This window comes from Rhinoderma darwinii, chromosome 2, assembly GCF_050947455.1.
Source record: "Rhinoderma darwinii isolate aRhiDar2 chromosome 2, aRhiDar2.hap1, whole genome shotgun sequence".
Lineage (NCBI taxonomy): Eukaryota > Metazoa > Chordata > Amphibia > Anura > Rhinodermatidae > Rhinoderma > Rhinoderma darwinii.
The window spans coordinates 112,955,570-113,026,867 of NC_134688.1; the positions used below are offsets into that span (position 1 = coordinate 112,955,570).

General features: G+C 44.3%; 1 protein-coding gene across 1 annotated transcript; it reads right to left on the minus strand.

The window, feature by feature from the left end:
• Positions 1-33,848: 33,848 nt before the first annotated feature.
• On the minus strand, positions 33,849-38,863 carry UQCC3 (ubiquinol-cytochrome c reductase complex assembly factor 3). The gene is made up of 2 exons (XM_075850195.1): positions 38,617-38,863; positions 33,849-34,690 (listed from the first exon to the last, which is right to left on the minus strand). The coding sequence occupies exons 1-2, from the start codon at positions 38,734-38,736 to the stop codon at positions 34,559-34,561; spliced, it is 252 nt and encodes an 83-aa protein (XP_075706310.1). The 5' UTR covers positions 38,737-38,863; the 3' UTR covers positions 33,849-34,558.
• Between the last annotated feature and the right edge of the window lie 32,435 nt (positions 38,864-71,298).

The window sequence follows — 71,298 nt, forward strand, 5'->3', positions numbered from 1 at the left end:
GATTAAACATTGTTCTAATTTTTTTAATTTTTTCACGAGTCAGGAAATATTATAAATTAGATTCTAATTTATAACATTTCCCAGTGCTGGTCACTAGATGGAGCAATTCCCAAAATTGCAGCATTGGCATGTGGTAAAGCAACCACATTGCTTTATGCTGCAAAATTTGAGAAAACTCACTCGCTCTAGTGAGCTCACAGAATCCCCCCTCCTTTATCCTGGCTAGTGCCAGGAGAAAGGAGGGGATTGAACAGTCAAACCTCCTACACTGTGTGTCGCCATTTTTTGAGCTAACACACAGTGTAGTAGGTCTACATACAGTAGTAAACACACAGTAAAAGACGTACATACACAGACCTAACTTACCTGCTCCTGCCGCCGCCGCTCCCTCCAGTCCGTCCGCTCCCTCCGCTCCAAGTGCACAAGTCCGGAAGCCGCGACCGGAAGTAGTAATCTTACTGTCCGGCCGCAGCTTCCGGTCCACAAGAAAATGGCGCCGGACGTCGCTCGGCCAAAGACCTTCAATTTGGACTGTGTGGGAGCGGCGCATACACCGTTCCCACACAGACGGCGTACAGCATAGTGGATGGAATGGGCCCCGTTCGCATTCACTATGGGGCTGTATGTGCCGTATTCCATGTCTCTATGTGTCGTTAATCGACACATACAGAGATGAAAAAAAAAAATGGCAACCCCCATAGACAAGAAAATGTAAAAAAATAAAAAAATGAAAACACAAACACACAAATAAATAAAACATTTTTTAATAAAACACTAAAATCAAATTGATATAAAAAATTTTTTTTTCGTGACACTGGTCACTGTTTTTTTACGCCCGTTTTTGGAGCAGTTTTCCAATGGAGTCAATGAAAACCGCCTCCAAAAACATCCCAAGAAGTGTCCTGCACTTCTTTTGACGAGCCGTCATTTTACGCGCCGTATTTTGACAGCGACGCGTAAAATAAAGGCTTGTGGGAACAGAACATCGTAATTCCCATTTAAAGCAATGGGCAGATGTTTGTAGGTGTATTAGGGATGTTTTTTAAGGCGTAATTAGAGGCGTAAAAAGCCTGAATTACGTCTGAAAGCACTGCGTGTGAACATACCCTAATAGTATAAGATTTAAGTTAACCAAATAAAGGATACTGGAGCCTCAATAAATTTTTTAAACTCGTTTTATTGAAAAAATTCACAATACAAATGTCTTGGGTAAAGAACAGCAATGAAATACATTTAGGCAATAGTACATTACATGAACATAGTAACATAGTAACAGGTCATGACATAGTAGGTCACATACAGTGAAGCAAATAAGTATTTGATCCCTTGCTGATTTTGTAAGTTTGCCCACTGTCAAAGACATGAACAGTCTAGAATTTTTAGGCTAAGTTAATTTTACCAGTGAGAGATAGATTATGTAAAAAAAAAAAAAACAGAAAATCACATTGTCAAAATTATATATATTTATTTGCATTGTGCACAGACAAATAAGTATTTGATCCCTTTGGCAAACAAAACTTAATACTTGGTGGAAAAACCCTTGTTGGCAAGCACAGCAGTCAGACTTTTTTTGTAGTTGATGATCAGGTTTGCACACATGTTAGATGGAATTTTGGCCCACTCCTCTTTGCAGATCATCTGTAAATCATTAAGATTTCGAGGCTGTCGCTTGGCAACTCGGATCTTCAGCTCAATCCATACGTTTTCGATGGGATTAAGGTCAGGAGACTGGCTAGGCCACTCCATGACCTTAATGTGCTTCTTTTTGAGCCACTCCTTTGTTGCCTTGGCTGTATGTTTCGGGTCACTGTCGTGCTGGAAGACCCAGCCACGAGCCATTTTTAATGTCCTGGTGGAGGGAAGGAGGTTGTCACTCAGGATTTGACGATACATGGCTCCATCCATTCTCCCATTGATGCGGTGAAGTAGTCCTGTGCCCTTAGCAGAGAAACACCCCCAAAACATAATGTTTCCACCTCCATGCTTGACAGTGGGGACGGTGTTCTTTGGGTCATAGGCAGCATTTCTCTTCCTCCAAACACGGCGAGTTGAGTTAATGCAAAAGAGCTCAATTTTAGTCTCATCTGACCACAGCACCTTCTCCCAATCACTCTCAGAATCATCCAGATGTTAATTTACAAACTTCAGACGGGCCTGTACATGTGCCTTCTTGAGCAGGGGGACCTTGCGGGCACTGCAGGATTTTAATCCATTACGGTGTAATGTGTTACCAATGGTTTTCTGCGTGGATCAAGGTATGAGGGGGAATATGCGCCCCGAACAATATGCCGCCGTACTCCGAGACCCTTGGACCCTCCGGTACAGGTAAGTACAACAGGGGAAAGCTATACTACCAGATGTCGATGGATTCTCTCCGGGGACGCCGTGAAGAAAGCACGTGACCGCAGCAGCCCAGAGTCCTGGCGACCATCCGGACAATGGTTGCAGGTCCCAAACTGACAGGGACAGCATCCGGCAAGATTCTTGAGGACTTTCAGATGCAAGATGGCCAATTTCGGCTGGTTAACTTTGATTTGAGCCGCTTTGAGCAAGATTTATAGCAGGAGCAAGGTCTTCAGGCAGCCATTCACCTCTGCAGCTAGGCTCCGCCCCCCCTTTTTGTATTCTTTTAATGGCAGGGTGGTATGTCAGGATAAGGAAATGTCAAGTGTTGATTTTCAGTTGTTCAATGATGCAGCCGGGAGCATCGGTTTTGGAGCAATGCTGGTGCCAGGCGTCTTGGCCAGACGGATGGTTTTCGTTGGGTTTGACTAGAAATATTACTCTTTTGGAATTCTTCCCCATAGTTGTAGCGTTGGAGTTGTGGGGTGATCTTATGGTGAGCAAGAAGATTTGTTTTTGGTCTGACAACATGGCCATTGTTCAGGCAATTAATAGTCTGTCTTCTTCCTCCTTACCTGTGTTGGCATTATTGCGGCATTTGGTGTTACGATGTTTATGTTTGAATGTGTGGTTCCGCGCTCAGTATGTACCTGGGGTGGATAATAAGATAGCGGATGCTTTGTCTCATTTGTAGATGTCAGTCTTCTGGGATCTACATCCGGAAGTTGTCGCGAGGTTGGTTCCCCCCCCCCCTCATTTGTGGGCCTTGGTCGAGGACAACTTATAGAGTCTTCTGAAAGGTTCGTTGGTACCATCTACCTGGAAAGGCCACGTTAGTGCTTGGTCTAAGTCATTAGGTATAGCGGGTAGGGAATTTCCCAGTGACACAGATAAGCATTTGGAAATAACCCTAGACTTCTGCACTTATGCGAAGCGGGCAGCAGTGCCGCTGTCGTCAACAAGAATTTAGCAGGGGTGGCTTTCATGTTGAAATTGTGGGGTGTTCAGGATGTGACAAAAGCATTTGTTGTAAGACAGGTGCTTACGGGGTGGAAAAGAGAATGTGTCAGACGTGACATGCGTCGACCGGTGTCGTTTGAGCTTCTTGGTAAGATTTTGGGTGAGTTGTCGGCCGTTTGTGTAGATGAATTTGAGTCATGTTTATTTCACGCAGCCTTTTTATTAGCATTCTTTGGTGCGTTACGTATTGGTGAATTGGTTTCTCCCAGTGCTTACAAGGTCGGAGGCCTGTTTGCGTCTGATGTGGTTTTATCGGGTGAATGGGTGAAGATATGTGTACGTAGGTCAAAGACTGATCAAGCGGGGAGAGGATGCTGGCTGTCTATTGGGCGTTTGGGAGGTGACCATTGTCCTGTGCAGGAAGTTCGGGATTTTGAGTCGCGCCGTCCCACTGGGATGCAATTTTTGCTTCATGGCAATGGTCTCCCCCTAACTCGTTTTCAGTTTACGGCTGTTTTTAAGTCCTGCTTGAGACGGTTGAGCCTACCAGTTAGGGAATTTTGGACGCACTTGTTCCGCATTGGCGTCGCAACTGAGGCAGATTCACTGGGTTTAGGAGAAAACGAGATTAGGCGTTTTGGCAGGTGAAAAGCATGCCGATAAAAGGAGAAAAGTTCCTCCTCAGTTCTATCCTCGAGAAACATTAGTCTCAAGATGCCCTCTCACAAATTCGATCCAAGGTTCCTCGGTCCTTTCAAAGTTTTGCAACGGATTAACCCTGTATCCTATAAACTTCGGTTGCCTCCCACTCTCAAGATCCCCAACTCATTCCACGTGTCCATCCTTAAACCTGTGGTTTCTGAACTGCTTCAGTAAAGCTCCTAGGTTTGCAGTTGCTCCCAGCGGGTCGTCTGATGTGTTCGAGGTAAAAGAGATTGTGGACTATAAGAGAGTGGGAGGAAGAACTTTCTATCTAGTGGACTGGAGAGGGTTTGGTCCTGAGGAGAGGTCCTGGGAGCCAGAAGAGAACCTCATTACTCCTACCCTCATAAGGAAGTTCCTTTAAGGGCCAGCACGCGCACGTTAAAGTTCCCTAATTAACCCCTGATCATCCTGGACTATAAGGGCTCGGCCCTTTCACTCCCTGCCTGAGCATTGTTGCAGTTTTTCCATGTTTGTATTGCAAATGGTCCCTTAACCCCTTCACGACCACCCAACGTAGATTAACGGGTTGCAAAGCTGGTCGTTGTGCCTGCAGCCCGTTAATCCACGTGTGCTCCTAACAGAGCACACAGGCGCTCCCCGCAGCCCGGCATCTCCCAGTACAGGCTGCTACTAGCAGCCTTAGTACTGGGGGAAAACATCGGGTCAGATCACAGCGGTGATCCGAACCGATTAACCCCTTAATTGCGGCAGTCAATAGTGACCGCCGCATTTAAGTTCTTATAGCAACATCGGCACCCCGCTACGCGATTGCGGGGGCCGATTGTTGCGGGGGGGGGGGGGCGATTGCTATGGCAAATGGAAGCCTAACAAAGGCTTCCTATCTGCCATTACGTTAGCCGATTAGGCCCCGCCCGGAGGCGGAGCCTGATCGGCTTGCTGTCAGTGAACAACTGACAGTTCTAATACATTGCACTACATGGGTAGTGCAATGTATTAGAACATCAAACAAACAGTTGGACCTTCAAGTCCCATAGTGGGACTAAAGAAAAGTGTAAAAAAAAGTGTAAAAAAAGTAAAAATAAAAGTTCTAAAAATACAATAAAAGTTTCAAATAATAACACAAAACACAATCGCCCTTTTTCCTTTATCAAGTCATTTATTATTGAAAAAAATAATAAAGCCATACATATTTGGCATCGCTGCGACCGTAACGACCGTAACTATAAAAATATTATGTTATTTATTCCGCAAAGTGAACGCCGTAAAAAAAAACGAAAAAATACTGACATAATTGCTATTTTTTGGTCACTTTGTCTTCCAAAAATTGAAATAAAAAGTGATCAAAAAGTCGCATGTACCCAAAAATGATACCTATAAAAACTATAACTCGTCTCGCTAAAAATAAGCCCTCATACAGCTCCATCAACGAAAAAATTTAAACCGTTATGGCTCTCACAACATCGCGACAGAAAAAATCCATTCTTTTTCCAAAGGTTATTTTATTGTGCAAAAAGTTGTAAAACATAAAAAAGTTCTAGAAATTAGGTATCACCGGAATCGGACTGACCTGCAGAATAAAGGTAACGTGTCATTTATAACGCGTGGTGAACGCTGTATAAAAAGAATTAAAAAAATAATGTCAGAATTGCTGTTTTTTGGTCACCTTGCCTCCCAAAAAAAAAAGGATAACATGTGATCAAAAAGTCGCATGTACCCCAAAATGGTACCAATAATAACTACAGCTCGTCCCGCAAAAAAAACAGCCGTCATACCACTACGTCTATGAAAAAATAAAATTAGTTAAGGCTCCAATAAGCCAGGAAATAAAAATATGCAGTTGTGCCGGCCCGAGGGAAACATTTCTTCTGTTTCAAGTGGCGAATTATCAAGGCCCCTAAAATTAGGGAACCAGGAAGGGGAGGGCCCAAACATATCTGCTGAAAGCGAGGGTGCCCGTATTATACCAGGACAACACTTCTCAGCAAAATTCCTCAAACTGCAAAGGTGCGGAGTGTGGACCAAAAGGGGATAAGAAAGGACACAGTTTATCAGTGCGACACCGGCCTGTGCAGAAAGGATTGTGTCACAGCGTAACACACATCTATGGATTATTTTATTGTTTTTGTTTACCCCATTATTATACCACCTGACTATGCCCCTTATATACTCCGCCCGGCTTACATGTACCCCCACATTATAAACGGAAACACCAGTAAGACTCAATACAAGACTACTACAAGCAAAATCCACACTCCAAAAGCCAAATGGCGCTACCTCCCTTCTGAACCCTACAGTGTGCCAAAACAGCAGTTTACTTCCACATATATGGCATCGCCATACCCGGGAGAACCCTTTTAACAATTTTTGGGGTGTGTGTCTCCAGTGGCACAAGCTGGGTGCCACATATTGGCATATCTATAAAAAAAAATCCCATTTTCACTCTGCAACATTGAGTGCACACCAATTTCTGCCAATCACCTGTGGTGTTAATATGCTCACTACACCCCAAAGTGAATACCTTGAGGGGTGTAGTTTCCAAAATGGGGTCACTTCTGGGGGGGATCCACTGTTTTGGTCCCACAGGGACTTTGCAAATGCGACATAGCGCCCAGAAACCAATGCAGCAAAATCTGTACTCCAAAAGCCAAATGGCGCTCCTTCCCTTCTGAGCCGTACTGTGTGCCCAAACAGCAGTTTATGACCACATATGTGGTATTGCCGTACACAGGAGAAGTTGCTTTACAAGTGTTGTGGTGCTTTTTTTCATTTATTTGTTGAGAAAATGAAACATTTTCAGCTAAAACTACGTCTTATTGAAGAAAAAGGATTTTTTTTAATTTTCACTGCCCAATTCTAATAAAATCTATGAAACACCTGTGGGGTCAAAATGCTCACTACACCCCTAGATGAATTCCTCAAGGGGTGTAGTTTTGTGAATGGAATCACTTTTGTGGAGTTTCCACTGTACTGACACCTTAGGAGCTTTGCAATAGTGACTTGGTGTCAAGAAACCATTCCAGCAAAATCTGTGCTCCAAAAGCCAAATGGCGCTCCTTCTCTTCAGATCCTTGCCGTGTGCCCAAACAGCAGTTTATGACCACAAATGGGGTATTGCCGTACTCCAGAGAAGTTGCTTTACAAATGTTGTTTTTTTTTTATTCCTTTATTTGTTGAGAAAATGAAAAATTTTGAGCTAAAGCTACGTCTTATTGGAAAAAAAGTATTTTTTTTATCTTCACTGCCCAATTCTAATAAAATCTATGAAACCCCTGTGGGTTCAAAATGCTCACTACACCCCTAGATGGATTCTTCAAGGGGTGTAGTTTCCTAAATGGAGTCACTTTTTTGGTGTTTTCACTGTTTTGGTCCCTTAGGGGCTTTGCAAATGCGACGTGGTCTCCGCAAACCATTCCTGCTAAATTTGAGCTGCAAAAACCAAATGTCGCTCTTTCCCTTCTAAGCCCTGCCGTGTGTCCAAACAACCGTTTATCACCACAAGTGGGGTACTGTTTTGCTCGGGAGAAATTGCTTTACAAATGTAGTGGTGCATTTTCTCCTTTTAGCCCCTGTGGAAATTAGAAAAAATTAGCTAAACCTACATTTTCTTTGAAAGAATGTAGATTTTCATTTTCACGGCCTACTTCCAATAATTTCTCCAAAAAACCTGCGGGGTCAAAATGCTCACTATACCCCTAGATAATTTCCTCAAGGGGTATAGTTTCCGAAATGGGGTCACTTTTGGGGGATTTCCACTGTTTTGGCGCCGCAAGAGCCTTTCAGACCCGACATGGTGCCTAAAATATTTTCTAATAAAAAAGGAGGCCCCAAAATCCTCTAGGTGCTCCTTTGCTTCTGAGGCTGGTGCTGCAGTCAATAAGTGCACTAGGGCCACATGTGGGGTATTTCTAAAAACTGCAGAATCTGGGAAATAGATATTGAGTTGCGTTTCTCTGGTAAATCTTTCTGTGTTACAAAAAAAAAATAGATGAAAAATTAATTTCTGCAAAAAAAAAAAGAAATTTGAAAATTTCACATCTACTTTGCCTTAATTCCTGTGAAACATCTAAAGGGTTAAGAAACTTTCTAAATGCTGTTTTGAATACTTTGAGGGGTGAAGTTTTTAAAATGGGGTGACTTATCGAGGGTTTCTAATATATAAGGCCCTAAAATCCACTTCACAACTGAACTGGCCACTGTAAAAATAGCCTTTTGAAATTTACTTGAAAATGTGAGAAATTGCTGCTAAAGTTCTATGCCTTGTGATATCATAGAAAAATAAAAGGATGTTCAAAAAACAATGCCAATCTAAAGTAGACATATGGGGGATGTTAATTAGCAACAATTTTGTGTGGTATTACCATCTGTCTTACAAGCAGATACATATAAATTTAGAAAAATGCTAATTTTTGCAATTTTTCGCTCAATTTTGGTCTTTTTCACAATTAAATACTTAATGTATCGGGCAAATTTTGCCAGTAACATAAAGTCCAATGTCTCACGAGAAAACAATCTCAGAATCGCTTGGATAGGTAAAAGCATTCCGAAGTTATTACCACATAAAGTGAAACATATCAGATTTGAAAAAATTGGCTGCGTCCTGAAGGCCAAAACAGGCTGTGTCCTGAAGGGGTTAATGTTTTCCTGCTCCCAGTGTTCCGTGCCCTGCCTCCGATCTCCTGTATCCCATGCTGTGTCTTGTTCCCGAGCCTGTTTAGTATCTGAGCCATGCCTTGCCTGCTGGAATACACCACGTGTGGTGTCAGCTGCCATCCCGCATACCATCTGCCACGTCTGCTGGAATACACGTGTGGCGTCATCTGCCATCATGGATACTATCTGCCACGTCTGGCGCAACCCACCACATCCAGCCCCATCTGTGCCAGAGCCCTTGCCGCCATCTGAACTATCCCAGGTACCCTTGTGCTACAATCCTTCCATAGACTTTTTGCATAGACGGTGAGTTGGTCAGCTGCCTCTCTGCTAAGGCGGAGCGGCCTAGTGGGTCCACATACCCCTAGATCTTGACAGTAAATACAGATCTATACATTCCAATAAGTACCTATAGATGTAACCCTTGAAAAACAGTGTTGAAATTAATGACAATGTTCAAGGTAAATATCAGCATTAATTTCCATAAAGTAACCTTGAATATTGTCATATTTTGAATTCATTTATCTGTGATGCCTTTCTACCTTCTAAGATTCTCAGGTGCCTCAGTTTTAGGGCTTATTCACATGAACGTATAATACGTTCGTGCTACAAGCGTGATTTTCACGCACGTCGCACAGACCTATGTTACTGAATGGAGCCGTTCAGACTGTCAGTGAATTTCACGCAGCGTATGTCCGCTGCGTGAAATGCACGACATGTCCTATAATTGGCCGTGTTTCACGCTTCGTTCGTGCAAATCTCGCCCGGGTGCCGCGCGTAATTCGCGCAACAGCAGTAAAAACAATGGATCGAAACAGAAAAGCACCACGTGCTTTTCTGTTTGTAAACATAAAACCAGTGTCATCATGATGCCGGCTGCACGAAAATCACGCAGCCGCACACCATATATTGATGACACACGGACCTTTTGCGCACACAAAACGCATCGTTTTTTGCGCGCGCAAAACGCATCGTTTTTTTTCGCGCGCAAAACGCATCGTTTTTTTTGCGCGCGCAAAACGCATCGTTTTTTTGCGCGCGCAAAACGCATCGTTTTTTTGCGCGCGCAAAACGCATCGTTTTTTTGCGCGCGCAAAACGCATCGTTTTTTTGCGCGCGCAAAACGCACACTCTCGTGTGAATCCGGCCTCACTCTGTACAAGCATATTTTTGTAATGGTGCCGTTTTGTCGCTATAAAATTATGACTAAAATATAGATTCTGCAAATGTCTTCTTGTGAAAATTATAATGATGGAGTTAATTTTTGTTATATGACTGTTTATACAATTTATACACGTATCTGTTACCTATTTTACATTATTGTGTATTAGACTTGTATAATATGCAACAACAGATTGCTGTGCCAAGAACGTCATAACCAATGACCTTGAAACTAATAGTCTCTTCACTTTATGCATTTATAACGGGGAGTGTGCAAATTAGTTCCTAGAGTCGCTGTATACTTAGAGGCTGTCACCAGATTCTGAAATCCCTATCGCCTATTGCATGTGATTGGCGCTGCAATGTAGATAACAGTAACGTTTTGTTTTTTTTAAAAACGTTCATTTTTGGGCAAGTTATGAGCTATTTTATATATATGCAAATGAGCTTTGAAATGGACAACTGGGCGTTTTTTTTTTCGTTATGTCCAACTGGGCGTGTATTGTGTTTTTAACTGGGCGTGTTTACGTGTATGACGCTGACCAATCAGTGACCAGTCAGTGTCATACACTCATCTCCATTCATTTACAAGCAGCACAGCGTTCTTACTAGAATGATGTGCAGCCAGATACACAAGTGTCCTGATAATGAATACACATGACCTCCAGCCTGGACGTCATGTGTATTCAGAATCCTGACACTTCTGAATCTTTTCTTTGAGATTGCAGCAAGCCACTGGTAATCTCACGAGATAAACAAGATTTTGTTTCTATTGCGAGTCAGAAGTGTCAGGATTCTCAATACACATGACGTCCAGGCTGGATGGTCATGTGTATTCATTATCAGGACACTAGATTAACTCCTTAATGACCGGGCATGTTTGTACCTTAAAGGAACAGTGTCATCAGAAATTATTTTTTTATATGTTAAAGATGTTAGTGCTTTATTAAAAACTTTTATATTTATTTGTGTGTTTGTGTTTTACTTTTTCTTATTTTTACACTTTTTCTTCCCTATGGGGGCTGCCATTTTTTGTTCCATTTCTGTGTGTGTCGATTAACGACACATACAGACATGGAATACGGCAGCCACAGTCCCATAGGGACTGCGAACGGCTCCCGTCCCATTGACTGCAGTGTACGGCGTCTGTGTGGGAACTGCGCATGCGCCGCTCCCACACAGTCCTATTCGAAATTGGCGCCGTCCGGCGCCATTTTCCTGTGGACCGGAAGTCGCGGCCGGACAGTAATATTACTACTTCCGGTCGCGGCTTCCGGATTTCTGCACTTGCACCAGCGGCAGCAAACGGAGCGGACGGGCCGGAGGGAGCCGCGGCGGCAGGAGCAGGTAAGAGATTTCAATGTATGTTCGTGTTTGTGTGTGTTTACTACTGTATGTAAACCTACTACACTGTGGGTTACCTCAAAAAATGGCGACACACAGTGTAGGAGGTTACACCGTTCAAACCCCTCGTTTATCCCGGCACTAGCCAGGATAAAGGAGGGGGGGATGCTGAGAGCTCACTAGAGCGAGGGCTTTTAACCCAATGTTGCAATGCTGCAATTTTGGGAACAGCTCCATCTAGTGACCAAAAATGGGTAGTATTATAAATTAGAAATAATTTATAATATTTCCTGGACTCGTGCAAAAAAATAAAAAAAATTTGAACAATGTTTAACCACCCACACACTAAATGTTTAATTTTTTTAAAAAAAACATGTTTTTCTGGCAACACATTCCCTTTAATGACCAAGCCAGATTTGTCAAATCTGGTATGTCTGACTTTATCAGAGAATAACTCTGTGAAAGTTTTGAATATCCAAGTAATTCTGACATTGTTTTTTCGTCAGATGTTGTACTTTATTTTAGTGGTAAAAGTAGACTGATACGATTTGCGGAAATTAATTAAAAAATAGAGAAATTGAAGAAATTTTGTAAAAATGATCATTTTTCCCTATTTTTAACTGCAATATGTCACATATGTACATACATACTGCACAATTTTTTTAATTAAATATATATTTCCATCTCTTTACTCTATTTTGGCAGCACTTTTGAAAAATTTTTTTTTTTTTTTAGCAATTTGGAAGACTTACAAATTTAGTAATCATTTTATACATTTTGAAGTACATTTTGTTTTCCTGCACCAAGCCAGGTTTTCAGAGGCTCATAGGTGTCAGAATGGTGGAAACCCCCACAAGTGACCCCATTTTGAAAACTACACCCCTTAAGGTATTTATTAAGGGGTGTTGTAAGTATTTTGACCCCACAGTTTTTTTGTAAGAATTCATGCAAAGCAGGCGTAAAAAAATATAATTTCACTTTTTTCATAAAAGTATCACTTTGAAGACCGATTTCTGTGTAAAGTGACCATGAGAATGAAGAAACACACCCCAAAATATATCACCCTGTTTCTCCTGTTTTCAAAAATGCCCCCATTGTGACCCTAATGCATTGCTTGGACACACGACAGGGCCCGAAAGGGAGGGAGCACCCGGAGGCTTTCAGGACTCATATTTTGCTTGAAAATGTTTTAGGCCCCACTGTACATTTGGAGAGGTTTTGAGCTACCAGAGCGATAGAAACTCCCCATAAACGACCCCATTTAGAAAACTAGACCCCTTAAGGTATTTATCTAGGGGTGTAGTGCGTACTTTGACCCCACAGTTTATTGCTAAATTTAATGCATAGCAGGTGAAAAAAAAACACTTTTTTCATAAAAGTAGCACTTTGAAGACCGATTTCTGTGTAAAGCGACCATGAGAATGAAGAAACACACCCCAAAATATATCACCCTGTTTCTCCTGTTTTCAAAAATGCCCCCATTGTGACCCTAATGCATTGCTTGGACACACGACAGGGCCCGAAAGGAGGGAGCACCCGGAGGCTTTCAGGACTCATATTTTGCTTGAAAATATTTTAGGCCCCACTGTACATTTGGAGAAGCTTTGAGCTGCCAGAACGATAGAAACTCCCCATAAACTACCCCATTTCGAAAACTAGACCCCATAACGTAATTATTTAGGTGTATAGTAATTATTTTGACCCCACAGTTCTTTGCTAAATTTAATGCATATCAGGTGGAAAAAAAAATAATTTCACTTTTTTCATAAAAGTATTTGTTTGAAGACCCATTTCTTTGTAAAGCGAACATGAAAATGAAGAAACACACCCCAAAATCTATCACACTCTTTCTCCTGTTTTCAAAAATACCCACATTGTGGCCCTAATGCGTTGTTTGGACACACGGCAGGGCCCCAAAGGAAGGGAGCACCCGGAGGCTTTCAGGACTCATATTTTGCTTGAAAATGTTTTAGGCCCCACTGTACATTTGGAGAAGCTTTGAGCTGCCAGAACGATAGAAACTGCCCATAAACGACCCCATTTCGAAAACTAGACCCCTTAAGGTATTTATCTAGGGGTATAGTTAGCATTTTGACCACACAGGTTTTTCGCTAAATATATTGGAATTAGTCTGTAAAAATTAAAATGTACTTTTTTTCTGAAACATTATAGACATTTTTATTATTTACAAGGAATAATGAAGAAAATGCACCCCAACATTTGTAAAGCAATGTCTCCCGATTACGACAATACCCCATATGTGGTAATAAACTGCTGTTTGGACCCACAGCAGGGCTCAGAAGGGAAGGAGCGCCATTTGGATTTATGATTTTGCTGGAATGGTTTTCGGTGCCATGTCGCATTTGCAATGCACTGGAGGGACCAAAACAGTGGAAACCCCCCAAAAGTGACCCCATTTTGGAAAAACCTTCAAGGAATTTTTCTAGGGGTATAGTGAGCATTTACACCCCACGGGTCTTTTGCAGAGTTTATTAAAATTAGGGCGCGAAAATTCATATCAACATTTTTTCCACTAAAATGTTGAATTTTCTCATTTTCACAAGGGATAAAGGAGGAAAAAAACAACCATTTTTTATAAAGCAATTTTTCCCGAGTACGGAAATACCCCACATGTGGTCAAAAGTTTTTTCATTAGAAATGAATTAACCCTTTCAGGACTGATCCAGTTTTTGCTTTCTTATTTTAGATTTTCCCTCCCCGCTTTCCAAGAGCCATAACTTTTTTATTTTTCCATCAATAGAGCGGTGTTGTTAGGGATCTGCCAGGTACTTCATCTAGGTATACTCCTGGGATTAATCAATCCACACCTGAGGCCAGACCTGTTCGACTGACACCATCTCCCACCAACCAGGGTGGCAGGCTCAGGAGTGGGAGAGCCTATCGCGGCCTGGTCTGTCGGAGTTAGCTCCGCCCCCTGTCCTTTATTACCTGCCCTGTTCTCTCCCTCAGTGCTTGTAATTCTTTTGGATTCCTGGCCCCACTGCTGCTTGCTCCAGCCTGCTCCTGCCGTGCTTCTGCCTTGCTGCTGTTCTGCTTGACCTGCTTGCTTTGCCCCTGGCTTGCTTCTGTCTCCTTGCCCGCTTGGGTGTACTCACTTCGTCCTGGTCCTGACTGTCCGTTCGCCGCTCCGTTTCCTCGTGGCGTTCCGTGGCTACTGCCCCTTCCCTTGCATGTTCCCTGTTTGTTTTCCTGTGCACTTAGACAGCGTAGGGACCGCCGCCCAGTTGTACCTCGTCGCCTAGGGCGGGTCGTTGCAAGTAGGCAGGGACAGGGCGGTGGGTAGATTAGGGCTCACTTTCCCTTCACCTCCTTCCTGCCATTACATAATTACAAGCCCTTACCTAGTCTACCATTTCTCCTACGCTGACGCTATCATGGACCCCCTTGAGACCCTGACCCAGCAGATGCAGGGCCTCTCCCTACAGGTCCAGGCCCTGGCCCAAAGGGTCAATCAGGGTGACGCTGCTTTAGTAGTACCCCTCACCTCACCTCTAGAACCCGACCTCAAGTTACCTGACCGGTTCTCAGGGGACCGTAAGACGTTTCTCTCCTTCCGGGAGAGTTGCAGACTGTATTTCCGCCTAAAGCCCCACTCCTCAGGTTCCGAGAACCAGCGGGTGGGTATCATCATATCCCGACTCCAGGAAGGGCCCCAAGAGTGGGCCTTCTCCTTGGCTCCTGACGCCCCTGAACTTTCCTCTGTTGATCGTTTTTTCTCTGCCCTCGGACTCATTTACGACGAGACTGACAGGACTGCTTTAGCCGAGAGTCAGCTGGTGACCTTACGTCAGGGTAGGAGACCGGTGGAGGAATACTGTTCCGATTTTAGAAAGTGGTGCGTAGCTTCTCGGTGGAACGATCCGGCCCTAAGGTGCCAGTTTAGGTTAGGATTATCTGACGCCCTGAAGGATCTGCTGGTTAGCTACCCCTCGTCTGACTCCCTTGACCAGGTTATGGCCCTAGCAGTACGACTTGACCGACGTCTCAGGGAACGTCAGCTAGAACGCTTCAGTGTGCTCCCCTCTGACTTTTCTGCGATCCCCCCCGAGGTCCCATCTCCTCGCCCCTCCACGGAGGACTCGGAGGTACCTATGCAACTCGGGGCCTCCATGTCCCCTCGACAACGTAGGGAGTTTCGCAGAATGAATGGTCTCTGCTTCTACTGTGGGGACGACAAGCATCTACTGAACACCTGTCCCAGGCGCAAGAATAAGAAGCCGGAAAACTTCCGCGCCTAAGTGATCATCGGGGAGGTCACTTGGGCGCACAGGTATTTCCCGTTAATGTGAAACGCAATAAAATTTTGCTTCCCTTTCAGGTCTCGTTTGCTGGCCGGGCTGCCACGGGCAGTGCTTTCGTGGATTCAGGGTCATCTGCTAATATCATGTCTGTGGAATTTGCTATGTCTCTAAAGATGCCTTGTATTGATTTACCTTATCCTATCCCTGTAGTAGGAATCGACTCAACTCCCCTTGCTAATGGTTATTTTACTCAGCATACTCCTGTTTTTGAACTCCTGGTTGGCTCCATGCATTTGGAGCAGTGCTCTGTACTGGTCATGCAGGGATTATCGTCTGATCTGGTTTTAGGTCTTCCCTGGTTGCAGTTGCATAATCCCACGTTTGATTGGAATACTGGGGATCTCACCAAATGGGGTAATGAATGTCTTATGTCATGTCTTTCTGTTAACTCTATTTCTCCCCGGGAGGAGGTAAACACGCTTCCTGAGTTTGTTCAGGACTTCGCCGATGTGTTTTCTAAGGAGGCCTCGGAGGTGTTGCCCCCCCATAGAGATTACGATTGCGCTATCGATTTGGTGCCTGGTGCCAAGCTTCCTAAGGGGAGATTCACACGAACGTTGCGTTTTTGCGCGCGCAAACAACGCAGCGTTTTGCGAGCGCAAAAACCATTTGACAGCTGCGTGTGTCATGCGTGTCTGATGCGCGGCTGCGTGATTTTCGCGCAGCCGGCATCATAGAGATGAGGCTTGTCGACGCCCGTCACTGTCCAAGGTGCTGAAAGAGCTAAATCTTTCAGCACCCTCGACAGTGAATGCCGAACACAACAGCGAAAAACCTGTAAAAAAAAAAGATAAAGTTCCTACTTACCGAGAACTTCCCGGCCGTTGCCTTGGTGACGCGTCCTTGGTGACGCGCCTCTCTTGACATCGGGCCCCACCTCCCTGGATGACGCAGCAGTCCAAGTGACCGCTGCAGCCTGTGATTGGCTGCAGCCTGTGCTTGGCCTGTGATTGGCTGGAGCTGTCACTTGAACTGAAGTGTCATCCCGGGAGGTCGGACTGCAGGAAGGAGACAGGAGTAATCGGTAAGTTAGAACTTCGGTTTTTTTTTACAGGTTAATGTATTTTGGGATCGCAAGTCACTGTCCATGGTGCTGAAACAGTTTAACTCTTTCAGCACCATGGACAGTGACTATCTCCTGACGTCGCGTACCGATAATTTTTTTGCCGGGATCGGCCAAAACGAGTTTGCCCGAACCCGGTGAAGTTCGGTACGCTTGTCCGGCTTCGCTCATCGCAAAGACACTCCGTTTGGATGTTCGGAAACAGAAAAGCACGTGGTGCTTTTCGGTTTTCATTCATCCTTTTCACTGCTGTTGCGCGAATCACGCTCGTCCCATGGAAGTGCTTCCGTGTGGTGCGCGTGATTTTCACGCACCCATTGACTTCAATGGGTGCGTGATGCGTGAAATACGCAGAGTTTTTGAACCGGTCGCGTATAGTACGCAGCGAACAAACGCTGCGCAAGAATCACGCACTATTTGAACTGCCTCATTGACTTCTATAGTGCTGTGCGTGATGCGCAGAAAATACGCGGCCTGCACGCGCGCAAATCGCGCTCGTCTGAATCCCCCCTAAGGGTAGGATATTTAATCTTTCATGTCCTGAACGTGAAGCCATGAGGGTGTATATCCAAGAATGCCTGGCCAAGGGTTTCATTCGCCCCTCGACTTCTCCTGTAGGTGCTGGCTTCTTCTTCGTGGGGAAGAAGGATGGTGGTCTTAGGCCGTGCATTGATTATCGTAACCTGAATAAGGTCACCGTAAGGAACCAGTACCCACTTCCTTTGATTCCGGATCTTTTTAATCAGGTTCAGGGAGCCCAATGGTTTTCTAAGTTCGATCTACGGGGGGCATATAACCTTATCCGCATCAAAGAGGGGGATGAGTGGAAAACTGCGTTCAACACACCCGAGGGTCATTTCGAATACCTGGTCATGCCCTTTGGGTTGTGTAATGCCCCTGCTGTCTTCCAGAATTTTATTAATGAAATCCTGAGAGAGTACCTGGGTAATTTTCTTGTTGTGTACCTTGATGACATACTGGTGTTTTCCAAGGACTGGTCCTCCCACGTGGAGCATGTCAGGAAGGTGCTCCAGGTCCTTCGGGAGAATAATCTGTTTGCTAAGACTGAAAAATGTGTCTTTGGGGTACAGGAGATACCATTTTTAGGGCAAATCCTCACTCCTCATGAATTCCGCATGGACCCTGCCAAGGTTCAGGCTGTGGCGGAATGGGTCCAACCTGCCTCCCTTAAGGCGTTACAGTGTTTTTTAGGGTTCGCCAACTATTACAGGAGATTTATTGCCAACTTCTCGGTCGTCGCTAAGCCTCTTACGGACCTTACCCGCAAGGGTGCTGATGTCCTCCATTGGCCCCCTGAGGCCGTCCAGGCCTTTGAGACCCTCAAGAAGTGCTTTATCTCGGCCCCCGTGCTGATTCAGCCCAACCAAGAGGAGCCATTTATTGTGGAGGTTGACGCTTCCGAGGTGGGAGTGGGGGCCGTCTTGTCCCAGGGTACCAGCTCCCTCACCCATCTCCGCCCCTGTGCTTACTTCTCTAGGAAGTTTTCGCCCACGGAGAGTAACTATGATATTGGCAACCGCGAACTTCTAGCCATTAAATGGGCTTTTGAGGAGTGGCGCCACTTCGTGGAGGGGGCCAGACACCAGGTAACGGTCCTTACGGATCACAAGAATCTGGTTTTCCTAGAATCGGCCCGGAGGCTTAATCCTAGACAAGCTCGGTGGGCACTATTCTTTACCAGATTTAATTTCTTGGTTACCTATAGGGCTGGGTCCAAGAATATTAAGGCTGATGCACTGTCACGTAGTTTCATGGCCAATCCTCCTTCCGAGAAGGATCCTGCTTGTATTTTACCCCCTGGTATAATCGTCTCTGCCACGGATTCTGATTTAGCTTCTGATATCGCGGCTGATCAGGGTGCAGCTCCCGGGAACGTCCCTGGGGACAAACTGTTTGTTCCCCTGCAATACCGGCTGAGGGTACTCAGGGAAAACCATGACTCCGCTCTATCTGGTCATCCTGGCATCTTGGGCACCAAACACCTCATTACCAGAAACTATTGGTGGCCTGGGTTGCCTAAAGACGTTAGGGCTTACGTCGCCGCTTGTGAGGTTTGCGCTAGGTCCAAAACCCCTAGGTCCCGACCTGCGGGCCTACTACGTTCCTTGCCCATTCCCCAGAGACCTTGGACCCATATCTCCATGGATTTTATCACCGATTTGCCTCCATCTCAGGGCAAGTCGGTGGTGTGGGTGGTAGTCGACCGCTTCAGCAAGATGTGCCACTTTGTGCCCCTTAAGAAGCTACCTAACGCCAAGACGTTAGCTTCTTTGTTTGTGAAACACATCCTGCGTCTCCATGGGGCCCCAGTCAATATCGTTTCTGACAGAGGGGTACAATTTGTTTCCTTATTTTGGAGAGCTTTTTGTAAAAAGTTGGAGATTGATCTGTCCTTCTCCTCCGCCTTCCATCCCGAAACTAATGGCCAAACGGAAAGGACCAACCAATCCCTGGAACAATATTTAAGGTGTTTCATCTCTGACTGTCAATTCGATTGGGTCTCATTCCTTCCCCTTGCTGAATTTTCCTTGAATAACCGGGTCAGTAACTCGTCAGGGGTCTCCCCGTTTTTCTGTAATTTCGGGTTTAACCCAAGATTCTCCTCCGTCTCCCCTGGTTGTTCCAATAATCCTGAGGTAGAGGATGTTCATCGGGAACTGTGCACTGTCTGGGCCCAGGTTCAGAAGAACCTAGAGGCGTCCCAGAGCGCACAAAAGATTCAGGCGGATAGTAGACGTTCTGCTAACCCCCGGTTTGTCGTCGGGGATTTGGTCTGGTTGTCGTCCAGGAACTTGCGCCTTAAGGTCCCGTCCAGGAAGTTTGCTCCCCGATTTATTGGACCTTATAAGATCATTGAAGTCCTCAACCCTGTATCCTTCCGTCTGGAGCTCCCCCCATCATTTCGCATACATGACGTCTTCCATGCCTCCCTCCTTAAACGCTGCTCCCCGTCCTGGTCCCCCTCGAGGATACCTCCTGTTCCCGTTCTCACCCCTGAGGGGGTGGAATTCGAGGTGGCCAAGATTATGGACAGTAGGATGGTCCAGGGCTCCCTCCAGTACCTGGTCCATTGGAGAGGATACGGGCCGGAGGAGAGGACTTGGGTACCTGCCCGTGATGTTCACGCTGGGGTATTGATCAGGAGGTTCCACCTTCTCTTCCCCACTAAACCGGGTCCCCTTAGTAAGGGTCCGGTGGCCCCTCATAAAAGGGGGAGTACTGTTAGGGATCTGCCAGGTACTTCATCTAGGTATACTCCTGGGATTAATCAATCCACACCTGAGGCCAGACCTGTTCGACTGACACCATCTCCCACCAACCAGGGTGGCAGGCTCAGGAGTGGGAGAGCCTATCGCGGCCTGGTCTGTCGGAGTTAGCTCCGCCCCCTGTCCTTTATTACCTGCCCTGTTCTCTCCCTCAGTGCTTGTAATTCTTTTGGATTCCTGGCCCCACTGCTGCTTGCTCCAGCCTGCTCCTGCCGTGCTTCTGCCTTGCTGCTGTTCTGCTTGACCTGCTTGCTTTGCCCCTGGCTTGCTTCTGTCTCCTTGCCCGCTTGGGTGTACTCACTTCGTCCTGGTCCTGACTGTCCGTTCGCCGCTCCGTTTCCTCGTGGCGTTCCGTGGCTACTGCCCCTTCCCTTGCATGTTCCCTGTTTGTTTTCCTGTGCACTTAGACAGCGTAGGGACCGCCGCCCAGTTGTACCTCGTCGCCTAGGGCGGGTCGTTGCAAGTATGCAGGGACAGGGCGGTGGGTAGATTAGGGCTCACTTTCCCTTCACCTCCTTCCTGCCATTACAGGTGTGAGGGCTTATTTCTTGCGGGAGGAGCTGCAGTTTTTATTGGTACCATTTTTTGGTACATAAAAATTGATTCAAAAGTTGTATTACATTTTTTTTTAGAGCGAAGGTGACAAAAAAAAACAAACTGCGATTTTGGCGGTTTCAATTATTAAATTTTTTTAAGGTGTGCACTGTGCAAATTAAATATTGGTATATTGTAATAGTTCGGACTTTTACGGACGTAGCGATACCAATTTTGTTCATTTTTTTACATTACTTTACAAGAAAAATGCGAAAAGGTGTTTTGTTTTTTTAACTTAAAAAAAAAAAATTCTCACTACTAATAACTATAATTCTTCTACACATTTTATTAATCAATCCCCTTAGGGGACTTGATCCAGCGATCATTGGATCGCTGGTACAATACACTGAAATACTAATGTAATGCAGTATATTGTTATTACAGGCTTCTGTAACAGAGCGATCGCTGTACCTGTCCGTTAGTACCGAGGGGGCCTGCTGTAATACACAGCCGACACCCGCAGCGTATGGAGCGGCCTCCGCACGTGAGCCGGCTCCATACATCAACCGCCGCACCATGACGGGCAATTAAGTCATAGTGCGCAAAGGGGTTAATGCGCAGCGGATGGTTCAAAGTGAAAATTGCAATTTTCCACTGATACGCCATTTTAGTGCATAATATGTTGTGCCCAGTGTGTGCCACAGAAGACAAATACCTCATAAAACGTTAAGCGGGTTCTCTCGGGTATGGCGACGCCGTATGTGTGGGCGCAAACTGCTGCTTGGGCACGCTGCAGGGCTCAGAAGGGAGGGACGCCATTTTGCTTTTGGAGCGCAGATTTTGCTTGGTAGTTTTTCTGTTTTGGATTTCGCTGGTATTTCAGTTTATAATGTGGGGGGCATGTGTAATCTGTGCGGGGTACATCAGGGTATATGTAATCTGTGCGGGGTACATCAGGGTATATGTAATCTGTGCAGGGTACATCAGGGTATAATAAGAGGGTATAATAATGGGGTAAATAAATAATATTTCATAGATATGTGGCCGGTGTCGCACTGATAAATGGCGCCCGATCTTATCCGCTTTTGGAACACTCTGCATATTTTGCATCGCCATATTCTGAAAGCCAGAACTTTTTTATTTTTTCACAACCGGAGCTGCGTGAGGGCTTATTTGTTGCGGGACAATCTGTCGTTTTCATTGGTACCATTTTGGGGTACATGCGATTTTTTTTTTTTTATCACTTTTTGTTCAATTTTTTTGCAATCCTGAGTGAAAAACAGGAATTCTGACACCGTTTTTTAGGTTTTCTTTTTGCGGCGCTCACCGTACGCTATAAATGACATTTTTACTTTATTCTGCGGGTTGGTACGATTACGGCGATACCATATGTATATAGGTTTGGTCCTTTTTTTTAGCGTTTGCACAATAAAATGACTTATTTATAAACAAAAAAAAATTCTGTGTCCCCATATTCTGAGAGCCATAATTTTTTTATTTTTTAGTCAAAAAAAGCTGTGTAAGGGCTTGTTTTTTGCGGGACAGATAGAAGTTTTTATTGGTACTATTTTTGGGAACATGCGACTTTTTGATCACTTTTTATTCTTTATTTTGGGAGCGGTGGTGACCCAAAAAATTGTGATTCTGTCGTCATTTTTTATTGATTTTTTTTTGGGTGTTCATCGTGCGGGGAAAATAACATTACAGTTTTATAGTTGGGGTCGTTACGAACGCGGTGATACAAAATATGTGTACTTTTTTAACGTGTTCATTTTTTTTCTATAATAAAAGTTTTATTATAGGAAAAAAAGCATTTAGTGTTTATAGAACTTATAACTTTTATTTTTACACTTTTTTTAAAACATTTTTTTTACTTTTTTCACTTGTCCCACTAGGGGACACTTAGACTTGCAGCTTTGATCGCTGCTAGAGTACATTACACTACACACGTAGTGTGATGTACTCTGTCATTGTGACGTGACTGTCACACTGACAGGAAGCAGAGGAGGAACGGCCGGAGGCTGTTCCTCCGAGGCTTCCGTACATGGCAACCCGGAGGTCATTATCTGACCTCCGATTGCCGTGACAAGCATCGGTAGCCCCCACGATCACTTCGTGGGGGCTGCCGATGTGCTTCAAACCACTTAAATGCGGCGACGGCAATCCGTCGCCGCACTTAAGGGGATAACTGCCGAAAGCAGCGGCGATGGTCCGCTGTCCGGCGAGACTGATGTCTCAGCTGTCTAGGACAGCTGTCAGCGCGCGTCTGTCACTCTGTGTTTACACAGAGTGACAGTTTGAAATGCGGACGAAAATGCACATCCTGGTGCGGGAACTAGCAGCCGACCAGGACATGCATTTTCGTCCTTGGTCGTGAAAGGGTTAACGTTAATCAAGTGTCCTGATAATGAATACACATGACCATCCAGCCTGGACGTCATGTGTATTGAGAATCCTGACACTTCTGACTCTTTTCTCAAAATGTTCTCGTTTACCTCGTAATCTTGCGAGATTACGAGTGGCTTGCTGCAATCTCACAGAAAAGATTCAGAAGTGTCAGGATGCTGAGTACACATGACGTCCAGGCTGGATTTCATGTGTATTCATTATCAGGACACTTGTGTATCTGGCTGCACATCGTTCTAGTAAGAACGCTGTGCTGCTTGTAAATGAATGGAGATGAGTGTGTGACGCTGACTTGTCACTGATTGGTCAGCGTCATACACATAAACACGCCCAGTTAAAAACACAATACACGCCCAGTTGGACATAACGAAAAAAAAAAACACCCAGTTGTCCATTTCAAAGCTCATTTGCATATATATATAAAATAGCTCATAACTTGGCCAAAAATTAACGTTTTTAAAAAAAAACAAAACGTTACTGTTATCTACATTGCAGCGCCGATCACATGCAATAGGAGATAGGGCTTTGAGAATCTGGTGACAGAGCCTCTTTAATGTCTAGAAGCGGGTGTACAGGCTGTTGGTCGTCAATTGGGCTATACAAAAAGAGACCCCCACTTTTCACAGTATATTTGTGAGGCACTACATTTTGTTCTCAATCATAACTCTATCCAATTCGATGGACCCCGGTGGCCCTCACCTTTGCGAACCTATTCCTGGCTGAACTGGAACGAGTGTTAATTTATAATGTATCTAACCCTTTTGCCAAATATCTACAAATTTTCTTACGCTACATAGATGACATATTCATAGTATGGCCCGGAACTCATGAGGAATTTTTACAATTTACTGAGTACCTCAATAAAAATGACATGAACATGCATTTTACTCATAAATTTGGAGACCAGGAGATTGAGTTTTTAGTTGTACATGTAAGTGAGGGTGAACTGCGAACTAGGGGTTATCGGAAACCAACTGCAACAAATACACTACTTAGATTTGCCAGTTACCACCCCAGTCATATTATGCGGTCCCTGCCATATGCTAAATTTTTGAGATTAAGAAGAATTAACAATCATGATGACATGTTCCTCAAACAGTCTGAAGAACCAAGTCAAAGATTACTTAACCGAGGTTACCCACCACATCTTATTTCAGGATCATTTGCAAGAGCTAATAATAAGAGTCAACTCTCTTTATTAAAATCTAAACGTAGAAATAAAAATATCAATAAGGATAGTAAGCGATTTGTATTATCCTTCGGTTTTAGTCTGATGAGCGATGTTATTCGTTCTAGTATTGATAAGAATTGACGTCTGGTTGAGAACGATCCTCTGCTCGCGGAGGAAGCAACCAGACGTCCAACTGATTCCTTCAGTAGGTGTCAGAATTTGAATGATATATTAGTTGAGGGGAGGTTTACATCTAGTATTGAAACAGGAGATTGGTTATCATCAGCAAGGCCAAAGGGCAACCATAGATGCGGTCAGTGCAGATTTTGCAATCATCTTTTACGCATGAGGGACCTTAGGATAGGGGGATGTACGTTTTGTATTGAAGATTTGATGACACAATATGTAGTATATGTAATTTTTTGCACTTGTCAGAAATTTAACATAGGTAAAACTATTCGCAAAATGCAAAAGCGATTTGGCAAGCATGTACGTTCTCTAGACACAGGTAAGGGCTGTCCGAGACTTATGCAGCATATAAACGAATGCCACGGCAATGACTACTGTGGTATGCGTTTTGCAGGCATCATTCAGATAAAACCAGATTCGTCAGGGGGTGACAGACATTGTACCTTATTGGAAAGGGAGGCTGAGATTATTTTAAAAATTGATGCACTGGGACCAATGGATCTTAATGACCACAACGATCTCCGTTCCTTTTTAATTTGAATGTTGTTACATTTCTTCTTGTATTTAATGCGTAGAGTGTGCTTTTGTTATATTGTATTACTCTGCATTACCGTGCACTCTTTGCTACCTTTGACGGATTAAACTAATCACACATGTTCTTGGTGAGTATAATACAAGAGGCAAAGAGGAAGTGACGTGATGGTCTTGATAAAGCGCTTGTAGCGTGAAACGGTCGTAGGCATTTCCACATCTAACAGACCGAGGTAATTTTTTCAATAAATCTTTTTTATTGCCACAGACAGTGAGTGCCTCGTATTTCTACTATCTTCATTAATGTCTAGAAGCACTGTGCTGAAAAAGAAACGCGTGTTCTGCAAATACCTATGACGATAGTTCTGGTGAAGTTCATTGCAGGAAATCTTCCCATGTAGGGCGATGCATTTCCACTGCTCCTATTTTTTTTTGTATAAACTCTTTTTATTGAAACAGTTGCAGAAATTACAACAACATTTACATACAGCTCAGATGGCAGCATTTATGCCCTGTACATCATACTTTTTGCACGAGATCAAACAATTCTCCACAATACATCTAAAAATGCGTACAGTAGCTTACATTTTAATCAGCGTGGTCCTGAGCCACTTTTAGCTCAACTGTAAATTTACAGACAAACAAATAAACATATAAACCAAACATTGTGACCGTTGCCAAGCTCAGTTTGCTGTTTTACTGTTTATCAACCTGCTTAACCTTTCTCACCTAATCTCTCATTCCATTGTTTCTATTTGTGTCTCTCATTTCGCCGCTTGTCCCTGGGCTGAGTCTCTAAACGTCAGCCAAGGCTGCCAAATTTTTAGAAAAGCAATCCTATTTTTATTTTCCCACCCTGCCAGTTCTTCCAGCCTACAAAGTTGGTGAAGTTTAGTCACTAGCTGATCTATTGAAGGAGGTTTTGTGTCTCTCCATTTGGCAGGTATTAATAATTTAGCTGCTGAAATAATAAATGTAGTGAGATTTTTAGACGAGGGGGTGAAGTCTTTGGTGGGTAGCCACAGTAATACCAGTTCTCTAGTAAGAGAAACTGGTTTTCCACAAATCCTTGTTATCAAAGTTTCCACCTCTTTCCAGAAGGACTGAACCACCGAACAAGACCACCATATATGTGAAATACTGCCCACTTCCTTCTCGCATCTCCAGCATTGATTCGAGGGTGAGATTCGAATCCTGTGCAAGTAATCCGGTGTTCTGTACCACCTTGTAAGCACCTTATAAGAATTCTCCTGCACTCTAACACATCTCGAGAATCCTAATGAGTGTCTCAGAATGCAAGATCTATCCTCTTCAGTAAATGTGCAGTTCAATTCTCTTTCCCATGCTAAAATAAAACCTTGAGATTCATCATCCAAGTTTGTAATCAATTGTTTATATATCTTTGAAAGAGACTTTTTAGGGGTTGATGCAAATAAAGTATAATTTTCCAACCAGGTGGGATCAGCTTTGCGCTCAGCTATTAATGACAAAAATTTCTTGCACGTATTTGAGAAATCTATTACTTGTAAACTTGTGGGTTTGGGGATGTCCAACTCTTCATGTAGGGTCTGTAGGGTGGGTGGGCCCAAGGTATCAAATATTTTATCCATGTGCAACGACTGTAATTGAGACCAAGAGTCGGGAACCGTAGTGCATTTAGGGTTTACTAAACAAGGAAGTATAGAAAGTGGTGCCACCATAGAGAACTTATTATTATGCTGATGCAGTGCCGGAGATGTGTGGCACACCTTAAGCATTCCCCACGTCATATCACTCACTACCAATGATCTAGCCGGGAACGCAGTTCCTACCCAGAGTGCGGAAGTTAAATTAGCCTTCAACAGTCCCTTCTCTATATCAACATGTGGGAGCCCCTTGCCCAACCTTGCCAGTTGTGTCCACCTCCCCAGTTGTATGGCATTGTAATATGATGTCAGGTCTGGCAACGCCAAACCTCCCTCTCCTTTCTTTTTTATCAGCTGTAAGTATGCAATTCTAGGCCTCTGTTTGTTCCACAGAAAGTCTGTGAAAAGTCGTCTGAATCTTAAGAAATAGAATTTGGGGATGACAATTGGTAGAGTCTGAAACAAATATAGTACCTGCGGTAGTACAAATGTAGTTAGTAGATTCTTACGGCCTATCCATGACATATATGGGATATGTAACTTATCCAGAAAATCCTTAATTTTATAATACAATGGGTTATAATTCCGTGTAAAAAGCATTTTAGGAGTAGATGTAATTTTAAGGCCCAAAAATTGCAATTCGGACTTTTGCCACTTGAAAGGTGAATTGGAACTAACTGTCAAAAATGTACTTTGAGAAAGGGTTATATTTAAGGCCTCCGACTTTTCGTAGTTAATCTTAAAATTTGAGACCCAACCAAATTCTTCGAAAATCTGTATGAGATTCGGCAAAGCTACCTTGGGATTTGTTATAAATACTAACAAATCATCTGCATACGCAGCTGTCTTGTGTTCAAATCCTCCTACCTTGAGGCCCTCAATGGTTGGGGTCTGTCTAATTTTAAGTAGTAATGTTTCCATTATCAGTACAAACAACGTGGGGGACAAAGGGCAACCTTGGCGTGTGCCATTATGGATGGGGAAAGGATCTGAAAAGGTGCCATTCACTTGAATTTTTGCAGTAGGATCTTTATATAAAGAGAAAACCATGTCAATGAATAGTTGCGGAAAACCGAACTTGGCAAGAGCCTCTTTTAGAAAAACCCAATCCACCCTATCAAAGGCCTTTTCCGCATCTGTCCCCAATAATATCAGAGGTATCTTGTGTTGTCTAGCGTGATATATGGCATGTATTGTTCGTATAGTATTAAATTTACCCTCCCTCCCTGGTACAAATCCTACTTGTTCCACTCCCACCAATTTAGAAAGGAAAGTATTTATTCGTGCTGACAGTATCTTCGCCCACCATTTCAAATCCGAGTTTAAGAGGGAAATAGGCCTATAGCTACCACACCTTTCCAGATCCTTACCCTCCTTAGGAAGGACTATGATGTTAGCCTCCAAAGCTTGCTTGGGGAAGTTGGCTCCACTTAACATAGCGTTACATAGCGACAGGAAATACGGCATTAGTATATTCTTACATTTTTTATAGTAAATGATGGGCAGCCCATCGGGACCCGGGCTTTTTCCATTTGGAATTGACAACAATATTTTTTCCATTTCAGGCAAAGTGAACGGGGCCACTAATGAATGTCTTTCCTCTTCTGACAAGGAAGGCGCCACAATGGATGCTAGATATTTTTGTATGGCAGTAACATGTGGCGTTTCCCTTTGCTGTTTAGGGTCTTTCGTAATATTATATAGGCCCATGTAATATTTCCGAAACTCCCGAGCAATGTGATCTGTTGTGGAGAGTGTCTGTCCTGCCCCATCTTTTATGGAGGTAATAAACGTTTTCCCCCTTTGTTTTTTAATGAGATTAGCCATTATTCTGTTTCCTTTGTCCCCATGGGCATATGTTTTGTATTTTAGTAGTTGGAGGGCTTTAGCCGATTGCACGTTGAGAATATTTTTAAGCTCCTGTCTGAGATGTCTTAATTCGATCTGAACAGATGCCAACTGCGCGCTTTTATGAATATTTTCTAGCAAAGCAATTTGACCCAGTACCCGGTTTATGTTTGACGCCCTTTCCCTCTTGACTCTAGACCCTAGAGCAATAAATTCCCCCCTTACAAAGGCTTTATGCGTCTCCCATAGAATAGGTCTAGACACAAGAGGATCGTCATTAAATACAAAAAATTCTCTCATTTTATGTTCCATGGCCTCGAACTCTTTAGTATTTTCTAGTAAAGTATCATTAAGCCTCCAATTCCACCCTCTTACCGGTAGTCCTGACAGTTTAAATTTAATGGAAATCGGAGCGTGATCGGATATAGTAATGTTACCAATGGAGGAGGAGTTGACCACGGGCAAGTATCTTTCGGAGACTAGTAAATAATCCAAACGCTGATATGATTTATGTGGCGCTGAATAAAAGGAGTAATCGCGTTCAGACGGGTGGTGTATCCTCCACACATCCACTAGTTTCAGTGTAGTTAACAATATTTTAAGTCGTCTGCGTGCTTTATGGGTGATATGTGACATGTTGGAGGTGGAATCCACGTTCGGATCTAAAACCAAGTTAAAGTCCCCTCCCACTATCACCAACCCCTCGAAGAAGAATTTAAGAGAGTGCAGTACCTTTGTCAACCACTGCGCCTGTCTCACATTTGGTGCGTATAAATTTACCAATGTTATTTTTGTGTTCAAGATCGAACCCTTGAGAAATACGAAACGACCATTTGGGTCTATTTGAGTGGCTTCCTTCATAAAAGGTACAGTATCTCTTATCGCTATGGAAACTCCCCTCGAAGCGGTAGAGTAGGTGCTGTGATACCATTTGTCATAGGGTTTAGTGGGGAGCGTAGGAATCTTATTTGATTTGAAGTGCGTTTCTTGTAAGAAAATCAAGTCAGCACTTTCTCGCCTTAACATATTAAAGACCTGACTCCTCTTCTGAGGGGTATTCAAGCCCTTAGTATTAAATGATATAACTTTAAGCGAGGCCATATTGTAGAATTACAGTGAGACAGACGCAGTGATATCCAAGCACAGTCACATAATAAACATAAAAACAAAAACTATATACATATATCCTTACGTTGATATCAACCCCGAAGCGAGGAGATCCATAAGGGAAATCTAGGGCTGCAATTGAGAACTCCCATCCGGGAAAAACACAGGGTAGAGGACAGGGGGAAGGGTAGAACGCCATGTAACCACGTTCCACCTCCAGAAACTTTATCATCTAATGAAACCTTTAGACACTCTTATATCATGTTCTAGACTGACCTGTTATTCCTCTTCTTTATACTAGTTTACGTTAGTCTATGTATACCTAGCGATTTTTAGAAAAGTTTTTTAGAAAAGATTCATAATGATACACAAATCCACATTCTGAAAAACATACCATATTAACACCTAATATCTTATTAGCAATAATAATATAGTAGATAACAGAATATACATTGTCTTAGGTCAGATAAAAGAGATATATGTGCTATGCAAAATACATATGAATATACTAATAGAGTACATCTTATCCAAAGAACACTCACGCATACACCATGGCTCGTATCAAATTTTTCTAAAGCAGTAGAAATCTCATCGGCTTTGATGATCAGTTCAATCAGCCAAATTAGGTACGTGATGCTTCCGATGACGAGGGGATTTCATCCTGGTCGCCATCTCCCAACCTCTCGACTGCGGTAGGTCTGGTAGCTCCGAGGCCGCCTGCACCGGCAACCACGACGGTATGTCAAGTGGAGGGGTGTCCAATTTTTCCCAAAATTTAGGGAGGTCATCTGGAGAGCGGATAGTAAGTTGCCGTCCGCCTATCATGGTCGCCAGACCGAACGGGAACAGCCATCTCACCGGCAGCTTTTTGGCTCGTAGCATATCCGTCACCGGTTTCAGGATCCTTCGCTTGGCCAATGTACTGGGTGCTATGTCCTGAAAAAAGAGTAGTTGTGTCCCTTCATAGATAAATTCCTGTCGTTCCCTCGACGCTTTCAGCAAACTTGCTGTGTCTATGAAGCTCAACAGACCACATATCACATCCCTCGGTGGCTCATTCACCGCAGGTTTCGGCCGAAGTGCTCTGTGAACACGCTCCACCACCATCTTGTCTGCCTTCTCCTGACCAACGAGCTCTGCGAAAATCCGGATGATCACCTGGGGAAAAAGCATCGCCAGTTACCGATTCTGGCAGACCCCGCAATCTAATATTCCGGCGTCGGCTGCGGTTTTCCTGATCTTCAATCATTAGATGCGCATTGTTGATATGATTTTGATGGGAAACGAGCAAGTCAGAAATAGCTGCGCTGTGTCCTAGAATGGAGGTTTGTGTCTCCTCCAGCGAGTCTACTCGATGCCCAATCTGTTTGATATCTTCTTTTATGTCCGCTAGCTCCTTCATTATAGGGGATATTGCTTGAGTCAGTACCTTTTTAAAATAGGAGCGCGATAGTGTGTCTCTTCCTCTTGCTGAGTCCGAGTATGCAGTGGAGCTGTCTCCCTCTGAGTCGTCATCTGCAGCTTCTGCAGCATGCTGTGTCAGCGCCATTTTGTCCCGGCCCGCAGGAGAAGAAGTTTTCTTTCTCAGAAATTTGTCCATTTCGGGCTGGTTTTTGCTTTGTTTCCCAGGACAGGGTGAGTCTCTGCCCTTATCCCTTGCTGTTCTCACCATGTCGGGTGTGTAAGTGTCTTAGAAGCTGTAGTTTCCAGAGGTGTAGTGAGGAGCTCAGAAATTAAGCTACCATCACGTTGCGCTGTAACTCCGCCCCCCCACTGCTCCTATTTTTAATACATTTAAATTGATATGCAAAACGACACATTTTTGCAAACTAGTTTGACTTTTCTGACACTGCAGACTTCAGATATCCTGGGTGTAGCAGAATTAAAACTTATTTTAAACACATTAAAGAGGCTCTGTCACCAGATTTTCAAACCCCTATCTCCCGTTGCAGCAGATCGGCGCTGCAATGTAGATAACAGTAACGTTTTTTTTTTTTCAAAAACAAGCATTTTTGGCCAAGTTATGACCATTTTTATATTTATGCAAATGATCCTTTCTTAAAGAGGCTCTGTCACCAGATTTTGCAACCCCTATCTGCTATTGTAGCAGATAGGCGCTGCAATGTAGATTACAGTAACGTTTTTATTTTTAAAAAACGAGCATTTTTGGCCAAGTTATGACCATTTTTGTAGTTATGCAAATTAGGCTTGCAAAAGTCCAAGTGGGTGTGTTTAAAAGTAAAAGTCCAAGTGGGCGTGTATTATGTGCGTACATCGGGGCGTGTATTATGTGTGTACATCGGGGCGTTTTTAATACTTTTACTAGCTGGGCGTTCTGATGAGAAGTATCATCCACTTCTCTTCAGAACGCCCAGCTTCTGCCTGATCACTGCTGTGACGTCACTCACAGGTCCTGCATCGTGTCAGACGAGCGAGGACACATCGGCACCTGAGGCTACAGTTGATTCTGCAGCAGCATCAGCGTTTGCAGGTAAGTAGCTACATTGACTTACCTGCTAACGCCGAGGCTGCTACAGAATCAACTGAAGCCTCTGGTGCCGATGTGTCCGACACGATGCAGGACCTGTGAGTGACGTCACAGATCTGCACTGCCAGAAGCTGGGCGTTCTGAAGAGAAGTGGATGATACTTCTCGTCAGAACGCCCAGCTAGTAAAAGTATTAAAAACGCCCCGATGTACGCACATAATACACGCCCACTTGGACTTTTACTTTTAAACACACCCACTTGGACTTTTGCAAGCCTCATTTGCATAACTACAAAAATGGTCATAACTTGGCCAAAAATGCTCGTTTTTTAAAAATAAAAACGTTACTGTAATCTACATTGCAGCGCCTATCTGCTGCAATAGCAGATAGGGGTTGCAAAATCTGGTGACAGAGCCTCTTTAAGTACAAATGGGCGTGTTTAAAGTTATGTCCAACTGGGCGTGTATTGTGTGTGTAACATCTGGGCGTTTTTACTTGTTTTACTAGCTGGGTGTTGTGAATAGAAGTGTATGATGCTGACGAATCAGCATCATCCATTTCTCTTCGTTACCACCCAGCTTCTGGCAGTTCACAGACACACAGCGTGTCCTCGCTCATCCGACGCGATGAAGTTCCTGTGGGAGGAAGTGAGTGACGTCACAGCGTGATCTCTCGAGAACACGCTGTGTGTCTGTGCACTGCCAGAAGCTGGGTGGTAACGAAGAGAAGTGGATGATGCTGATTAGTCAGTATCATACGCTTCTATTCACAACGTCCAGCTAGTAAAACAAGTAAAAACGCCCAGATGTACACACACAATACACGCCCAGTTCGACATAACTTTAAACAGGCCCAGTTGTACATAAGGCTCATTTGCATAAATCTAAAAATGGTCATAACTTGGCCAAAAATTCTCGTTTTTAAAAAAACAACAAAAAAAAAACGTTACTCTTATCTACATTGCAGCGCCGATCTGCTGCAATAGGAGATAGGGGTTTGAAAAACTGGTGACAGAGCCTCTTTAAATAAAATGCCCAAGAATGAGATCAAAATAACTTTCTGGATAGGTTTTCTTTCCTGCATGATGGCAAATGTCTACCCATATGTATATAGTTTTGGAACAGAAAATACCATTCTAAAAAAAGTAACACATTGTAAGTAATGTATTGAGATGGAGGGTATAAGGGCATGCCAAAGAGCATTAGAGCGGTCATTGATTGAGTGCAAGCTCAAAATCCCACAGAAAGCATCCCTCCAGAAAGTCACGGGAAAGGTACAAACTTAGGACACTGCTTAACAAACGGCGTGGTTGAAAAATATTCATGAGGGTGTCTGAAAGAGTGGGTGCTAAGAGCTCCTGCTGTACAGGCGTTCAGACATCGCTATTTCTCTGCAGGATAAATGCTGCCGACAACCAACAGACATAAGTAAATCCATACAAGGGATCGAACACGCAAATGTCATTTTTAATAAATATTTTGTACTATAGTAAACACACTGAGGAAAACAACTTAAAGGGGTTGTCCCGAATCAAAAATGATCATCTATCCACAGGATCATTTGCTGATCAAAGGAACCCCCACATCCTCCTCACTGCATCCTGTGCATTGAAGAGCTTGAACGGAGTGGCGGTCGAGCATGCGCCCGTCGCTCCATTCAATGTCTATGAGAACGATAGAATCAGCCTAGTGCTCTACAGTCAAGCAATGAGGATGATCCTGGGGTTCGGGACACTCGTTCCTACAAGCAATCATAAAATGATCCCCTATCCTGTGGATAGGTTATCATTTTTTATTCTGAGACATCGCCTTTAAAGCACCTTAGTTGTGTAAAAAAAAAAAAAGCACACTAAACAATGGCAAAAACAATCCCTAAAATCCCATAAAGGGTTAAGGGTACATCCAAAACTCGCAGTTGAGGTGTGATAAAAAAAAAACGCATCAAAATATCGCATCTGAAAAACCGCATGCATTTTGTTTACCACGCTTTGATGATTTTATTCAATGTGATTGTATTTTTTTTACTTCAACTGCATGGGGTTTTTGGACGAGTTTTTTCTTTTTTTGTGCTGTTTTAACTGAAACATCTAAATACACAGTTAGGCTATGTTCACACGGAGTATTTTGGGGGAGGAATATCTGCCTCAAAGCTCCAAACTGAATTTTGAGGCAGATATTCCTCCCCCAAAATACTCCGTGTGAATAGCAATCATCGCGCCGTTTTTCGCCCGCGGCCATTGAGCGCCGCGGGCATAAAACACGCTTTCTCCTGCCTCCCATTGAAGTCAATGGGAGGTCGGACGCGGAAGCGCCCGAAGATAGGGCATGTCGCTTCTTTTTCCCGCGAGGCAGTTTTACTGCTCGCGGGAAAAAGACGCCGACGCCTCCCATTGAAATCAATGGGAGGCGTTCTCGGGCCGTTTCTGCCGAGTTTTGCGACGCGGTTTCCGCGTCAATAAACTCGGCAAAAGACCCCGTGTGAACATAGCCTAAAACTCCCAGAACCAGCGTTTGGAGGACTGTATAGTGTTTTCTGGTGGGAGCTCTTAGTACCCATTAGTAAAACCCTTAATGGGCATTTCATCGATTCTCGTTCAATGCCTCGCTTTCAGCAACGGGGCAGTACAGTATTGAGAAAGTTTCGTCTCAAGTCATATTGGCCTGTATTTCAAAAGACACAGATCCTAATACAGTATGGTTCCTTAAATCGCAACTAAAACAAAACAGTAAAGAGCATGCTCAGAATAGAGGTCAGAGTTCATACGCACAGTCCTGAAATGCTTCACGTGACTGAGCTGCTCTATGTGAATGTGCATAACTTGAGCGAAGACGGCCCTTTATATTTTTTTAGTTGGAGGACTTGATCATCTCGAGTTCCATTGAGGTTTGTTGGTGATGTTCACTTTGGTCTCTGCAGCGTCTTTAAGGACTTTTAGCATCATCTCGTTTTGACTACGTATCTCCGCCATCCTTTCCGGGTTTTCCGTCATTTCTTTCTGAAACATTGATACCATGAAAGTGAGTAAAAAACAACAACTACGTGACAGTTTTAACTTTAGTAAATATATGGCACAATATATTCTTTATTAAAAATATGACCTGAAAAAAAAAAAATTCAAGCCTCAGAGGCTTGAGAAAGACCCTCCACTTGTCACGGGTTGAAACGTTGCCATTTTTTACTGGATGTTTGACCAATAAAGGAATATATTGATTGAAACTTGGGAGACGTGTGCTGCTGTTCAACCATGCTGTTTCTGAGGATTACATTACGTCAGATTGGGTTTGTCTGATTTTACAGCGTGACACCGTTCCTGATATCGGGATTTGTGCTGCTTCAAATATTTTACTTTTGGGATTATATCCTGTGGATATATCATAAATGTCTCATGGGAAAATCCATTTAAAGAGGCTCTGTCACCAGATTTTGCAAGCCCTATCTGCTATTGCAGCAGATCGGCGCTGCAGTGTAGATTACAGTAACGTTTTTATTTTTAAAAAACGAGCATTTTTGGCCAAGTTATGACCATTTTCGTATTTATGCAAATGAGGCTTGCAAAAGTACAACTGGGCGTGTTGAAAAGTAAAAGTACAACTGGGCGTGTATTATGTGCGTACATCGGGGCGTGTTTACTACTTTTACTAGCTGGACGTTGTGTATAGAAGTATCATCCACTTCTCTTCAGAACGCCCAGCTTCTGGCAGTGCAGACACAGCCGTGTTCTCGAGAGATCACGCTGTGACGTCACTCACAGGTCCTGCATCGTGTCGGCACCAGAGGCTACAGATGATTCTGCAGCAGCATCGGCGTTTGCAGGTAAGTCGATGTAGCTACTTACCTGCAAATGCTGATGCTGCTGCAGAATCAACTGTAGCCTCTGGTGCCGACACGATGCAGGACCTGTGAGTGACGTCACAGATCTGCACTGCCAGAAGCTGGGCGTTCTGAAGAGAAGTGGATGATACTTCTCATCAGAGCGCCCAGCTAGTAAAAGTAGTAAACACGCCCAGATGTAACACACACAATACACGCCCAGTTGTACTTTTACTTTTCAACACGCCCAGTTGTACTTTTGCAAGCCTCATTTGCATAAATACGAAAATGGTCATAACTTGGCCAAAAATGCTCGTTTTTTAAAAATAAAAACGTTACTGTAATCTACATTGCAGCGCCTATCTGCTGCAATAGCAGATAGGGGTTGCAAAATCTGGTGACAGAGCCTCTTTAAGCCAGAAAACAGGAATTAATAGGACTCAATGGAAGCAGGCTAGACCTGGCACAGCTTCCTGCGGTACAAGAATTCTGTAACTAATCTCTGCGGCAAAAGTAATTCTGCAAAGTACATGGGTAAATTCTCACATAGCGTAAATACTGCAGATTTTCTGAAACTGACTAATTTGAACAAATCTCATCCACCTGCTGCGTAAATGGTAAGCGCAAAAAAAAACGCGCAGAAATTCAACTGCGGTCCGCAAAATGCCATTTGTATTTGCGTAATCGCTGCTTTTTTGTTGTGAGTTTTCCCCATTGCATCCAATGGGGAGGTAAAATTCGCAATAGCAGACGTGATTTTTGCAGCTGTGTTACCATAATCTCATACTTACCCAGAATTCTTTGCAGGATATGCTGGGTGCTTTTACGCAGCATATCTGTCCTGTGTGCATATACCCTAAGGCCTCATGCCCACTTCATTTTTTTTCGTCAGGGTGCTGTCTGGTTTTTAAACTGATAGCACCCCAACACATTCATTTCAATGGAGCCATGCACACTTCTGTTGTTTTAACAAAAACGTTCCGTCAAAAATAGGACAGGTCCTACTCCTGTCCGTTTTTGACAAAACAGTCTCTGCCTTTTCATTGATTTGGTCTGTGAAACAACGGACTGCACACAGAAGCCATCCGTGTGCTGTATGTGATTCACGGAACCATCATTAGCGGCCGTACATCGGCTGACTGAAGCGTGCATGCAGCCTTAGGGTATGTTCCCATGGGTCAGATACGCTTACGATTTTCACAACAGATTTTATGCTCCCCATACAAGTCTCCAGGAAAGAAAACGCAGTATGCCCGCTTAGAATTCGCAGAATAAATTGAAACACCGCAGATAAGCCGCACTAATTATGTGCAGGTTTTAGCTACAGCATGGGGATGAGAGACTTGTTAAAATCTCATCCACTTTGCTGCTACTGTAAACACTGCAGATTTTCCACACTTTAATCATTTGCAGAAAATATGAGGGTATCTGACCCTGCAGATCCTTAGGTTGTTTTCACACATTGAGCATCGGTTGCAGAATCAGCAGCAATGCCCCGTCTGTTGCAGAAATGCCCCAATTGTTTAACGTGGATTTTATTCATTGAGATGACAGAAATCGGTGGCTAAATCCGTAACAAAATCCACATTCAACATATGTTCACATTGTGTATGAACCCTGGTGAAAGTATTTCCGAAGCAGTAAAATTCAGGGCGGAAATTTAAACTATGCAATTGATATTTATTAAAAACTGCATTAAATTTTTGGTGCTGTTCTTTTTTGGTGCTGTTCTATGTACGCACTCTGTATAGAAGCTGAACAGCACCGCTGAAAGTCAAATCCACAGCAGCTTTCGTGTGTCGAACACTGAATATAACAAGGACCGGTTCACATTGCATTTTAGCTCTACCTTTAGCGTGTATGTCAGGAAACCTCCCAACGTACATGCTAAACGTGTCCATAGGGCTCTATTGGCGCAGCGGAGGTCAAGAGTGTCTTCTGACGGGCTAGTATTCCACTGTACACATTTTTGGAAGATGGAATAACGTAAACTACGCTATTCCATCTTGAGCGATCCCGCAAAAAAAATATGACATACGTCACACATAGGCTCCCATGTTAAAAAAATATATATATATACCTCAGGAAGGTTCCCCAAGGCCAAAGTCCCTGGGAAGAGCATCAGGTAGCACTCGACCCAAGAAATCCAGCCCTGGGGAAGCCTCTGACGTCACTTCCATATATAGGCAGTGATGTCAGGGGCTTTCAACTACGGAGTCCCCTGCCAGAGCTCTACTCTGGGACCATAGAATCCCCTGGCGTTACCATTAGTATGTGGACAGTGATGCCAGGGACATCCAACTACAGAGTCCACGGCCAGAGCAACGGTAGCGCTCTGGCCAGGGACTTCGGGACTGTAGAAGCCCCTAATGTTATGGTCAATATATGGACAGCGAGTCAGGGGCTCCTCCAGTCCCGGAGTCCGTAGTTTAAAGCCCCTGACTCGCTGCACAGACTGTTGTCTGGCAGAAGACTTATTAAAGTAGGGATAGTAACATGCCGTACCAACTTACAGGGTTTTATTAAAAATGCTGGTCCGTCCGCTGCTGGTGGAAGCTCAACTGCTGTGGTGATGTGATCACTGGCAAAGCAGTCTACATGGACACCACCATGGTTTAGGGTAGGGACATGTGGCGCGATACAGCCAGAGATCGCGGTGTTGTGCTGCCCGCATCACAGGTTGTGAAAGTGAATGTGGCACTTAGCCACCTGCAAATTGCTGCGACTGAAACACCAGTCACAAGGAATTCAAACCCACTGGACTTCTTGCGACTGCTGGGTCGCAGTTGCAGCAACTTGCATGTCGCAAAATTACCTCATTCACTTTCATTACTTTAAATGGAACTGTGGGTTTGAAGCAGCACGGAAGGGGGCAGACATTTTTACTATTGGCAGCTGGTAACACGACAAGTCAAACCCAAGGACACCTGTGACGCAGGCACTTCACCTGTTGTATAACACGCATGTGGACAAGGCTACAGTTCAGGGTGTACTATTTTTGGTATAGTCTCCATGATTGTTGGACGACTAGGCCCCGTTTTTCTTTATTGAACATTCTCGTGGTTTTCTATGACAAAACTACGGGCCGCCCGGCAGTGATGAGATCCTTACCATCCGCATCTCTAATAACCGGTCCTGCTTCGGTGCTATAAACGCCCACAGTAAGCAGCCCAGACCCGTCCAGCCAGCGATCGCCAGGGAGCCCACTACTATCTTGTATGCAGCCGACATGACACAACCGCAGCCGGGAGTGCGCGTTATATAAACTACAGGACGCTTATTAGGAAACGAGGCCCAGATCACTGTGTAACGATAGAGCGGAGGGGAGAGGCGGAGCTAACAGGTCACATGACCAGACAGGACGGGGAGGGGCCTAGTATCAATGTCGCTAATTAGTGTATTTTCTAAACCGCGGTGAATTCTGGATAAGTTGCATGGGGTGAAATTATGTATGTTCCTTCTGCCACGTGCATGATCTGTATATAAGAGCCGGTGTGACGACGCTCTTCATGTGAGGGGGACGATGCTGTGGACACAGGGACTGATACAGTGTAAGCCTTAGGCTCTGTTCACACCAGCGTTGTTATTTCTGTTGTTCTTCTCTGTCGGAGGCCCAGACAAACGGAGCATCGGATGTGCCACATAAGGGCCTTTTCACATCAGCGTTGGCTTTCCTTTCCGGGGTTCCGTTGGAGTTTTCCGTTGGGTGAACCCCGCAACGGAAAGTGAAACTGAAACCACAGCTTCCGTTTCCGTCACCATTGATATCAATGGTGACGAAAACATTGCTAACGGTTTCCGTTCGTCGCCATTCCGGCAGGTTATCGAGAAGAGCTGGGTACAATCCAGTACCCGGCCATCTGGGGTGATGGTCGGGCACTGGGGCGACCGCAGGGTGGCACTAGGAAGGGCCAAAAGCTGTGGGCCTTCCCATCCTTGTAGCTAGGCTGCTGCTGCGTTGTATCTGGCTGATTATGAAAACTCAAAAAAACACAGACATAAGAATATATTTTTATTAAAATAAAAGCTCCCCCACAAGACCCTTGTAAACAATTTTATAAAAAAAAAAACGGTAGCTCATCGCAGTAGTACAACGAACTTACGACGTAATACAATAAGTCCAGCGGGACCTGCAAAACAGAAAAAATAAAAGTTAGTAATATGAAAAATAAAAATACTCCCGCAGACGTCTGTCTTCTCTCCTCTGCGGTAATAGAAACTAAAGGTCAATGAAAAATAGCCTTAGGGCATGTTCACACGGCGCTAAAAAACAAACAAACGTGTAAACGTGTTGAATACACGACCAGGAACAGCGCGATCGCTGTTCCTGGCCGTTAGACCCAGGTGTCAGCTGAAATACACAGCTGACACCTGCTTCATACAGAGCGGGCTCAGCCTGCTCCAAACATAACCCCCCCCACCACCACCACCACGACACAATAGTACGTTGTGGTGCGCATAGGGGTGAAGAAACTGCTAATTTTGTCCTTGAGGTCATGAACAATTTTGTGATTTTTCTTCTTTGCATCCCGTCGGTCATAACTTTTTTTATGTGCTGCAGCTGTATGGGGCTTTGTTTTTTGCAGGACAAGTTGTACTTTATTGATGTGCCTTTTATTGGTACATCTGCATTAATGCTTAATTTACATACGTTTTGGCAAAAATCCAGAAAAAATACAATTCTGCAGTTTTACTATTATTATTTTTTCACACCATACAATAATTCCCATAAATTGCTATACATTTATTTATACCCAAATATGTCTGTTTTATGTCTATTTAATACAATTGAGGCCTCATGCACATGAACGTAAAAACGCCCGAAATTACAAGCCGTAATTACGGCCCGTAATTACGGGCCCATAGACTTCTATTGGCCACGGGTACCTCCCCGTATGCTTACGGGAAGGTGCCCGTGCCGTTGAAAAATATAGAACATGTCCTATTTCAGGCCGTAATAACGGTACGGGCAGGCCCATAGAAGTCTATGGGGCTCCCATAATTACGGGTGGCTACGTGTGTGCACCCGTAATTACGGGAGCGTTGCTAGGCGACGTCAGGGGATAGTCACTGTCCAGGGTGCTGAAAGAGTAAACTGATCGGCAGTAACTCTTTCAGCACCCGGGACAGTGACTACCGCTGGAGTTAATAGTAGTAAAAGTTAACTTACCTGCTTCTTCCTCCAGTCCGGCCTCCCGGGATGACGTTTCATCCCATGTGACCGCTGCAGCCAATCACAGGCTGCAGCGGTCACATGGACTGCCGCGTCATCCAGGGAGATCGGACTGGATGTCAAAAGAGGGACGCGTCACCAAGACAACGGCCGGGGTTGAACTTTTTTTTAACTTTCAAATGCTGCGAAAACTCTGCCCGAAAGGGCTGCCCCTTCTCTCTATCCTGATAGAGAGAAGGGGCTGCCGATTAGTGCAGAGAAAACGGGTCCGTAAATGCGGTGGAATACTGGTGACACCGGACCCGTATTTAGGGGCACGGATCCATAAATACTGGTGGAATACGGGTCGAATACGTGTGACAATGGACCCGTATTTACGCCAGTATTTACAGGAGGAAAAAAATACGTTCGTGTGCATGGGGCCTTACTTGTTGTAAAAAAAATTGCATGTTTGTGTTTATTTTTTTAACATTATTATTATTTTCATTTTTTTTCAACTTTTTATTTTTATCCCATAGGAGTATTTTTAATTTAAAATTTCATTTTTTAACTATGGCATACCTAAGTTTGCACTAACAACAGGGCATTTAGTCAGACAAGCCTGGGGTCGTTCAATGGACCGTGGGCTGTCCGCACACTAAGGCCCCATGCACACAAACGTAGATTGGTACTTATGGACCAATTCAATTCTATAGCCAACGGACATGTCCTATTTTTTTATTTTACGGACTGTGTTACCATACTTTATAATGGGAGCACGGTCCGGAAATGCAGATGACTGTCCGCAGCCGGCCGTGCCCATAATCACGCACCGTGATTACGGGCACGTTCGTGTGCATGGGGCCTAAGGGTGAGTTCACATAGGACGGATACACTGCGTAAAAGCACACAGCGTATCCGCCCTGTGCGCTTCAGGGAATTCGGATCGAAAAAACGCACCAAATTGTGCGAGTTGCTCACAAAACGTCTGAAAATCAGGGGCTGTTTTCCCTTGAAAACATCTCCGTATTTTAAGATGTTTTTGACACTGCGTGTGAACATACCCTAATACTTACGTAGCCATGGGGACGCATCCCTCCGCCGTCCTGCAGCCCGACCTCCTGGCATGACGTTTTATCCCATGTGACCGCTGCAGCCTGTGGTTGGCTGCAGCGGTCACATGGGCTGAAACATCATTCCAGGAGGCTGGCCTGGGCAATGAAGTACAGAATTCTGGATAAGTATAAGATTTTTCTTTCTGAGTTGTGTTTTTTTCTGACGCAAAAAACGCAACTTCTGCTATTTGTTGTGGGTTTTACCTCCTTTGAATTCAATGGTGAATACTCGCAACAAATATGCAGCGTTTACGCAAATAAAATTGAAATGCTGCGGATTAAAAAAAACGCATCGCATGTCAATTTCTGAGTGTTTTTTCCACTTATCATTTACGCAGCGTGTCGATGAGATTTGTTCACATCTCATACACTTTGCTGCTACTGTATTATGCTGCAGATTTTCTGCAACTAATTCTGTTGCGGAAAATCCACAATATTTGCGCTATGTGTGAACTTACCCATAAGGCAGGAGCGTAGCTGGGGAGGGGCAGGCGGGGCATGTGCCAGCGCCACCCCCTCCTGCACTATAATTGTACCTGCGTCTATAGGACACAGGTACAATTAGGCTGGGTTCACACAACCTATTTTCAGGCGTAAACGAGGCGTATTATGCCTCGATTTACGTCTGAAAATACGGCTACAATACGTCGGCAAACATCTATCCATTCATTTGAATGGGTTTGCCGACGTACTGTGCCGACGACCAGTAATTTACGCAGCTGTCAAACGACGACGCGTAAAATGACTGCCTCGTCAAAGAAGTGCAGGACACTTCTTTGAAACTTAATTTGAGCCGTTCTTCATTGAATTCAATGAAGAACAGCTCAAATGATCGGCCGTCAAACACGCCTCGCAAAATGCGAGGAGGAGCTTTTACGTCTGAAACGACGCAGCTGTTTTCTCCTGAAAACAGTCTGTCTTTTCAGACGTAAAAGCCAGTTCTCGTGTGCACATACCCTTAGAAGCAATGAATGGCCAGGTACGTTCCGTGCCCGGCCATTCAGCACCTTTCTACGAGTGAAGTGGCGCGTTATTTTGTGCTGCTTGCGTCGCTGAAAGGCGCTGATTGACAGGGAAAGTCATTCTGCCCTGCCAATCAGCGCCTTTCATAGACGCTTCGTTCAACTCCAGGAGACCTGCGCAGAAGACAGCAGGTCTCCATTGCCGCCGATCGGCGCGGGAACGAGATTAAGGTGAGTTTGTATAGTTTTTATTTTTATTGTAATAAAAAAGTGTGTGGCATTATCTACAGGGGGGGGGTGGCTTTATCTACGGGTGGTGGCGGCTTTATCTACAGGGGGGGGGCTTTATCGACGGGGGGACTTTATCTATGGGGGGGCTTTATCTACGGAGGGGCTCTATCTACAGGGGGGTCTATATACTGGGGTAGGCTATATGTGGAGCACTATATACAGGGTTGGGCTATATGTGGAGCACTATATACAGGGGTGGGCTATATCTACAGGGGGCTATATACAGGGGTGGGCTATCTGTGGAGCACTATATACAGGGGTGGGCTATATGTGGAGCACAATATACAGTGGTGGGCTATATCTACAGGGGGGCTATATACAGGGGTGGGCTATCCGTGGAGCACTATAGGGGATCTATATGTGGGACACTATATACAGTTGTTGGCTATATGGGGGCACTATCTACAGGGGGCTCTATGGGGGCGCTATCTACAGGGGGCTCTATGGCAGGCACTATCTACAGGGGGTATGGTGTGTGTGTGTGTGTGTGTGTGTGTGTGTGTGTGTGTGTGTGTGTATGTGTGTGGGACACAGTGTATAGTGCTATTATAATTAGAGGTGCAGTGTATGGCGCCATTATATTTAGGGGCGTAGTGTGTGGCATAATGAGAACTTCATCTTTGTTTATAGGTGTAGACATCTGAGCGGCAAACTGCAGAAATGGGCTGTGACCGGGAGAAGAGATCATAGAGGTCTGGACCGGATGGAGAAAAAAAACTAGAATCTGAGATGTCACCGGTGAGTCACTTAATGTAAATGTTTCTCCTGCCTCTAGAAACAATTTAGTGCAAACCTATACGACAGGGGTTGCACTAAATTGAGCTGTATTTGTGTTGGTGTTGTATATATGTAATGAGCTTGGTTCTGGTACTATATATATGTACTGAGCTTGGTTCTGGAGCTGTATTTATGTACTGAGCTTTGTTCTGGTGCTGTATATATGTAATGAGCTTGGTTCTGGTGTTGTGTATAGAACTATATTCCTTGTAAAATGTAGAAATGTTTTTATGCTCTAGTTACATTAAAAAAAATGTGGAAAAGAAATGACACGTCATTGATTGGTAGAGAAAACAAACATGGAGAGGGGGAAGGAGATGTCAGGAAAGAGGTTGGGGGGGCGCCAAACTGAATCTTTGCCCCGGGTGCTGGAGAACCTAGCTACGCCTCTGCATAAGGTATAGACAGGGCTGGACTGGGACTTAAAATCAGCCCTGGCATTTTTAAGCACACAGGCCCACCGCATGCCATACGCAGCCAATAGTGTTGGGCTGGAGTACATGGGACCACCTTTCAGCTATACAAGACATGGTGAGATTTATTAATACAGGTGTAAATGAAACAGGAATAGTCCTGATAGCTCCAACTCCAACGAATCCACTGCTTTTCTACGAGTATAATGAACATGCTCATTATTCTAGAGGATTTTTTTTGCGGAGCGGAAAAAAATTCAAGAAAACACATCTTGGCCCCAATTTCCCCCGAGGATGCCACTTCGGTGGTGAAACATGTCGGGGGGGCTTTTTCAATTTTAAAATCAATGTGTTCTGATAAGTCCCTACTCAAGCGGACTGCAGCCGCGAATCTTAGGTGTTTTATACAGGCAGTGCGTCCATCAATGAGGGTGGTTTGATTTTGTACTTAGACGGTACTGACTACGGAATATCATTAGTATCATTGTATGGAGACTTTCAGTACACATTGCGATTTTAATCCTCATTTGTGTGCTTATAGTTACCCATAATAAAGCTATACGCCACAAAACTAGTAAGCATTCAATAGGTGTTTGGGAAACAAGGGCTAATCCTTTTGCCTTTGGCGATATTGATGTGTTTTTGTGTGTATCTCAGCCCACCAGATACCTGGGTCCTTTCCTTGTTTTTTGAAAAAAATTCAAGCACACTTGTTTTCGCTGCATGTGAATGATGTTTAAAATAGTCCATTCACTTGTAATGGATGCAGAAAGTTAGTGGATTTAAAAGGGATTTAGGTGTGGAATCAGGGACTTAGTCCTAATCAAATCCTGATTGCGTGATCATGGCCTAATATTGACATATAAGGATTGCAAATTATACCAGTATACAATGCTAAAATATCAACATACTGTAACTAAATAGTATGATTTCAATTATATATTCAGCCAAATACACACACACTCACATTCTGGACACATGACGCACAGATGCAATCCAGGCGCAGGATACATGCTGCATTCGTGCCACTCACACCTAGGACACATGCGCACGCACACCACTCACACCTAGGACACATGCCCACAAACACCACTCTCATCTAGGACACATGCGCATGCACACCTAAGAACACATGCGCACACACACCGCTTACACCTAGAACACATCCCCCACTCACACCTAGGACATATGTCGCACATGAACCACTCACACCTAGGACACATGCGCACGCACACCACTCACACCTAGGATATATCCTCCACTCTCTCTACTCACACCTAAGACATGCCACACGTTGTCTACCCACACCAGGGACACACGTTGAACACGCACTACTCACACCTCACATACTAGACCCATACCACTCACACACTAATCACATACCACACACTAGACACATACCGCACACACTACTTACACTGGACACATACCGCACACACCACACAAATGCTAAACACATACCTCACATAACACTTACACACTGGACCTATACCACACATACCACTCAGACTGAAAACAATACGCACACAAATGCCACTAATACATTATAAGAAGAAACAAAACTCACACAAATGCATATTTGTGCTCAGGGGGCAGTAGAAAGAGCAAAGCCCATCACTGATTGGCTGATGCTTAGCCAACCAGCATTAGGTTTGATTTATACACTCAGACTGGGCAGTTACTGATTCTCCTTTTCCTCTGCCGCGCCAGAGATGTGCGCTAATGAGTTAGGCATCAGTGTAGAAAACAAGTCTAGAGCTGATTAGCTGCGGCTCGGCCAACAAGCATTATGCTTCACTTCATTTCAGTGCTCCTTCCCATCATTGCAGAGTACCCAGAAATAAATATCAGAAAGATGTGGTTTTAAACACCAGGAGGCAGCAGTTATTGTAATATTGGTGCTTGTGTTCACCACTGTCCACAGGGCCGATTCTATTTTTTCTGCTGCCTCAGGCGAAAATTGAAATGTACTGGCATGCGTGCTGCAGCCGGGCAGAGTACACCTCGCTGCACGGTGTGTGCCCAAGTAGTACAAGGCAATGGCGCCATCCGAGAGAGTTGGAGGACACTTGTAGGGATGTATAACAGCCAGGGGGATGTCAATCAAACATGGAAAATTGGGTTTGGAGGCAGGATTATGTGACTCTTCAGGATAGCGGCACCGCCGCATGACCCTTTAATGAGTAATTTGCATATTGCGTGCGCCGGTTTAAAAGTTGATTTTATAGATTTTTCTGCATCTGAAAACAACATACAGAGGAATGTTTGGAAATATTGTCAGGTCATGTATTACTTCATGGTGGCGGTACAAGGGGATACAACCACCTGACAGGTTTCCATTAAATATACAATGAATTGAAAACAATTCCATCTGCCCTGCAATTTTGTTATTATAAATATATTCTATATAATTACAACATCAGAACCAAGCTCTGACATATACGGCTCCAGAACCAAGCTCATACATATATACAGCACCAAAACAAAGCTCAAAACATAAATAGAGCACTAGAACCAAGCTCATACATATATACAGCACAAGAACCAAGCTCAGTACATAAATACAGCACTAGAACAAAGCTCATACATATATACAGCTCCAGAACCAAGCTCACTCACATAAATACAGCACTAGAACCAAGCTCATACATATATACAGCTCCAGAACCAAGCTCAGTACATAAATACAGCACTAGAACCAAGCTCATACATATATACAGCACCAAAACCAAGCTCAGTACATATATGCAACACCAGAACCAAGCTCAGAACATATATGCAAAACCGGAACAAAGCTCAGTACATATATACAACACCAGAACATAGCTCAGTACATATATATATACAGCTCCAGAACCAAGCTCAGTACATATATATACAGCTTCAGAACCAAGCTCATTACATAAATACAGCACCAGAACCATTCTCAGTGTAAAGTCTATGGCCGCGGACCGTCGTCCTGACTTACCCCCTGACGGCCGCGGCCATAGACGAGTGAGTGCTGGGCAGCATCTCCCTCCTGGGAAACGCCGACACTCACTTCCGCATCTTGGTACTGGCTCCCACAGGGTGCGCGCTCACGCGCGTGCTTGGCCTTAAAGGGCCAGTACGCGCACATGCAAAATATCTGCAAATTAGCCCAGAATGCCTCTGGACTATAAAAAGGGCTATGCCAGTCCATTCATTGCCTGAGCGTTGTTGTGTTACCTTAGTTTGTCTCTGCAAATGGTCTCCTAGTGTCTTCCAGTTCCCAGTATTCCCGTTCCTGCTTCCAGTACCCCGTGCCCATGCTACCGTGCCCCTGTGCCTTAAAGTGTTGGAGTCGTGTTGTGCTCTCTGCTGCATCTGCTGTGTTGCACCCGCCTGGTGCCTGCCTACTGCCGGAGCCTCATCTCAGCCTGAAACCACTGCTACTGTCTACGCTGCCTCAGGTACCCTTTCCAAAACTATAGACATTGCCTATACCTGTTTGGCCAGCTGCTATCCCGCTACGCGGTACGGCCCCACTGATAGCAACACCGCAGAAGAAATGCTAGCACAGGCTTCCAGTATCCGTAGTTTCAGTTGCTGCACATCTCGTATCTTCACAGCATAGACAATTGCCTTCAGATGACCCCAAAGATAAAAGTCTAAGGGGGTCAGATCAGGAGGCATTTCTTCTGCGGTGTTGCTATCAGTGTGTGTGAAGAGTGGGAGAAGAGGGTTGCAATGACAATCCAACACAATGGGCAGCACTTTGAACACATTTTATAAGTGGTCAGAAACTTGTAAATAACTCATGAAAGAATAAAGTAACGTTAAAACCAAGCACACCATTGTTTTTCTTGTGAAATTCTCGATAAGTTTGATGTGTCACATGACCCTCTCCCCATTGAAAAAACTAAAGTTGGATACAAAATGGCCGACTTCAAAATGGCCGCCATGGTCAACACCCAGCTTGAAAAGTTTCCCCCCTCCCATATACTAATGTGCCACAAACAGGAAGTTAATATCACCAACCATTCCCATTTTATTTAGGTGTATCCCTAGAAATGGCCCAACCTGTATATTGCGGCCTCGGAGGCCATGTTGTGCGCCTGTGTCCCCAGAAGCCAAAAAACCCCAATGCCTAAGATTGGTTTGGGAGACAACCCTGGGCGACACAGCATCTGACAGAGAACTTTCTTCCAAGTTGTCTATCCCTGTGACAATTGTCGCAGGCGAGAGGACCCACCTGGCCTCTGCCTATCTGGACTCTGGCTCTGCAGCCAATTTTATACACAGAGACCTAGTGGATCTCCTTCACTTGCCTACTACCCTTCTGGAGAAACTGTTGAGCGTTGCCTCAGTAAATGGACTGCCTCTGCCCGACCCAATATTGTCTGTGACAAAACCGCTGAGGCTTCAAGTGGGAGCCCTCCATTCCGAGCTCATCTCCTTTTTTGTCCTGCCCAGGGCCGTCAACCCTGGGCTGCTGGGTTTGCCTTGGCTCCATCTGCATGCCCCAGTCCTGGATTGGAACCCCGGAAAGGTCCTCCAGTGAGGTCCCAAGTGCCTCAACCGCTGCCTGGGGCATATCCATCCGGTTCAGCCTCCTCCGCATCAGTCATTGGCAAGGTTGCCCCCTTGCTACTCTCAATTCTCGGATGTCTTCATCAAGAAGGAGGCAGAGACGTTGCCCCCACACCGGGTGTATGACTGTCGTATTGACTTGGTTCCTGATTCACCTACTCTCCGCCTATATCAAGGAGAATTTAAAGAGGGGATTCATACTCAAATCCTCATCCCCGTCTGGGGCAGGATTTTTCTTTGTTAAAAAGAAAGACGGATCTCTCTGACCCTGCATTGACTACCAAGGGCCTCAACCAGATAACGGTAAAGAAAAGATACCCGTTGCCTTTGATTTCAGAACTGTTTGATCGTATATGGGGAGCAATTTTTTTTTCAAAACTAGACTTGCTGGGGGCCTAAAACCTAATCCGGATTCGTCGGGGTGACAAATGGAAGACGGCATTTAATACTCGAGATGGACACTACGAATACCTGATGATGCCCTTCGGCCTGTGTAGCACTCCCGCGGTCTTTCAGGAGTTCGTCATTGACATCTTCCATGATCTCCTCTATGTCTGTGTTGTGGTGTATCTCGATGACATTTTTATTTTTTCCACAGATCCAGCGACTCATCAAAGACATGTCCGTCAAGTTTTGCTTCGATTAATGGAGAATCGCCTATATGTCAAGCTGGAGAAGTGCGTGTTCAAGAGAAAGTCTCTACCCTTCCTGGGCTACATCATCTCTGATCAAGGTCTCAAAATGGATCCTGAGAAGGTAAAGGCTGTCCTGGAATGGCCACGCCCTCAAGGCTTAAAGAGGCTCTGTCACCAGATTTTGCAACCCCTATCTCCTATTGCAGCAGATCGGCGCTGCAATGTAGATAAGAGTAAAGTTTTTTTTTTTTAAAAACGAGCATTTTTGGCCAAGTTATGACCATTTTTATATTTATGCAAATGAGGCTTTCTAAAGTACAACTTGGCGTGTTTAAAGTTAAAGTACAACTGGGCGTGTCTTGTGTTCGTTATATCTGGGCGTTTTTACTTCTTTTACTAGCTGGGCGTTGTGAATAGAAGTGTATGATGCTGACGAATCAGCATCATCCACTTCTCTTCGTTACCACCCAGCTTCTGGCAGTGCACAGACACACAGCGTGTTCTCGAGAGATCACGCTGTGACGTCACTTCCTGCCCCAGGTCCTGCATCGTGTCGGACGAGCGAGGACACATCGGCACCAGAGGCTACAGTTGATTCTGCAGCAGCATCAGCGTTTGCAGGTAAGTAGCTACATCGACTTACCTGCAAACGCCGATGCTGCTGCAGAATCAAATGTAGCCTCTGGTGCCGATGTGTCCTCGCTCGTCCGACACGATGCAGGACCTGGGGCATAAAGTGACGTCACAGCGTGATCTCTCGAGAACACGCTGTGTGTCTGTGAACTGCCAGAAGCTGGGTGGTAACGAAGAGAAGTGGATGATGCTGATTTGTCAGCATCATACACTTCTATTCACAACGCCCAGCTAGTAAAAGAAGTAAAAACGCCCAGATGTACATACACAATACACGCCCAGTTGTACTTTAACTTTAAACACGCCCAGTTGTACTTTAGAAAGCCTCATTTGCATAAATATAAAAATGGTCATAACTTGGCCAAAAATGCTCGTTTTAAAAAAAAAACAAAAACGTTACTCTTATCTAAATTGCAGCGCCGATCTGCTGCAATAGGAGATAGGGGTTGCAAAATCTGGTGACAGAGCCTCTTTAAGGGCCATAAAGCGCTTCTTGAGATTCGCCAACTTCTAGCTGTTCATCCCCAACGTCTCCTCACTGACAGCTCCCATCTCTACCCTCACCAAAAAGGGCATGAACGCCAAGGTGTAGACTCCAGAGGCAGAGGCCGCATTCTGGAGCTTAAAGAAGGCCTTCACGTCAGCCTCAATCCTCCATCATCCCGATGTGTCTCTGCAGTTTCTGTTGGAGGGGGACGCCTCCTCTGTTGGTGCTGGCGCACTTCTGTTCCAGAGAGGCTCCAAAGGCAAGACAGTGGTATGTGGCTATTACTCCAGGCTTTTTTCTCCCGCAGAGCGCAACCACTCAATTGGGGATCGGTAGTTACTGGCCATCAAGCTGGCTCTGGAGGAGTGGTCAGGCTGTGATAGGCTCTCCCACTCCTAAGCCTGCCATCCTGAGTGGTGGAAGATGGAGTCAGTCTCACAGACATGGGAGCAGGTGGAGACTGATTACCCACGGGCGTCGACACAGAAGCTGTGTCTGGCAGATCCTTTACAGTACCCCCCCCCCCTTTTATGAGGGGCCATCGGACCCTTTCTAGGTGGACCTGGTTTATTGGGGAAACGAAGGTGGAACCTCCTGAGCAATACCCCAGCGTGAACATCCCGGGCGGGTACCCAAGTCCTCTCCTCAGGCCCGTATCCTCTCCAATGGACCAGGTACTGGAGGGAGCCTTGGACCATCCTGCTGTCTACAATCTTGGCCACCTCGAATTCTACCCCCTCAGGGGTGAGAACAGGGACCGGAGGTTTCCTCGAGGGAGCCAAGGACGGGGAGCAACGTTTAAGGAGGGAGGCATGAAACACGTCATGTACTCGAAAAAACGTGGGCAACTCCAGTCGGAAGGAGACAGGGTTAAGGACTTCAATGACCTTGTACGGCCCTATAAACTGGGGAGCAAACTTCTTGGACGGGACTTTAAGGCGCAAATTTTTTGAAGATAGCCACACCAGATCCCCGACCACAAACAAGGGGTTAGCAGAACGTCTTCTATCTGCCTGAGTCTTTTGTATTCTCTGGGACGCCTCTAGGTTCTTCTGAACCTGGGCCCAGACTGTGCACAGTTCCTGATGAACGACATCTACCTCGGGATTGTTGGAACTACCAGGTGAAACGGAGGAGAACCGTGGATTAAACCCAAAATTACAGAAAAAGGGGGAGACCCCTGACGAGTTACTGACCCGGTTATTAAGGGAAAATTCGGCGAGGGGAATGAATGAGACCCAATCATGTTGACAGTCAGAGATAAAACACCTTAAATATTGTTCTAGAGACTGATTAGTCCTCTCAGTTTGGCCATCAGTTTCAGGATGGAAAGCCGAGGAGAAGGACAGATCAATCTCCAACTTTTTACAGAAGGCTCTCCAAAACAATGAAACAAATTGTACCCCTCTGTCAGAAACAATATTGACAGGAACCCCATGGAGACGCAGGATGTGTTTGACAAACAAGGTAGCTAACGTCAGCATTGGATAGTTTCTTGAGGGGCACAAAGTGGCACATCTTACTGAAGCGGTCTACTACAACCCACACCACCGACTTGCCTTGAGATGGAGGCAAATCGGTGATAAAATCCATGGAGATATGGGTCCAAGGTCTCTGGGGAATGGGCAAAGAACATTGTAAGCCCGCTGGTCGGGACCTGGGAGTCTTGGACCTAGCACAAACCTCACAAGCGGCGACGTAGGCCTTAACATCTTTAAGCAACCCAGGCCACCAGTAGTTTCTGGCAATGAGGTGCTTGGTACCCAGGATGCCTGGATGGCCAGATAATGCAAAGTCATGATTTTCCCTAAGTACCCTTAGCCGGAATTGCAGGGGAACAAACAGCTTGTTCTCAGGAAGGTCCCGGGAGCTGAACCTTGATCAGCCGCAATTTCGGAGACTAGGTCAGAATCAACAGAGGAAATGATTATACCTGGGGGCAAAACACAAGCAGGATCTTCCTCCGAAGGAGGGCTGGCCATGAAGCTACGCGACAGTGCATCAGCCATAATATTTTTAGACCCAGCCCTATAGGTGACCAAAAAGTTGAATCTGGTAAAAAATAACGCCCATCGAGCTTGTGTCGGGTTTAGCCTCCGGGCAGATTCTAAGAAAACCAGATTCTTGTGGTCGGTAAGGACCGTTACCTGGTGCCTAGCCCCGTCCAGGAAGTGGCGCCACTCTTCAAATGCCCATTTAATGGCTAAGAGTTCGCGGTTGCCAATATCATAGTTACTCACAGTGGACGAAAATTTCCTGGAGAAGTAGACACAGGGACAAAGATGGGTGAGGGACCTGGTACCCTGGGACAAGACAGCACCCACTCCCACCTCGGAGGCATCAACCTCCACGATGAATGGCTCCATTTGGTTGGGCTGAACCAGCACTTGGGCCGAGATAAAGCACTTCTTAAGGACCTCAAAAGCCTGGACAGCCTCAGGAGGCCAGTGGAGGAGATCAGCACCTTTGCGAGTGAGATCCGTAGGAGGCTTAGCGATGACCGAGAAGTTAGCAATAAATCTCCTGTAATAATTAGCGAACCCCAGGAAGCACTGTAACGCCTTCAGGGAGGCAGGTTGGACCCATTCCGCCACAGCCTGGACCTTGGCGGGGTCCATGCGGAATTCATGAGGAGTGAGGATTTGACCCAAAAATGGTATCTCCTGCACCCCAAACACACATTTTTCGGTCTTAGCAAACAGCTTGTTTTCCCAAAGGGCCTGGAGCACCTTTCTGACATGCTCAATGTGGGAGGACCAGTTCTTGGAAAACACAAGTATGTCATCAAGGTACACTACAAGAAATACCCCCAGGTAGTCTCTTAAAATCCCATTTATGAAATTCTGGAAGACCGTGGGAGCATTACACAACCCAAAGGGCATGACAAGGTATTCGAAATGACTTTCGGACGTGTTAAACACAGTCTTCCACTCATCCCCCTCTATGATGCGGATAAGGTTATAAGCCCCCCGAAGATCAAACTTAGAGAACCATTGGGCCCCCTGAACCTGATTGAAGAGATCAGGAATCAAAGGAAGGGGGTACTGGTTCCTTACAGTGACCTTATTCAAGTTCCGGTAGTCAATGCACGGCCTAAGACCACCATCCTTCTTCCCTACGAAGAACAAGCCAGCACCTACCGGAGAAGTAGAGGGGCGAATGTAACCCTTGGCCAGGCATTCCTGGATATACTCTCTCATGGCTTCACGTTCGGGACAAGAGAGATTAAATATCCTACCCTTAGGGAGCTTAGCTCCTGGTACCAAATCGATTGCGCAATCGTATTCTCTATGAGGAAGTAACACTTTGGAGGCCTCTTTAGACAAAACATCAGCAAAGTCCTGAACAAACTCAGGTAGAGTGTTCACCTCTTCAGGGAAAGAAATAGAATTAACAGAAAAACATGACGTCATGCATTCATTACCCCATTTGGTAAGATCCCCAGTATTCCAGTTAAACGTGGGATTATCCAACTGCAACCAGGGAAGGCCTAAAACCAAATCGGACGATAATCCCTGCATCACCAGTACAGAGCACTGCTCCAAATGCATGGAGCCAACAAGGAGTTCAAAAACAGGGGTATGCTGTGTAAAATAACCATTAGCAAGAGGAGTGGAGTCGATACCCACTACCGGGACAGGTTTAGGCAAATCAATCAATGGCATAGCTAGAGACATAGCAAATTCCACAGACATAATGTTAGCAGAAGACCCTGAATCCACGAAGGCACTGCCGGTAGCAGACCTACCACCAAAAGAGACCTGAAAGGGAAGCAAGATTTTATTAGGTTTCATATTTACGGGAAATACCTGTGTGCCAAAGTGACCTCCCCGATGATCACTTAGGCGCGGAAGATTTCCGGCTGCTTATTCTTACGCCTAGGACAGTTGTTCACTTGATGCTTGTCATCCCCACAGTAGAAGCAGAGACCATTCTTCCTGCGGAACTCTCTACGTTGTGGGGGGGACAGGGAGGCCCCGAGTTGCATAGGTACATCCGAGTCTTCCATGGAAGAACGAAGCAACGGAACCTCGGGAAGCATCATGGGGGGGTCAGAGGGGAAGGCACAAAAATGTTCAAGTCGTCGTTCCCTGAGACGTCGGTCAAGTCGTACCGCTAAAGCCATAACCTGATCTAGGGAGTCAGAAGAGGGATAGCTAACTAGCAGGTCTTTCAGGGCATTCGACAGACCCAGTCTAAACTGGCACCTCAAGGCAGAGTCATTCCACCGAGAAGCTACACACCACTTCCTAAAGTCAGAACAATACTCCTCAACAGGTCTCTTACCCTGACGTAAGGTCACCAGCTGACTCTCGGCAAAGGCAGTCTTGTCAGTCTCGTCATAAATGAGCCCGAGAGCAGAAAAGAAAAGATCAACGGAGGAAAGTTCAGGGGCGTCAGGAGCCAAGGAGAAGGCCCATTCTTGGGGCCCGTCCTGGAGCCGGCACATAATTATACCCACCTGCTGGCTCTCAGAACCTGAGGAGTGGGGCTTTAAGCGAAAATAGAGCCTACAACTCTCCCGAAAGGAGAAAAAAGTCTTCTGGTCCCCTGAGAACCGGTCAGGCAACTTGAGGTGGGGTTCAAGAGGTGAGGTGGGGGGCACTACCAGGGTAGCATCATGCTGGTTGTCCCTCTTAGCCAGGGCTTGGACCTGTAGGGAGAGGCCCTGCATTTGCTGAGCCAGGGTCTCAAGGGGGTCCATAGTTGTGTCAGGTACCAGGGTAGACTAGGTATATGGGCCTGTGATTATGTAATGGCGGGGTAGGGAGACAGACAGGTGAGCCCTAATATACCCGCCACTCAGTCCCTGCCTACTTGCAACGACCCGTCCTAGGCGACGGGGTACAACTGGGCGACGGTCCCTACGCTCAGTAAGTGCACGACAGACAAACAGACAAGGGTACAAAGAAGCTAGGGAAACGGGGCAGCTGCCCACGGAGACACCGTGAGCAACGAGAGTAGTGAACGAGCCGAGTCAAACCAGGAGTGTACGAGGTACCAAACGCAGAGCAGGAGAGTAGTGAACGAGCCGAGTCAAACCAGGAGTGCACGAGGTACAAAACGCTGAGCAGGAGAGTGGTCAGTAAGCCAAGGTCAATAACAAGCAAAGGATCAGTAGTTCAAGCAGCAGCAGAGCCAGGAAACAAGCAGAGCAGAATCACAGGCAAAGGAGGAACAGGAAAGGCAGGTATAAATAGACAGTGGGCGGGAGCTAGCTCCGTCTGGTCAGGCTGTGATAGGCTCTCCCACTCCTAAGCCTGCCATCCTGAGTGGTGGAAGATGGAGTCAGTCTCACAGACATGGGAGCAGGTGCAGACTGATTACCCACGGGCGTCGACACAGAAGCTGTGTCTGGCAGATCCTTTACACAGGGACTTTCTACAAATCTGGCAGCAGACCCGATCTTCTATTCTGCTGGCGTTCAACCGCATGAAAAGAAAGGCAGATACAAAAATACGAGAGCCTCCCCAGTTTCTTCCAGGCACTAAGGTCTGGCTGTCCTATAAGAATATCCGGCTGAGGGTGCTGTCTTGCAAGCTTGCTCCCAGGTTTCTTGGACCCTTCGAGATCCTGCTGCATATCAACCCTGTCTCCTACAAGCTTCGGCTGCCTCCCACCCTCAATATGCCAAACTCCTTTCACATCTCCCTTCTGAAACCTGTGGTCCTGAACTGCTACACCAAGATCCCTAGTCCTGCAGTGGCTCCTAGCGGTTCGTCAGAGACATTCGAGGTGAGGGAGATCTTTGACACCAAGAGAGTAGGGGGAAGAACTTTTTATTTGGTGGATTGGAGGGGATTTGGTCCAGAGGAAAGGTCCTGGGAGCCAGAGGATAACATCAATGCTCCTGCCCTCATGAAGAAGTTTCTCTCCCGCTCTGGTCCCAAGAAGAGGGGGCGTTAGAGGGGGGATACTGTAATGTCTATGGCCGCGGACCGGCGTCCTGACTTACCCCCTGATGGCCGCGGCCATGGACGAGTGAGTGCCGGGCGGCATCTCCCTCCTGGGAGACGCCGGCACTCACTTCTGCATTTTAGTACTGGCTCCCGCAGGGTGTGCACGCAAGCGCGTGCTCGGCCTTAAAGGGCTAGTACGCGCACATACAGAATATCTGCAAATTAGCCCAGAATGCCTCTGGACTATAAAAAGGGGTATGCCCTTCCATTCATTGCCTGAGCGTTGTTGTGTTACCTTAGTTTGTCCCTGCAAATGGTCTCCTAGTGTCTTCCAGTTCCCATTGTTCCCGTTCCTGCTTCCAGTACCCCGTATCTTGTGCCCCTGTGCCTTAAAGGGAATGTGTCACTAGAAATTATTATTTTTTTTTCAGTTAAACAATTAGTATTTAAAGGGGTTGTCCGAGATTTAATGACTTTGTGTTAATGCTTGTAATTTATAAATGTAAATACATATGTAAAATACTTACGTTTTCCAAAGTGGCCCCGTTTCCAGATCCTGCCATGGGGAACTTGACGGGTGACGTCACTCTCTGCACTGGCTCTGGCCGCTTTGTTGATCTTGAATTCTTTGCCGGGTATACGGCACTTCACTTGTGACGTGGTGTATATCGGCTTGTTCTGCTTCACAGCCCGTAACGCGCATGCGCTGTCACTGCTGTTCTCGCGGTCCCTGCTCTCGAGATAACAGCAGGGGCCGCGCATGCGCATTACAACAGAACAAGCCGATATACACCATGTCACAAGTCACGTGTCGTATACCCGGAAAAGAATTCAAGATCAACAAAGCGGCCAGAGCCAGTGCAGAGAGTGACGTCACCCGTCAAGTTCCCCACGGCGGGATCTGGAAACGGGGCCACTTTGGAAAACGTAAGTATATTACAAATGTATTTACATTTATAAATTGCAAGCATTAACACAAAGTCATTAAATCTCGGACAACCCCTTTAAGTGATTACACATTGTTTTAATTTTTTTAATTTTTTCACAAGTCAGGAAATATTATAAATGAGATTCTAATTTATAACATTTCCATGTGCTGGCCACTAGAGGGAGCAGTAACCAAAATTGCAGCATGGTCACTGTGGTAAAGCAACCTCATTGATGTATGCTGCAAATTTGGGGTGGACACACTCTCCTCTAGTGTCCTCACACAATCCCTCCTCCCTTCTTCTGGCTAGTGCCAGGAGAAGGAAGGGTTTGAATGTCTTCAAACCTCCTACACTGTGTGCCACCATTTTCTGAGTGACTGCACAGTGCTAGGAGGGTTAGATACAGGGCTCAGCAGACAGTATCACACAAACATAATACACACGAACATAATACACACGAACATAATACACACGAACATACACGAACATAAATTACCTGCTCCTGCCGCCGCCTCCGCTGGTCTACGCTCCTCTTCCTTGCGCCTTCGCTTCGTTGAACATATGGCCGGAAGCCGCAGCCGGAAGCCGTCATCTTACTGTCCTGCAGCGGCTTCTGGTCCACATGAAAATGGCGCTGTATTTCGCTCTACGAATGAGCTTCGTTTTGGTCTGTGTGGGAGCGGTGCATGCGCCACACAGACAGCGCACGCAACTGAGAATGGAACGGCTCCCGTTCGCATTCTCTATGGGGTTGTATGTGCCGTATTCCATCTCTGTATGTGTCGTTAATCGACACATACAGAGATTAAAAAAAAATGGCAGCCCCATAGAGAAGTAAAAGTCAGAAAACATTAAAAAGTAAACATGAGAACACAATTAAATAAAATTTTTAAAAATATTATATTAACCGGTTAAGGACTAGGCTGTTTTACAGCTAAATGACCAGAGCAAATTTCAGAATTTTGCTATGCGCTTCTTTAGATGACTATAACTCTGCAGGTGAATAAAGTTCATCTTTGAATTTTACACTCTTTTTAAAGGACAGATAGGGCTTTGTTTTAGTGGCATTTGTCAGTATATATCATTTTTATTTTTTTCTCTAAAGTGGGCAAAATTGGAAAAAAATGCAAGAATTTAGCAATTGCGTCAGTTTATGCTAGCATTTTTCACACACGGTATGGACCACGGACAAAATTAATCTCCTTTCACATTCTTCCACTTCTCCCGTGCATGGGGATACCAAATATGTGTGCCTTATTCACTGTGCGGGCATGTGCCAGGGCTTGGCATAAAAGGAGGCTTTTTGGCCTTTTCGGTCCAGGAATTTTGCATTTGATTTTAGAGCCGCATACTGTTTTCTGGCGGGCCTAATGCTGCTGAAACATTAGAAACACCCCATAAATTACTTCATTCACACAAGTAGACCCCACAAGGTTTCCTTCAAGGGGTTTATCATATTTTTAGACAGTCCAGTTTTCTTCTGAAAGTTTCTTGAATAAGATGGAACAAAATAAAATCAGCGCTTTTTTAGCAAATGCGTCAGTTTAGGCTAGTATGTTTCACACACGGTATAGACCACGGACAAAATTCATCTCCTTTCACATTCTTCCACTTCTCCCGTGAATGGGGATACCAAATATGTGTGCCTTATTCCCTGTTCGGGCATGTGCCAGGGCTTGGCATAAAAGGAGGCTTTTTGGTCCAGGAATTCTGCATTTGATTTTATAGCAGCGTACTGTTTTCTTGGGGGCGTAATGCTGCTGAAACATTAGAAACACCCCATAAATGACTTCATTCACACAAGTAGACCCCACAAGGTTTCCTTCAAGGGGTTTATCATATTTTTAGACAGTCCAGTTTTCTTCTGAAAGTTTCTTGAATAAGATGGAACAAAATAAAATCAGCGCTTTTTTAGCAAATGCGTCAGTTTAGGCTAGTATGTTTCACACACGGTATAGACCACGGACAAAATTCATCTCCTTTCACATTCTTCCACTTCTCCCGTGAATGGGGATACCAAATATGTGTGCCTTATTCCCTGTTCGGGCATGTGCCAGGGCTTGGCATAAAAGGAGGCTTTTTGGTCCAGGAATTCTGCATTTGATTTTATAGCAGCGTACTGTTTTCTTGGGGGCGTAATGCTGCTGAAACATTAGAAACACCCCATAAATGACTTCATTCACACAAGTAGACCCCACAAGGTTTCCTTCAAGGGGTTTATCATATTTTTAGACAGTCCAGTTTTCTTCTGAAAGTTTCTTGAATAAGATGGATAAAAATAAAATTAGCAATTTTTTAGCAAATGCGTCAGTTTATACCAGCATTTTTTACACACGGCATAGACCACGGCCAAAATTAATCTCCTTTCACATTCTTCCACTTCTCCCGTGCATGGGGATACCAAATATGTGTGTCTTATTTATCACATAGAGAAGTAGGAGGGCGGACGATAGAAGAAGCTTATTTCACAAATCGCTTTTTTTCAAAGCTGGTTTTACAAAACTCAACAGAGTTTCTATAACACTTCCAAAATATCTGCTCTTGAAGCAGAAATCCCAAAATATTAATCTAGGGGTATAATAGGAATTTATTTTTTGGGGTTTTCTAAAATAAGAAATTGCAGGTTTATGCAAATGGAGCTCTTCAGCAGATGAACTTTAGAGAATATGCAAACATGACATCCACCCCCCACCCATTCCCTCCCTCACCCTTGGAGTAAAATCAGGGGAAAAATAAAAACGTAATGTAGGGCAAATATATTTTCAACGAATTAACTAAAATCTAATAATTCAGAACAGTGTGGTATTTTTTAAAACATGGCTCAATGCACAGGCCTGGTTGTGAGGGACATGAGGGACAGAAATATCGGGAATCTTTGCGGTGCCCGTCTTTTCTGCAGACACGGCACTTTTTCTGGGGGTTGCTTCTGGTTGCTGTTGGGGGAATCCGACTGATGAAGTGTCTTTCAGTCAGTCGCGTGACATCCTCAGACTGGGGGCATTCTCTGGTGTCCTGAACATCAAATATGAGGCCTTCAATAATTTTTTCCTGGAAATCCAGGTATGTGTTTCTGCCTCTGTTTTTTTTGTAGAGCACGAATGAGTTGTGGATGGCCACCTGTAACAAATAAATGGCCACTTTTTTGTACCAGGTTTTAGTTTTGTGTTTTACTAAATAGGGCTGTAAAACCTGGTCGCTTAAATCCACCCCCCCCCATGTACTTGTTATATTCGGACACGCTCACTGGTTTGTGCTTGTCCGATGTTGCCCCTCTTTCCCTCACTGCCACTGTTCCTGCAGTATGAATCGTGCTTAGCACATACACATCTTTGCGATCCCTGAACTTGACCGCCAGCAATTCTTCAGATGCATAAGCACAGGAGTCCCCCTTTACCATGCGCTTCCCCACTAATTGCTGTGGAAAACCAATTCTGTTTTTGCGCATGGTACCACATGCCTCGGTCCTTGCAGCATTCAAATGCCTAAACAGGGGCACACTGGAATAAAAATTATCACAGTACAGGTGGTACCCCTTGTGAAGCAGAGGCTGCATTATCTCCCACACGATCTTACTGCTGGTGGAAAGATCAGGGGGGCATCCAGGAACATTTATTGTGCGGTCCCGCCCTTCATAAATCCTGAAGGCGGTGGTATATCCTGACCCGCTTTCACACAATTTGTAGAGCTTAACGCCATATCTTGCCCTTTTGGAAGGTAGATATTGGCGAAAGCTAAGTCTGCCATGAAAGTTGAGGAGGGATTCGTCCACACTTACATTCTGCTCAGGGGTGTAGAGTTGCAGAAATAAATTATTCAGGGAATTTATTAGCGGTCTTATTTTGAACAACCGATCCCGGTTTGCATCGGTACTTGGGGGGGCCTGTGCGTTGTCATTGAAGTGGAGGAACCTCATTATTGTCTCATAACGAGACCTGGGCATTACTGCAGAATATACTGGGGTGGCTTGGGCGGGTCTTGTTGACCAGTAAGACCTAATGGAGGGCTTTTTGACAATACCCATATTTAGGGTGAGCCCCAAAAAAAAATTTAATTCCTGCAAATTGGTGGGCGTCCAATCTCTGGCATGGGTGGATGAAGGTTTCTGCCTTATATATTGCGTGGCATATAAATTTGTTTCGTGGACAATCTGATTTAGGATGTCGTCCGTTATAAATAAATGGAAGTAATCCATTTGGACAAAATTTGTATTGTCCACGGTTATGCCAGGAGTGGCAGTAAATACGTGGATTCTAGGCCCAAAAGATGGGGCAGGTGCCCATACAAGAGCCTGGACTGAAGGGACCAGGCTGTCCCGTGCTACAGCGCTACTTGGCCCTGCGCTTTCATGTTCTGCAGTTTCAACTGCATCAGGGACAACGTCCCCTGAAGATGAACCTGAAGTGACGCTGTCATCGTCACTACCTAAAACTGGTTCCATCTCGGACGCCATCTCTGATGCGGTCTCCGACTCAGACCACAGCATGGCGTATGCCTCCTCGGCGCTAAACAACTTCCTCGCCATAACGTAACTAACACTAACACTAACTAAACAAAATTATTTTTTTATTTTTTTTATAAAACAGACAAACTAACTGCTATATATATATACACTACCGCTAACAAAAAAATAAACCGCTATTGCTATATATATTATATATATGTGGATATATATATAATTATATACTCCCTACCTGCCTATTCTAATAGAATAAAAGAAAGAAAGGTAGATAGATAGATAGAAAAAAAGATAGATGGATAGATAGATTGTATAGATAGATAGAAATCTATCTATACAGAGAATGTTTTAGAGTGTAACTGTATTTTTTTGTAACTGTAATCTTCTGGCAGCAATTCTCCCGAGTCTCTTCTTCTCCTCAAACTGAAACAATGTTTGAGGAGAAGAAAAGAGGCAGGAGAATTACTGCCAGAAAAGTAAAAATAAAACAAATGTGGTCGCTGTGATAGGTTTTCACAGCGACCACATGTTCAGGGACCATCAGATTGGTCCCTGATACTCTGCCCAGTGCCCAGAGCTGTTGGTAACAGCGTGGGCACAGGGCTGTGTGCACGCGATCGCGTGCACACTGTTTTCTATGCAGAAATGCATGTGATCGCTGTGATTGGTTGTCACAGCGATCACATGTTCAGGGGCCAAAAGATTGACCCCTGACATTCTGCCCAGTGCCCATGGCTGTTAGCAACAGCCAGGGCATAGAGCTGTGTACACGCGATCGCGCGTGCACAGTCTCTGAAGTGCCGCTGTAAATAGTCTATACGGCGGACTTCAGAGACCCTGACCGCTGGCCGTATAAATACGGCCAGCGGTCGGGAACCTGTTAAAAGCAATACGATAAAAAATAAAATAGAAATCATGACACCTTCCCTTTAAAGTGTTGGAGTCGTGTTGTGCTCTCTGCTGCATCTGCTGTGTTGCACCTGCCTGGTGCCTGCCTACTGCCGGAGCCTCATCTCAGACTGAAACCACTACTACTGTCTATGCTGCCCCAGGTACCCTTTCCAGAACTATAGACATTGCCTATACCTGTTTGGCCAGCTGCTCTCCCGCTACGCGGTACAGCCCAGTGGGTCCACACCCCGCGTGGTGACACTCAGTACATATATACATCACAAGAACCAAATTAACTACATATATACAGCATCAGAGCCAAGCTCAGTACATATATACAACACCACAACAAAGATCACTACATATCTACAGCATCAGAACCAAGCTCAGTACATATATACAGCTACAGAACAAAGCTCAGTACATATATGCAGTACCAGAACCAAACTCAGAACATATATATTCAGCACTAGAACAAAGCTCAGTACATATATACAGCTCCAGAACCAAGCTCAATACATATATATATACAGCACAGAACCAAGCTCAGAATATATATATATATATATATATATATATATATACAGCTCCAGAATCAAGCTTAGCACATATATACAGCACCAGAACGAAGCTCAGTACATATATACAGACCCAGATCCAGGCTCAGTACATATATACAGCTCCATAAGCAAGCTCAGTACATACATACAGCACCAGCACAAATACAGCTTAATTTAGTGCAACCCCTGCCAAGCTCAGTACATATATATAGCTCCAGAATTAAGCTTAGCACATATATACAGCAACAGAACGAAGCTCAGTACATACAGTACATACACTACCGTTCAAAAGTTTAGGGTCACTTAGAAATTTCCTTATTTTTGCAAGAAAAGCACAGTTTTTTTCAATGAAGATAACATTAAATTAATCAGAAATACACTCTATACATTGTTAATGTGCTAAATGACTTTTCTAGCTGCAAACATCTGGTTTTTAATGCAATATCTACATAGGTGTATAGAGGCCCATTTCCAGCAACCATCACTCCAGTGCTCTAATGGTACATTGTGTTTGCTAATGGATGATTAGAAAACACTTGAAAACCCTTGTGCAATTATGTTAGCACCGCTGTAAACAGTTTTGCTGTTTAGAGGAGCTATAAAACTGACCTTCCTTTGAGCTAGTTGAGAATCTGGAGCATTACATTTGTGGGTTCGATTAAACTCTCAAAATGGCTAGAAAAAGAGAGCTTTCATGTGAAACTCGACAGTCTATTTGTGTTCTTAGAAATGAAGGCTATTCCATGCGAGAAATTGCCAAGAAACTGAAGATTTCCAACAACGGTGTGTACTACTCCCTTCAGAGGACAGCACAAACAGGCTCTAACCAGAGTAGAAAGAGAAGTGGGAGGTCCCGCTGCACAACTGTGCAACAAGACAAGTACATTAGAGTCTCTAGTTTGAGAAATAGACGCCTCACAGGTCCTCAACTGGCAGCTTCATTAAATAGTACCCGCAAAACGCCAGTGTCAACGTCTACAGTGAAGAGGCGACTCCGGGATTTTGGCCCTCAGGGCAGAGTGGCAAAGAAAAAGCCATATCTGCTAATAAAAGGAAAAGATTAATATGGGCAAAAGCGCACAGACATTGGACAGAGGAAGATTGGAAAAAAGTGTTATGGACAGACGAATCGAAGTTTGAGGTGTTTGGATCACACAGAAGAATATTTGTGAGACGCAGAACAACTGAAAAGATGCTGGAAGAGTGCCTGACGCCATCTGTCAAGCATAGTGGAGGTAATGTGATGGTCTGGGGTTGCTTTGGTGCTGGTAAAGTGGGAGATTTGTACAAGGTAAAAGGGATTTTGAATAAGGAAGGCTATCACTCCATTTTGCAACGCCATGCCATACCCTGTGGACAGCGCTTGATTGGAGCCAATTTCATTCTACAACAGGACAATGACCCAAAGCACACCTCCAAATTATGCAAGAACTATTTAGGGAAGAAGCAGGCAGCTGGTATTCTATCTGTAATGGAGTGGCCAGCGCAGTCACCAGATCTCAACCCCATAGAGCTGTTGTGGGAGCAGCTTGACCGTATGGTACGCAAGAAGTGCCCATCAAGCCAGTCCAACTTGTGGGAGGGGCTTCTGGAAGCATGAGGTGAAATTTCTCCCGATTACCTCAGCAAATTAACAGCTAGAATGCCATTCTTTGACGAAAGCAAAGTTTGAAGGAGAAAATTATTATTTGAAATAAAAATCATTATTTCTAACCTTGTCAATGTCTTGACTATATTTTCTAGTCATTTTGCAACTCATTTGATAAATATAAGTGTGAGTTTTCATGGAAAACACAAAATTCTCTGGGTGACCCCAAACTTTTGAACGGTAGTGTATATACAGACCGAACAATGGTAAGGATATGCTGGGAGTTGCTGTTTCACAAAAAAAAATCATACTACCCATCATCTCGCTGCAGATCATACAGTGACTACAGTACTGATTAGAGAAAAGACCCCCGGACGAAGGCATTTCGCCGAAACACGCGTCGGGACTGACGTTCTCTCCTTGCAGAGGGCTATTATGGGTATGTTATACGTTCTACTCCTTGTGTACTACTTTGCTTACAACCTCTTGTAGTATTACCAACTGCACCTGTATTTACCAGGTCCATTAATTGGCAGTTGTCTGACCTTACATTTCAGTTACTTGCAGTTATCTCTAACAGAGTGGTTCACTCTTGTCTCTTTACATTGTTATGCAATCTGTTGCACGTTGTTACTTACACAGAAGCTGCAATCATTTTCTCTGGTCAGACCTATTTCTGCCTTGTAGTACACAGATTTATTTATTTCATTGCCATTTTTGCATTACCTGTATGTCCTCTGTAATTGACAGACGTTTTATTTCATGCTCCGCATGATCCATCTTTTAATATTGTTATATTGTAATATCTAATAAAAATTTATATATGTTTCTTCAAACGATTACGTGTTAATTGACCCTACAAACTTATAGGTATTCTATCAATTGTTTAGGGCAATACACCAAGGTTACTTGGTTTCATTAAAGGTCTAGGGTAGGATATAATTACTTACATAGTATACATCTATATATATATATATATATATATATATATATATATATATATATATATATATATATATATATATATATATATATATCAACTAGACCTCCCCTGCATGTACCAGTAGGTTTAAGTACTGATTAGAGGCAGAATAAACATTTACATTAAGTGACTCACCGGTGACGTCTCAGACTCTAGTTTTTCTTTTTCTTTTTTCTTCAATCAGCATCATTGTAAGGCAGGTACAACTAGTGCAGAAGGGTGTAGCGGCGGTGGCTGTGTGAGTGGTTGTATCAATAAAAAGTGTGAGTGGTTGTATCAATAAAATGATTGGTTCTTTACAAAAGAATATTAATACTGGATACCTGAGGGATGGATCAATGTCCTTTAAAGGGGTTGTCCCACAAAACACATGTATCCATCTGTTATCGATGGAGGTCCGACCGATGGGACCCCCAGCGATAAAGAGAACGGGGGACCAAAAGCCTCCCAAAGTGCTCCATGAGAATGCAGCGCTTGTGCTAATTTCTATAGTATACCAGGGTCTGTGTCCCCGCCGATCACTAGAACAAAGCGGCAGAAGCACTCTGGTGAGCGCTGATCGGCTATTCTCGGAAAGTCGAGCAGTTGGTGTACGGCCCATACACTTTTTTATTGAGTCCATACACTGTTACATCGGCTTTCCAAGAAAAGCTGATCAGAAACCAAGCGGCTCAGCACTCACCCGAGCGCTTCTGGTGCTTCGTTCTAGCGATCGGTGGGGGTCTCAGTTCTCGGCCCCCACCGATCAAAACTTCTGACATGTCACTATGACATTTCAGAAGTTTTCTGAAAGTTTAGTTACCCTTTAAGGGCTTGTCCACACATAATGGAATTGCTTCAGAAAATGACTACAGCAATTCCGCAAAAACTAGCAGGATTTCCGCTGTGGAAAAACCACACCATTTCCTGCATTTTATACAGCAGAAAAGGTTGCAGAATTTTCTGCGTTTTTCTCAATGCGGCATTTCAGAAAAATACGCACCGCAAGTCAATTTCTGGTCGCAAATTTTACGCAGCGTGTGGATGAGATTTCTTAAATCTCACCCACTTTGTTGCTACTGTATTCTGATGCGTATTTTTCGTCCGCAATTCCGGATTAAAAATACGCAGCAATTCCACTACGTGTGGACAAGCCCTAAAGTTGAACGTTTAAACCTGCATCCCCCGAAAGTCCATCTAAATTTCACTGTTTGACTGTCATGCTATAAACTTTCCCTATGTCAGATTAACATTCTATATCACTTGTATAATAATTTGCTAAGTGCAGTTTATGTCAGTTCTAACTTCAGAGCTAAGTGGTGGATTAATAATTAAAGGAACATGTCCCCCTTAGGCCTCATGCACACGACCGTGTATTACGGTCCGCATACTATCCGCAATTGCGGATAGTATAGGACACATTCTATTTTATGTGCCAATAAACAGGACCGTGCTTTCCACAGTCCGTGCATTGGCCGGACCGTAAAAAAAATAGGGCAAGTCTATTTACAGGCCGCATTTGCGGTCCGGGCTACTTAGAGACAATGCTCATCTTGTATATGCACGGTCCGTGATTACGGACGGCCCGCGGATGACACTCCGCGGCCGTCCGTACCTGTAATCACTGGCTATGCACACGGCTACGGCCGTGTGCATGAGGCCTTAGACATTTATGGCATATCCACAGGATATGCCATAAATGTCTGATAGATGCGGTTCCCGCCTCTGGGACCAGTACCTATCACGAGAACACATGGCCATGTCTCTATTCATTCTCTGCCTCTATGCGATGCCTCATAAATACATTCATACAGTGCAGTTTTTTAAGTTATCTTTTGTCATAACTGGGACTAGATATAAAAATGAGAAGTACAAGCCTTTCCTTTATGCTTTTGTTCCTTTAGAATCCATTTCTGGTTTTGGCGAAAGGCCTTAAAGGGGTTTTCCATTCTTTAACCAGTTCAGGACTGGGCTATTTTGAGCTTCAGGACCAGACAACGTTTAGCCATTTTTATCACGCGTTAGTTAAATGGCTATAACTTTTTTATTTGTTGGGCTAGCGACGTGATTTTTGCGATATTTTTTGCCGTAGACAATGCAGGGGTTTTTTTTTTATTATTTTTATACACATCCTTGTTGCTATTTTTGAATTTTTATTCTTAAAGTTTGAAAATAATAATACAAAAATAAGCTTTTTTTACTTTTCAGCTATTTGTTTTTGGTTATAACATAGTTTTACCCTAAAATAGACCTTTTATTTGTGATCATCCTTGTCTACCATAAATTTTAATATATTACATGTCTATATTAGGGTAATTGGGTCCGGGCTAGCGTTACGACAATGATTGGCGGGGGGAACGTTTTTTTGGGGGTGGCTATTTTATGTGTATTTATTAATTTTTTTTGCACTTTACTTTACTTTTATTTTTTTATTACTATGGTCTGTCCCTCAAAGGTCAAAAAAAGACCTTTGGGGAACTTTATATATTTTTTTTCTTTCTTTTACACCATGCTTTTCCACTGTAACTGGAGCTGCACAGCAGCCCAAGTTACAGGGAAAATCAGCCTTCTCATAGTGACGATTGTCACTAATAGGGCTGTGCTGGGTCTAGTAAGACCCAGCAGCAGTCTGTCACTAAAGGCACCCAGTGATCATGTGACCAGTCACATGAACACCGGGACCAATAGAGACAGCGACGCGGCCGCTGCTTCTATTCCTAGACACAGCGTTCATTGAGCGCTGTGTAAAAGAGGTTGGAGAAGACAAAAGCAGCAAAAGCTGCTTTTATCCTCTCCTCAGGGCCCTCGGCAGTCACTGACAGCCGGAGACACGACATTCAGCTGCCCGATTGCTCGTGCAGCAAGCTAAAACTCTCGCCGTAAAAAGTCTATGGCGCGGATTTTAAGGACCCTGACCGCTGGCCGTAAAAACACAGCCAGCGGTCGGGAACCAGTTAAAACTTGTGTAGATGGTTTAACCCCTTCAGGACTAAGCCTGTTTTGGCTTTGAGGAGAGTGCTAATTTTTCAAATCTGACTTGTTACTTTATGTGGTAATAACTTTCGAATGCTTTTACCTATCCAAGCGATGCTGAGATTGTTTTCTTGTGACATATTGTACTTTATGTTACTGGAAAAACTTGGTCGATAAGTTTAGTATTTATTTGTGAAAAACACCAATATTTAGAAAAAAAAATTGCATTTTCCTAAATTTAAATGTATCTGCTTGTAAAACAGATAGTAATACCACACAAAATAGTTACTAGTTAACATTTCCCATATGTCCACTTTATGCTTGTATCGTTTTTGAACATCTTTTTCTTTTTCTAGAACGTTACAAGGCTTAGAACTTTAGCATCAAAAACCTATTTTTTTATGGACCAGTTCAGATCTGTATTGGCTTTGGGGGCCTTATATATTAGAAACCCCCAATAAGTCATCCCATTTGAAAAACTGCACCCCTCAAAGTATTCAAAACAGCATTCATAACGTTTCTTAACCCTTTAGACGTGTCACAGGAATTAAAGCAATGTAGAGGTGAAATTTACAAATTTCATTTTTTTTTACGGAATTTATATGTAATACATTTTTTTTGTACCACAGAATGTTTTACCCAAGATATGCAACTCAATATTTATTGACCAGATTCTGCAATTTTTAAAAATATCCCACATGTGACTCTAGTGTGCAAATGAACTGAAACACAGGCCTCAGAAGTAAAGGAGCACCTAGTAGATTTTGGGGCCTCATTTTTTTAGAATATATTTTAGGCACCATGTCAGGTTTGAAGAGGTCTTGTGGTGCCAAAACAGTGAAAAAAAAAACAAAAGTGACCCTATTTTGGATACTACACCACTCAATGAACTTATGTGGGGGTATAGTTAGCATTTTGACCCCACAAAGTTTTTGCTCAATTTAGTGGAATTAGACCATGAAAATGAAAATCTACATTTCTTCTGAAAAAACATAGATTTTTTTAAATCTTTACAGGGAATAATGAGGCAAAAGAATCACAACATTTGTAAAGCAATTTCTCTCGATTACGGCAATACCCCATATGTGGTGATACACCACTATTTAGACCCACAGCAGGGTTTACAAGGGAAGGCGCACTATTTGGCTTTTGGAGATCAAATTTAGAGGGAATGGTTTTTGGGTGTCATGTCATATTTGCAAACACCTGAGGGCAAAAACAGTGGAAATACCCCAAAAATGACCTCATGTGGGAAACGACACCCCTTAAGGAATCTATCTAAGGGTATATTGAGCATTTAAACCCCACAGGTCTTTTGCAGAATTTATGAAAATTAGGCGATAAAAATGAATATCAATACTTTTTCCACTAAAATGTTGCATTTTTTCATTTTCACAAGAGATAAAGGGGAAAAAGCACCCCAACATTTGTAAAGCAATTTCTCTTGAGTACGGCAATACCCTACATGTGGTCATAAATGTTTTTTTCATTAGAAATTAATTAACCCTTTCAGGACTGTTCCATTTTTTGCTTTTTCGTTTTTCACTCCCGGCCTTCCAAGAGCAATAACTTTTTTATTTTTCCGTCAACAGAGTGGTGTGAGGGCTTATTTTTTACAGGAGGAGTTGTAGTTTCTATTTACTCCATTTAAAGTTCCATATAATGTACTGGTAGACTGAAAAAAACTCTTTGCGGGCTGAAATTGGAAAAAATGTGTGATTCCTTCATTGTTTTTTTGGGTTTCGTTTTTACAGCTTTCACTATGCGGTAAAAACAACAACCTAATTTTATTCTGCGTCTCAATACGATTACGGTAATACTAAATTCATATAGTTTTTTTTATATTTTGCTACTTTAAAAAAGAATAAAATATTTGTTTAACCCCTTCACGACCACCCCACGTAGATTAACGGGTTGCAAAGCTGGTCGTTGTGCCTGCAGCCCGTTAATCCACGTGTGCTCCTAACAGAGCACACAGACGCTCGCCGCAGCCCGGCATCTCCCAGTACAGGCTGCTACTAGCAGCCTTAGTACTGGGGGAAAACATCGGGTCGGATCACAGCGGTGATCCGAACCGATTAACCCCTTAATTGCGGCAGTCAATAGTGACAGCCGCATTTAAGTTGTTATAGCAACATCGGCACCCCGCTACGCGATTGCGGGGGCCGATTGTTGCGGGGGGCGATTGCTATGGCAACTGGAAGCCTAACAAAGGCTTCTTATCTGCCATTACGTTAGCTGATTAGGCCCCGCCCGGAGGCGGAGCCTGATCGGCTTGCTGTCAGTGAACAACTGACAGTTCTAATACATTGCACTACATGTGTAGTGCAATGTATTAGAACATCAAACAAACAGTTGGACCTTCAAGTCCCCTAGTGGGACTAAAGAAAAGTGTAAAAAAAGTAAAAATAAAAGTTGTAAAAATACAATAAAAGTTTCAAATAATAACACAATCGCCCTTTTTCCTTTATCAAGTCATTTATTATTGAAAAAAATAATAAAGCCATACATATTTGGTA

What these genes read in the sequence shown, in the direction of transcription:
- UQCC3 (XM_075850195.1), bottom strand. Translation starts at nt 38,736, where the DNA reads ATGTCGGCTGCATACAAGATAGTAGTGGGCTCCCTGGCGATCGCTGGC. An exon ending in GGTTATTAGAGATGCGGATG is followed by an intron (nt 34,691 to 38,616) that starts GTAAGGATCTCA and finishes TCAATGTTTCAG; the next exon opens with AAAGAAATGACGGAAAACCC.